Source organism: Syzygium oleosum, unplaced genomic scaffold (assembly GCF_021117445.2).
Source record: "Syzygium oleosum isolate NSW1041296 unplaced genomic scaffold, Sole_v2.1 Sole_v2.30, whole genome shotgun sequence".
Lineage (NCBI taxonomy): Eukaryota > Viridiplantae > Streptophyta > Magnoliopsida > Myrtales > Myrtaceae > Syzygium > Syzygium oleosum.
Genome location: NW_026607514.1, coordinates 2,244,184 through 2,316,272, shown reverse-complemented (window position 1 = coordinate 2,316,272; position 72,089 = coordinate 2,244,184). Strand labels below are relative to the sequence as shown.

Here is a 72,089-nt window from a genome sequence, read left to right as displayed (position 1 = left end):
TCAGGAAAATGCAAGAGACTGGTGGAGAGCCATTAGAGGCCAAGTGTTCCCTGCTGGTACTGCTCCAACTTGGACCGTCTTTACTGAGACTTTTAATGGCAAGTATTTCTCGGAAAGTGCCCGAGAGCAGAAGTTGGCAGAATTCATGAGACTTCGCCAGGGTTAGATGTCGGTAGACCAATATGAGGCCGAGTTCACAAGGCTGTCCAAGTTTGCCCCAAGAATGATAGAGGACCCAGTGGACAAAGCCAGGAGGTTCCGAGATAGACTAAAGCTGGACCTCCGCAGTCAGATGATCTCACTGAACTTGAGGGGCTATCATGAGATTTATGACCGGGCTCAGGCAATTGAGCGTGATTTGATGGATCGGGCTGCCGCCTCTGGATCGCGGCAGGCCCCGGCTTGGGACAACCGTCATTTTGGGAAGAGACCAATGACAGGAAATAATCGCTTTATCCCTTCTATTCAAAGAAATATCGGGAAGCCTAATCGCTTTCAGAACACCCCGTGTAGGTTATGTGGAGGGAGACATGGGAATGGACCTTGCCCAAATAGAGACGAAGCGTGTTTTCGATGTGGCGGAAGGGGCCATTAGATGAAGGACTGCCCCAACAACAGGCAGGCTAGGTCCCCTGCACTACTGCCGCCACCGCCCCGGAATGGAAATCAATTTGGAGCTATCCCGCCGGCCAATCAGAATAGGCCGCCGGCCCAAGGACGAGTGTATGCAATGGCGAGAAAGGAAGCTGAGGACGCGCCTGGCATGGTCACAGGTACCGTCTCTCTCTATGATCATGCTACATATGCTTTATTTGATCCAGGGGTATCCAATTCGTTTATATCTGAGCAGTTCGTTAAATTGTCTGGAGTTGAGCCGAAACCGCTTCAAGTTATGCTGTGTGTGACTACCTCATTGCATGATAGAGTGTTGATTGCGTTTGGATGCCCTGATTGTAAGATAGTGATTGGTGATAGGGAAGAAAGGATAGAATTGATAATTTTAGCTATGTATGACTTTGATGTGATTGTTAGTATGGATTGGTTAGTTAAACAGAAAGCTGTAATGGATTGTAGTAACAGGGTGATCCAATTTAATCCGGTTAGACATCCTAGATTCGAGTTTGTGGGAAACCGAGGAGGAACCTCGATCCCTTGGATCTTGTCACTTGAGGTGACTAAGCTGTTAGACGAAGGGTGCCGAGGATTTCTAGCGACTGTAGTTGATTCTACAGCTGGAGAGCCGAGGCTAGATGACATAGCCGTAGTGCGCAATTTCCCCGATGTCTTTCCTCAGGAATTGCCGGGATTGCCACCTGATAGAGAAGTAGAGTTTGTGGTTGAGTTGACCCCCGATACGAAATCGATCTCGAAAGAGCCCTATAGGATGTCGTTGTTAGAATTGAAGGAATTGAAAGTTCAGATGTAAGAGTTACTGGATAAGGGTTTTATTCGCCCGAGTGCGTCTTCATGGGGAGCGCCAGTGTTATTCGTGAGAAAGAAGGATGGGTCTTTGAGGTTGTGCATTGACTACAAACAGTTAAATCAGGTGACCATTAAGAATTAGTATCCATTACCAAGGATAGACGACCTGTTTGATCAGCTGCAAGGAGCATCGATATTTTCTAAGACCGACTTGAGGATGGGTTATCACCAACTGAAGATTAAGAAAGAGGATATACCAAAAACGACATTTAGGATGAGGTATGGGCACTATGAGTTTACAGTAATGCCGTTCGGGTTGACTAACGCCCCTGCTGCCTTTATGGATTTATTGAATGGGGTATTCAAAGAATTTCTGGATCAGTTTGTAATTGTGTTCATAGACGATATCTTGGTATACTCACGGAGTTCCGCCGAACATGAGTTACATTTGGAAAAAGTTCTACGAACTTTAAGGGAACATGCACTTTACGCTAAGTTCAATAAGTGCGAATTATGGCTTCATCGTGTAGCGTTTTTAGGACATGTGGTATCCGGAGAAGGAATTGCAGTGGATCCAACGAAGATCGAAGCCGTCACGAATTGGCCGAGGCCGACAACAGTAACCGAGGTTCGAAGCTTCTTGGGTCTAGCAGGTTATTACAGACGCTTCGTGGAAAGGTTTTCGGCATTAACGACACCATTGACGCGGTTACTAAAGAAGGAGACGAGGTTTGAATGGACGGATAAGTGTGACAGGAGTTTTCAAGAGTTAAAGCAGAGATTGACGACCGCGCCAGTGTTGACAATCCTGTCAGGTCCCGGAGGATATGAAATTTACAGTGACGCGTCGCTAAGGGGATTGGGATGCGTGCTAATGCAACACGGAAGAGTAGTGGCATACGCATCGCGACAATTGAGACCGTATGAGCTGAATTATCCGACTCACGACTTGGAATTGGCCGCGATTATCTTCGCTCTTAAGATTTGGAGACACTACTTGTGTGGGGAGAAATTTCAGATTTATACGGACCATCAAAGTTTAAGGTACTTATTCTCCCAAAAGGAATTGAACATGAGACAGCGTCGTTGGATGGAACTCCTCAAGGACTATGACTGCGATATTCTGTATCACCCCGGAAAAGCTAATAAAGTAGCGGATGCGCTGAGTCAGAAATCGAGCATCGCGCATATGGTGGTCAAGGAATGGACTCTGTTGGAGGGAATTCGGGATTCGGAGTTTAAATTTGAAGTGAGTCATGTCTCAAGTCTGCTTGCCAGATTGAGGATTGAACCGGAAATCCAGACTAAGATTAAGGCTTTACAATCTATGGACCCGGAGATTCAGAAGATTCTAAAAATGGATGTTGCAAAAAGGAAATTGAACTTTTAGGTACCCGAGAATGGGATTCTGAAGTTCCGTGGACGGCTGTGTGTGCTCGGTGATGCAGAACTGAAGGAAGAAATTTTGTCAAAAGCTCACTGTAGCAATTACAGTATTCACCCGGGTAGTACGAAGATGTATCAGAATTTGTAACAGCATTATTGATGGAACGGCATAAAAGTGGATGTAGCCAAGCACGTAGCTAAATGTTTAACATGTCAACAAGTGAAGGCACAACATTACAAACCGGGTGGAATGTTGCAGCCATTGGAAATCCCTGAGTGGAAATGGGAACACGTCACGATGGACTTTATAATGGGATTACCGAGGAGCCAGAGGGGTCATGATTCAATTTGGGTGGTAGTCGACTGATTGACAAAGTCAGTGCATTTTCTGCCATTGCAAAAGGACTTCGCCTTGGAAAGATATGCTGAGATATACGTGCGACAAATAGTCCGTCTTCACGGAGTGCCGGTGATGATTACTTCAGACCGTGACCCTAAGTTTACTGCCGCTTTTTGGAAAAGTCTTCATACGGCATTAGGAACGAAGTTACAGTTTAGCACGGCTTATCATCCCCAAACGGATGGCCAGTCTGAAAAGACAATTCAGACTTTGAAAGATATGATGCGGGCATATGTATTGGATTTTAAGGGTAGTTGGGAGGAACAGTTCTATTTGGTTGAGTTTGCCTACAACAACAGCTATCAACAGAGTATCAGAATGGCACCATTTGAAGCGTTGTATGGCAGAGCTTGCAGAATGCCGGTTTGTTGGGATGAAGTTGGTGAGAGGAGCATCACGGGTCCAGAGATAGTTCAGAAGTTAGTCGAAACAGTCAAGGTGATTCGAGACAGGCTTAAGACCGCTCAAAGCCGCCAAAAGAATTATACAGACCGGAGACGTAAGCCTTTTGAATTTCAAATGGGGGACCATGTTTTCCTCAAAGTATCGCCAATGAGAGGATTATCACGGTTTGGCAAGAAAGGGAAGTTGAGCCCGAAGTACGTGGGTCCATCAAGGTCTTAGAGAGAATTGGTACTTTGGCCTACCGTCTAGCACTACCGCCGAATTTGTCCCAAGTTCACAATGTGTTCCACGTGTCTATGTTAAGGAAATACGAACCGGATCCGACCCACGTGCTGAATTATTAAGAAATAGACGTGGACGACATAGTGTCATACGTGGAAAGGCCAGTAATGATAGAGGACAGAATGGAACGAGCGTTGCGGAACAAGACAATTTCGATGGTCAAAGTAATTTGGGAGCATCATGAAACCAAAGGTGCGACATGGGAAAGCGAAGGGTTGATGCGACATCAATACCCCCATTTGTTCGCAAAATTGGGTTGGGTTGTAAATTTCGAGGACGAAATTTTTGTAAGGGGGGAAGAGTTGTGACATTCTGAATTTCGATCCATTTTTGGGATTTATAAAATGTGTATTTCGTCGGTGCACTTATAGTTAAATCTCGCCCAGAACTGATCACTCTCGGGTTATTTTTAAATTAGAGATTTCGCTAAAATCGCACTCGATCGAATTTGGCCGTTATTTAGAGCCCGAACTTTGGTGTCGAATTTCTCGGAGTTTCGTGACGAATTTAATTGGACGGTGTCGATATTATTGTGGCCAGCGTTGATATTGCTCAGAATTGGTGAAAAGTGAAATTTGGACCGGGTGCGGATTTGGACTAGTAGACCTCCCTCGTAGTCTGTTTTAGTTAGTGTTTTGGCCCATTTTCCTAATTTATAAATTAGGGTTTTTGTGGACCGTTGGATCGATTTCGAGTTCGAACGTAGGCTGTCGGATCACACTCATTGCATTGACTCTCTCTCTCTCTCTCTCTCTCTCTCTCTCTCTCTCTCTCTCTGTGCCGCGCACCCCCTACGCACGCGTCCCCTCTCCCCCCAGCTACGCACGTCCCCTCCCCCTCTGCCCCATGCAAACTCTCTCTCTCTCTTCTCCTTTCTTCTTCTTTCTTCTTTTTCTCTTCCCTGCGCCGCTGCTTCTGCTCCTTCTCTTTGCTGCTCACCACCGACCACCACTCGCCGTCCGCCTTGCATCGCCGCTCGCTCGACTAGCCACCACCCCCACCCCCACCGTCGCCGCCGTCCCAGCCATCGGACGCCGTCACCGTCGTCGACTCGCTCACCCAATAGCTCGCCGCCGCGAGCCCAGCTCGTCGCCGCCCAGCAGCCGCATACCGTCACCGTCGCCAACTAGCCCGGCCGCGTGCCTGCTCGTCCACCGTCGCTGCTGACTCTCCCTCCCTGTTTTGACCGAGCTCCCTCTTTCCCCTCCGGTGCGTGCCTCTTGCTCGCCGCCCAGCCACCGAGATCCGCCGTCTAGTCGTCACGCGCCGTCCGCCAGCCGCCGCCCGGTGACCGCCGCTACTGCTGCTCGCAACTCACCCCCGACTGCCGCCGGCTTGCCACAACCATCCCAGCTCTCCCTCTCGCCCATCGCCGCCCCTGCTACAGTCCACACCCCCGTCGCCACCGTCGTCACCGCCGCCGTCGCTCGTTGACGCTGCCATGCCGCCCAGCTAGCCGGTTGGCTCGCTTACCAGCCAGCCCGGCCGTTCGCCCAGCTCACCTGGCCGCTTACCCGGGCCGTGGAAAGAACGTCTGGCCGTCCCTGCCATTGCCGCTTTTTCCCGGGCCAAACTTAGGTAAGTGACTCCCTAAATCCTACCTAGTACCTTGGGTATTATTAGACTTGTTTAGGGGTGTTTAGTACTGGTTTAGTGGCTAAATTAGGTTGGGTTTAGTTAATTGCATGTGAATGTTTTATGGTTTATTATGGTGGTGATTTTGTGCTAAATTAGTGATCGATCAATATGGGTTCAGTGACTGAATTGTAGTGGCGTTTGTGGGTGAAATCGGTGTTTGAATATGACCGACTTAAAGGTCGGATTAGTAGGGCTATTGTGGCGAGCACGACTTGGATTTGAATAGTATGACATGTTAGATTGGTATTGGCGAATTGTGTTGTGGTGTATGTGCATGAGGAATGTCCTGAGACGTGGTTACGCGGGACTGAGCCCGTATTGATCGGAGGGCTGCCAACCTGAGGTGTGGTTACGCGGGTGTGGCTAGAAAGGCAAGAAATGACCTGAGGCGTGGTTACGTGGGTCAAGGGAAATGTCCTAAGGCGTGGTTACGCGGGACTGAGCCCGGAATGATCGGAAGGCTGCCAACCTAAGGCGTGGTTACGCGGGTGTGGCTAGAAAGGCAAGAAATGACCTGAGGCGTGGTCACGTGGGACTAAGCCCGGATTGATCGGAAAACTGAGCCTGAGGCGTATTGACGCGGGCTGTGAGAATGGACCTGAGGCGTGTTGACACGGGTCGTGGATAGTTGCTCGGCCACGTATGCGAAATGTGTTTGGTTAAATTGAGTGAATGTACGTGATTATGATGCTTGCGTGTTCATGTTATGTTCTTGATCTATTATTGCATTATTGTAATTTGACTAACACACGGAGTTGGCGGATGATTTGAGGCGAGGTAAGTGTGCATGAGAATTTTATTATGTCAACTGCTAGATTGCATGTTGGGACTCGTCTGGGTACGCATTGGCCTAGGTAGGGTATAGGTTATCTGCTTATTGAGATTTATTCTCATTGCTGTAGTGTAAAACATTTCAGATCCCCGACCCCGACCTTGATCATGCCGCTGCCTCGGCGTTTTGGGGTCCCTATGCATACGGTGCATGAGGAGACCGAGTACCCGGTAGGTCCAAATCGAACTTACATTAGGCACCTTACTTCAGTCTAGGTAGATGTGGGCTTAGAAGACTTGCAGCGCCACACTTACCTGGCCTGGTTCTATCGTGATGGGTTGGAGCTAGTGGGCCTAATCCAGGGTTTTGAGGGACAATAGCACGGCAACGAGGATGCCGTGGATTGGGAGCCCAGGGACGTGTATGCTCCTGACGGGGAGGTTCTGGACGCCGAAGATCCCTCGGAGAACCCTGATCCCGAACTCGAGCCCATACCAGAACCTGTAGAGCCTGCCGGTTCCGAGCTCGAGGAGGAATTTGAAGAGGCCGTGCTAGAGCCCTTGGAGTCTGAGCACAAGGAAGAGCCGATCAAGATCAACTCTGACACGGAGTTGGAGTCTTCAGGGTCCGATTCAGATTGGACGCCATAAGAGCGTTCGGGTGCCGGGCTTAGAAGCTTTTTGGTAGAGCCCTTTTTGTGCAGCTAGCTAGCTTACCCTATCACCTGTCCCTTTTTTATGATGATGGTGGATGTAACCCTAGGGGCCTAATGTCTGACTGATTTCCATTGTTATGAAATTATTGTTTTGTGCTATTCCTCTGTCATTATCTTTTGTCTGGGTTGTTTTTATTTTGCTTCCGCTTGCGTATTTATGTGGGTATCTCGTTTAGGTCGGCGACGCGTCCTGGGACATCACGTTCGATACGACTGCCGTTTAGGGGTGTCGCGAGCCCGTTAAGGTCCGGGGTGTGACAACGTTTATGGAGAAAAGGATAAAGAAAGATTTTATTGCATACACTTGTATCAATCTTTTTGTAATAACTTTAGGGTGAGGTCATATGGAAGCTCGCAACATCCCAAGAGGAAGAAGAGCATTTCATTTCTTATTCCCAAACAAATTACCTTTTGCGAAGCCTAATCGAGCCTGAATATTTATTTCAGAACCTTAAATTGGTGATCATCTCTTCACACTGGAGCATGAGCATATGATCCACTTTAGATAAATAAGAAACAAAAGGCATGACACAAAGTCCTTAGAACTCAAAAAGGTCAGAAACCAAAAGATTTAGAAAAAGCAAAAGAATCAGGGGCATGAAAAAGCAATGCGCCTAGTAAAAGCAAGGCCAAATGCCCAAGATAATGAGAGTTCGAAGGAAAGCTCAAAATGACTAAAAAAGTCATGACAAATGTCAAAAAGATCAAAGATCATAACAAGCAGTACGAAAAAGAGGAAGAAAAAAGATCATGATGAGTATTTAGAGGACTCCTGTGGTCATGAAAGAGAAAAGATCTCTAGCAGACAAGAGGAAAAGGGGTGGTGATGCCAAGAAGATCACCAATTTAACAAAGTCCTAAATTCAAAAACAAATGAGCCTTTTTTAGCCTACCCAATACCAACATTACAACCTCTTCCCAAAGACTCTTCAGATTGGGATGTTGAGAGTGAAAACATGACTTTATGACAAGCAGTTATTGCTCAAAGGAGTGTATGTAATAATGTCTTGTCATGTTCTTGAGGTTCTTAACTTGTACACTCGAAGTGAGTCGAAAAGTAATGAAATTCTTTTCTTGGTCTCAAAATACCTATCCTTTGAATAGCCATTAACCATGCCCACATTACAATCCTTTGAAAGACCTTATTGGATCAATCGGATTGTATACATTACGAACATCTCCGAGTACTTGAGGATCAGTTAAGAGAGATTAATTAAGGATCTCAAGATGTTTCTCATTTCAAGTAGTGAAGAAAAGACCAGGTTCATAGATTGAAACAAATCCTTTCTAATGAATGTCTTTCAAATGATTGTTTCAAGCATCCCTTGAAAGATTGCAAGCAATTTGCTCAAATATTTCCTTAGAAAGGAAATTTGATCGTTTGAATGCATTGGCACAAAGAATGCATGTTTTCAAATTTACATTTCAAATAGTTTGTGGTAAACTTAAAACCACGTTTCAAATAGTTTTTGGTCAACTCAAAATCAAGTTTTCAAACAGTTTGTGGTAAACTTAAAACCACGTTTCAAATAGTTTTTGGTCAACTCAAAACCAAGTTTTCAAACTGTTTGTGGTAAACTTAAAATCATATTTCAAATAGTTCTTGGTCAACTAAAAACCATACAAAGTCCTATTGATAAGGAGTCACTAAGCAAATCCTAAGTCCTACTGACGAGAAGCCACTAGGCAAATTAAGCCTTATTGGCAAGGAGCCGCTAAGCAAATCATCAAATCCTCAGGTGAGGAGCCTCATGTACTCATTGTTTGTGAACATGTCCTTAAATCATGAGATCAGAATTCAAGTCATTATATTCATCACCATCACCAATTTACACTTTGGAGATAATCAGCAAAGAAACGCTCACAAACAAATAAGTTTCTCTTTCCCTTAATCATTAAGAACTTCTCAAATGCATTCAAAAGAGAAAAATTTGGGTTAGATCATGAATTTCAATCAAGATCCCTAATTAGTTGTTGTGAAATTTCTATTTGTTTTGTTTGTAGAATCTATTAAAAGCTCAGGTGTCACAATGTCTTTGAAATCAACCTCTAACGAGCTCAAACTCAAAGAGGGGTAGCTGTTGACACTTGATTTTTAGCTCATTTTTCAAATTTTTCCAAAAATTACAAAATTAGGATTAGGAAGCTTGGTCAAGCTTAGGAACCTATTCCTAAACCAAAAATAATTTTTTTATAATTTTTCTGAATTTTTCTTTAATTTCTTTTAACCAAAATAAGAGAGAAAATAAAAAAATATAGCAAATGGAGTCCAAAAATTCCATAAAAATAGTCATTAGTCTTATTTTAAATCCAATTTCATTAATACAATATCAATTTTTGAAAATTTCAATTAGGAATGTGTTTTTCCCAAAATTGGGTAAAAACAAGCCCAAATTGAATAAAAAATTCAATTGAGTCATTTCTAGTTATTTCTAGGCTATAGTGTCTTCACAAAAAATGATTTTGGAATCTTGAATTACATAATGGTCAGTCCAATTGCACAATTTACCAAATAAATCAAAAAGCCCCAAAATCCAATTGAAAATTAGGGATTTTTAGCTCAAATTGGGAATCATTATCAATTTGAAATTGTTGAATTATAAGACCATCATTTCTAGGGTTAATCAGCCATGGGTAATCCAATTTTGGCATCAATTTTTCCCAATCAGGTCATCTAGATATCAAATTGAATAAAAACCCTAAATGATCCAAATTTGCAATTTGAGAATTTTGGGTTTAATTATGACAAAAATTAGGAAAAATCACATATCTAGGTACAAAATGTGATGAGGAATCCAATTTTGGGGTTAAAATCGAGTCGAATTTGTGAAAATAGACCAACCCGGGTCTGCCGGGTCGGCCGGATCGACCCGACCCGACCCGACTCGGGTCGGTCTCCTTCCTTACCCAACTTACCCAGAACACTATAGACTCAGAAAAAATATCTCCAACCCCGCTTCTTTACCGCCGTACCTAGACCGATTAAACACATGTTAAACTCCGATTCCAGCTGAAGAATCTCCAGTTGGCATCGAAGATTTGATCTAACCGACTCAAAGGCCGGTAATAACAAATTTTGGGCGGGAAATCGAGCTAGAAAAGGAGGAAAATACATTATTCCATGCAAGGAAGGTGTTCGACGATTTTTCTGAGAGAAAGAGAGGGAGAGAACGAGCGCGAAAGAGAGAGAACGAACGTAAGCGTGAGTAGAGACTCCCAAGGCCGAGCGATCGGCTCTTTTCCGACTGGAAAAGCGCCGGCAAATCGGTCTCAACGATGAGTTTCCTCACTGGAGAACCTGTGACGAGGCTGATCATCATCGCCTAAAAATCGCGATCAGCTGGCGAGTCCAGACCTTTTCAGACAAAGCGGAAGCCACTAGTTGGGAGTCTAAGTGTTAAGGAAGAGCTCCATAGTCGTCATTAGCCTCGGAAATTTCTTTTGATCCTCCTACGAAGAAGGTAAAGTCCGATCATGCTCACAGTCTAATAAAATTTCCAGAACAGGTCTTACCTTAATCATGTATATTTCTTTACGATTTTGCCATGTTAGATGCTTAAGACATGTTCTAATCACATTTTCATTGCTTGCTTGCATTTTGAATGGTTGAATATGCAGAAAATCGAGTCGGCCGCCATTGTTGAACCTTGCCGGAGCTTCTGAACTTCACCGAAGGGCCTCCCTTTGCTGTAGGCCATCCAAGTTAGCTTGATCTCTGTTTGATGTTTTGAACATTGTTTTTTAGTCGATTTAGACGGCCAAGGTGCTGGATTTGTAGATTTGATAGTTAGAAATATAAGATGGAATAGGTTATAGAGTAGGTGTTTTTCAATTGGTCTTTCGTCGGCCGGTGGTGGTCTGGCGGCGAACTAGTTAGGTTAGATTGATAAAGGATCATGAGGACTCAACATTGAACCAATTGGAATGGTCAAAGCATCGCCGGAAGGTCGCCGGAGATCGGTCCAAACCGGTGACCTCGAGATGTTTATAACCCGGTTCATGCCCACCAGGTATTTGATAAAATGCAAAAGATGAAAAAACGCCCAAACGGTGCCGTTTTGGCGTTATGCCCGCCGAGGCGCTGGCCGGTCCGATTTGATCGAACTTGTCTGAACTGGTTAAGCCCGGTTCAACCCCCGGCAGGAAAATTTTAAAAATAAAAATTAAAAAAAATTGGAAAAACTAAAAAAAATCAAATAAAAATTCAGAAAAATCCTAAAAAATAGAAAATTCGGAAAATTTCTATAAAATATTCAAAAATTCAATAAAAATTTCAAAAAATTCATTTTTTTAGAAATTCAGAAGACTTAGTAAAAAGTGGAAAATTTCCAAAATATTCAAAAATATTTAGAAAATCCACAAAAAATGTAAAAAATTCAAGAAAATATAAAAAAAATTGGAAAATCCGAAAATCCATAAAAAAATTTCAAAATTTTAAAATTAAAAAAAATTCAGAAAATAAAAAATTAGCTCTCGGGAAAAGAAATTCTAAAAAAAATAAAAAATAAAAAAATTCACAGAATGACTCAAAAGCATTGTGGCCAACCTTTGCAAGTGAAATTAGAATTTTTATAGGCGCCTAACCGGCATTTTTAGAAAATCCTTAGTTTAGGGGTTTTTACCCCTAAAAAATCTTAAACTCTAAAACAAAACATATTATCGAATGAATAAGGCTTTAGGGCTTTACTAGGGTTTGAGTGTTTTGAATTGATTTTCATTTTAGAGATCCAAATTAGAATTGTTTTGTTTGATTGCAATTGATTGTGTTGCTTATATTGATTGATTGAGTTCTCACGTTTAGAATGGTTAGTATTAGTGGATAGACCTCGAAAACTTGTGTGGCACGTTGGATACATCATATCGTTTTAGGTACCGAAAGAGCGTTAGGGATCTTGATTTGGGATCATTAGCGTAACCAAGTTCCCGTATTCAGAATCTCTAGTTTGCAAAATCGTGGTATTTCTCCCGTACCCCAATTAGGTTTCTAGTCAACCTACCAATAATGACTAGTGGCGACTCCAAATAAAAAACATAGATTGAACAGAAAGATAAAAATTACAACCCGCTGTCACGTGAGGTATGGTCTGGGAGATATCCCCATTTGTCTAGTGATGGGATGTCAGTGAGACGTCTGGGCGAAACATCCGTATCGGACCTTAGTAGCCCATTCAGGGACAGTTTCCCCATTCGTGACAAATGGAAGTACCTCCTTAGCATGCTAAAAGGCGCGGTGCGATAGGGAGAAAATGAGATGGTTAGCCAAGCTTATGGCCATGCGACAACAAGTGAAAATAATGTGATGAATTTATTACCAAGGAATGAAAATACCACTATGGGTCAGCCATTGACCAATGGTAGTAATCTATTTGGACCAGCCTAGACAAATGCAGCTAATGTGAATTTGGTTCCTCAGCAGACAATGTTGTACCAGTCGCATGACAACATGCCATCACGTAGTTTTACTACTCAACCTAATCTTCCCCAGGCATTGTTTAGAACAAATACTAATGCAGAAATCCAAGGGAGACTGCCAACACCGCCACGGCCAATACCTCAATACCCAGTTCCACAACCGCCACAGCCAATACCACAACAACTAGTGCCTCAGTATCAAATACCTCAACATTTACAACAAAATGTACCTCAAACGATGCCTCAGATCATGCAAGCAGCTCAGGCAGTTACACCGCTAGTTATCATCCAGGCTAGGCAGAATCCACATGCAATCGATCAAATGTTACGGTAGTACAGTGGTGATGCAGGAGGTTTTAGGTAGGTATATAGGAAATCATATCCAAAATGGATGGATGCAGTCCCATACCCAAGGGGGTTCAAGATGCTAGAATTTTGCTTGTTTACTAGTAAGAATGATCAATTGACACAGGAAGATGTTAATCGATTTATTGCATTGTGTGGGGATGCTACGTATAGAGATCATTGAAAATTACGTCTATTTCTATTGTCGTTGTCCAAGACTGCTTTTACCTAGTATACATCTCTACCACCTAATTCTATATTCTATTGGGATCAAATGGAAACAATGTTTCATAATCAATTTCAAAGATCTGTGCCAGATGTATCTATTGCGGACTTTTCGGCAATGAAACAACATAATAATGAGTCGGTCGATCGGTTCATGTTTCGGTTTAAAAAGGCAAGGAATAGGTGTCTCGTACCATTACCCGAGAAGACATTTACTTAATTTACGTTCAATGGTTTAAAATTCTCCATTAGAGAGAGAATGGTGGGTCAGGCTTATTATGATATGTTCTCATTAGCTACTATTGCAGTGAAACATGAAAATTTTTTGAAAGAAAAGGATCAAAGGCATGTTAAACATGAGATAAACTTTGTCGATGAAGCGTCGGTCAACGAAGATGAATTGGAATATGCTGAGGTGACAGTGGCAAAGATGATAATAGAAAAACCATATACATGCCTTGCATTAAAACCGGCTACGGTGAAAGAAAAGGGAAGTGTTATGGTAAAATCGAAGGATGTGCAATATTATTCTTTCGATATAAATAAGGTTGACAAGATATTTGATTTGCTTTTGGCTGATGGACAAATCAAGCTCACCAAAGGCCAAGTAATACCAAGCCAAGAAGAATTGGTGGGAAAGAAATATTGCAAATGGCATCATTTTTTTTGGTAAGGACAAATGGCATCATTCGTGAAGTCATAATACAGTCGATTGTGTTATGTTGAGAAAGAATATTCAAGAAGCAATTCGACAGGAAATATCAAGTTTGCGGATGACAAAAAAAAAGCTCCTATGGATGTAGATATTGATCCATTTCCTGTCATGACTGGGATGGTGTCTTTAAAATCCAAAGGTAAAGTGGTACAACCAAATTTGTGTGCTCAATGCAAGGAGGAGATTAACTATAACTCTTATTCAAAAGAAAGATCTTTTTCAACACGAGCTCCCCCACAGAGAATGCCTTCTTGGGATCGATACAGGCACCAAAATTATGGCAGGTCAGTAGGACACTAGAGTTGAGCCCAAACTAACCAAACTGTCGGTGATTCAAGACAATGGCCGACAAAGTGGAAATCTTTCAAACAGCGACACGAAGAGGGTAACCCGAGAATTGAAACATTGGGTGAACCTAGTGGTAAATTTGATTACTACGTCGACTATAGACCACCTCCCAGACATTTAGGAAATGTGACAGCATCTAGATGAGGGGTAGAGTTCGATGATCCGCATGGAGGAGATGTAAAATTATCCATAGCACTTCGACGCCCAAGGACTTTGAAAGTACCAAACGATCTATCAGAAGGTGAATGGTTCGAATCTAGAGAAATCCAAGGTCCGGGGGCATTATAACAAGAACTCAGAAAATGAGATTGCAAAGAAAGAAGAAGATGCATGAGTTACAAAGGCAGGTCAATCAAATCCATATCACTCAAGTTTCGCTGGCCCCTTATAAACTTGGAAAATTTCGAGCTAAGAATCTGGTATGGAGAAGAGATCTAGGAAACTCTAGTCAGAATAAGAGGAATGATAGTCAGAAAAATCCCAGGATCAACGATAAAATGGAATTCAGACCAGCTGTGTTATTAAGGTTGGTTACTCCTACATGCTCACGTATGGTTCAAGCTAGACTGCCTTTGCAATATAGGGTGACATCGGTCTATTCAATAGCCAATGGAGATTCGGTGGTCGATGAAGAGGACAAGGTAGAATTCCAATTCGATGATGAAGAAGAACTAATGGCGTTCAAGAAACCATCTTACGAAGGGTCCACACACCTCGGGGCGCTTAATATAAATGCTAGCATCGAGGGCCGCCCAGTTTCTAAAGTTCTTATCGACGGGGGATCTACCATCAATTTAGTTCCATATAAATTCTTTAAAAAGATGGGAAAGAAAGATGAAGAGATTATTCCATCGAACATTCAGTTATCCGATTTCACAAGAGAAGTAATAGAGGTTAAAGGTATATTCGTAGCTAATTTGACTGTGGGGTCAAAAACTTCTAGGACAACTTTCTACGTTGTCGAGGCAGATAGATCATATAACATATTATTAGGAAGAGATTGGATTCATGGAAATCAATGTGTACCCTGTACTCTTATCAGATGTTAGCCTTTTAGAATGGAAGCAAGGTTGAGTACATTAAAGCTAACAGCAAGGCTCATGTATCCTGGGTACATGCTTTAAGGACTAACCAAGATTCAAAAAAGATGCCCAGTGAAAATTCATGTGTTATCGAACAACCTAAAATTGATTCGAGGAATGTAGTATTCTACTGGTTTGATAAGGGAAATGTCGAGTGGATCCCTAAAAATGACCTGGCGGGATGTTTAAATAAGGTTGTCTATGGAGAACCTTACGTTATTGGATGACCTTAATAAGAGGTACACAGCCTATAGAGCCAAATTGGGTGAATAGTCTATAGATGCCACTGATTATATATTGGAGTTCGAAGAGTCACCCCTTAAAGAAGACAATAAAGTGATGGAAGCTCAAGACCCGTTAATGGAGATTGATACTCTTAAAGCCGTTGACCAATATTCATTAGCACATTATTGGATGACGTTGCGAAAGCCTAATTAATTGAGTTATTAAGGAAATATAAAGATTGCTTTGCGCGGGATTATCATGAAATGCCAGGGTTAGATCGAGATGTGGTTGAGCATAGGCTGCCAATAAAGAAGGGGTTTCAGCCACACAAACAGCCGCCACGAAGATTTGCACCGAAAATTATTCACAAAATCAAGGAAGAAGTTTGAATGTTTGTTGGCAGCAGGATTTATCAGAACTGCATGGTATGTCGAATAGTTATCTAACGTGGTGCCAGTTAAAAAGAAGAATGGGAAGCTAAAGGTATGCATCGATTTTCGGGACCTAAATGTTGCAACCCCAAAGGATGAATACCAAATGCCAATGGCAGATATGTTGATCGATTCAGCGTCTAGCAATGAGATCATGTCAATAATGGATGGTCATTCAGGTTATAATTAGATATTTATAGCAGAAGAAGATGTCCATAAAATAACATTTCGATGCTCAGGAGCTATTGGGACGTTCGAGTGGTTAGTGATGCCATTCGGATTAAAAAATGCCGGAGCAACATATTAGAAGGCTATGAATTTTATTTTCCACAATATGATTAGAGATTTCATGGAGATATATATCGACGACATCATCATTAAATCGGACCAGGTAAGTCATATAACTCATCTTGAACGTGCTTTTATAAGGATGCAGAAGTTTAAATTAAAAATGAATCCACTTAAGTGTGCTTTCGAGATAAGGGCAAGTAATTTTCTAGGGTTCTTAGTGAATCAAAGAGGGATAGAAATAGATAAAAACAAAGCAAAAGCTATCCTACAGTTACCACCACCATCAAATAAGAACAATTATAGATGATTATAGGCAAAATAAATTTTTTGCGTCGATTCATTTCTAATCTATCGAGCAAGATTGAGGTGTTTTCTCCACTACTTAAGTTAAAAACCAGGATCAGTTTGTTTGGAAGAAAAAACATCAGCATACTTTTAAACAGATTAAGAAATATTTGACTAACCCACTGGTTTTGATGCCACCTAAGTCAGGTAGGCCATTGAAACTTTATTTGTCGACAACTAATAGTATTATTAAGAGTATGTTTGCACAAGAAAATGATGACGAGAAAGAACAGGCAATATATTATCTCAGCCGGATGTTGAATGATACAGAAAAAAGGTATACTTCGATCGAAAAATTGTGCATATCATTATACTTCACTTGTACAAAATTATGCCATTATATATTGCCGACCATAGTTCAAGTAATTTGTAAGACAGATGTTATTAAGTATATGTTGACCTGACCAATTATCAGAGGAAGAATTACAAAATGGGCTTTTGCTCTGTCCGAAATACATATGAGTTATATACTGCTTAAACCTGTGACATTCTGAAATTCGACCCATTTTCGAGATTTTATGAAATAATTATCTCATCGATGCACTTTAGTTAAATCTCACTCGGAATTGATCACTCTTGAGAAGACTAACCAGTAGGGAATGGCTAGCTAGGAATCAAGTATATGGACCTAAGAACTTGGCCGTGGATCGTCACTTCAACCATAAGAATTGACGAGGAGATATTTTGGGCCATCATAGACCAATCCAAGGATGGCTATGGAACGATTCACAAATGTTATACAATTGGAACGCGGGTGATTCCGCTTGACTATTGTATGAATTTCGAATGATCCTAAACCTAATTCGAACGATCGTGTCAATTGGAACTAGTGATTGACCCTTGCAATTACATGACAACCGAGGTCGCCATGGCTTGAGTAAACTTAGATGTGGCTCGATATCGAATCGGCCACGAGTCAATACGCGTCACTCCTAAAAGCCGTCCATTAGTTTGAGATACACTAAAGTTGCGATTGATTGGTTTTGGCTATGGATTAGAATCCGAAATGGGATGTCGAACTTTCGAAATTTCACAAAAATTTATCGGACGTCGTCTCGTTAAGCATGGCCAACCATTAGATCGCTCAGAATTTATCGGAAAAGTGTAATTTGGACCGGATAAGGAAAAAAACCATTTTACCCCAGAGGATATTTGAATTCATTTGAAAGATTGAAGGGCAATTTAAACTTTGACACTTTCTCTCCTTGGTCGAAAATTATGGACCATTATGCCCCTCCCCATCTTGTCTTTTTATTTTGATTGCCATTTAAGAATTTTGGAAAATTAAGGAGAGGAAAATTATGAGCCCTTGGATCTTAGCTTGGGGAAGAGGATAGAATGTGGACTCTTGGATTTGTGAATGGGGTTTGGTATTGGGGTTTTGTTAGTGGGGCTAGTAAAAATCAAATCATGTTCTCTCCCTCTCCCTCATTCTCTCTTGCTCACTCTCTCTCCTCCCTTGCCCTCCATTTTCGGCCGAGCACCATCTCCCTCTCCACCTTGCTGATCTGCTCAGCTCGTTCCAACCACCGCTAGTCGCCGTGAAGCCGTCGGAGCAACCGCCAGTCACCGGTCCTGCTACTCACGCCACCACCTCTTCCTTCTCTCTCTTTCCTCACCATTTTCGGAACCAACTAGCCACCACCAAAGCCAACACCACCCCTCACCGTGACTACCAGCTTATGCTCGCTTCAGCCGTGGACTGCTGTGACCGGAGCCGCCGCCGTCCTTCCCATCTGGTCGCCGGAACAACAGTTGCTGGGCTTGGCTTTGCTTGGCTGATCTTGCTTGTCTTAAGTTTAGGTTCCTAGTAAGTATTCCCTAAGCCTTGGTTAGAATAATAGGTTATCAATGGCATGTTTAGGGGCTGATTAGGGGTTGATTAGAGTTGGTTTGATAGCTGGTTGTGCCTGGTTGATGATTGGTTGTTGCTAGTTTGGTTCTCGGATTGATTGCTAAGGTGCCCTATTATTTTATTATTTTTGTGGAGATCAATGTGGACCGAATTTGAGGAGATGTTCTCCGTGAAAGTTGATCCTAACATCTTGAATTATGTCATATATTGAATTTGTAATTTTTGGCGATCGTTTTGGGGTATTCGGAAGTCCATTTTCGGACCATCACAACTATGCCGGATTTACTGTTCACCCGACCAGCGTGTCTTTCTGAATTTTTATAAAATTTTTCAGAACTCTTTTGCAACAAACTTCCTCATGAAAGTTGTCAAGGACACTTGTTTCTATGACATATAAAAATTTCAAGGTTTTCCATGAAGATTTTGGTACTAATTTAAATGGATTTTGAAGGCCGAACTATTTGCCCTAGCGGGCAAATTTCGATCTGACATTGGGTGACAAAAAGACCTATTTATAGCCAGAATTGGATTTTGTGTTCTCATGAAAAATATTTATCAAGATGTTTTCAGTGACATATCAAAAATTCATAACTTTTGGAATTGAATTACTATTTATTTCGAAAGGATTTCGGTTATTGCGCAATTGCCTATTTTTAGCCCAATTCTATGCAAATTTGGTTTCTCTCTCTCGGGAGCTTTTCGATGTTGTTGTTGCACTTGAGGGGCGTGGCTGGAGATGAGTTGAACATGAATTGTGTGGTAATTGGCTAATCGAAAGATGAGAAATTGGTTTGAGTGTTGAATGTTCGTATGCTCACATAATACCCTGAGGCATTTTATGCGGGGTTGTAACCTTTCTTGATGCGTTTTACGTGAGACGATGCCCCATTTATCAGATGCCCGGGAGGCCCGAATGCCAATCGCGGTAGAGGCCGGATTGATGCTCCTCATGGAATGCCATCTTGATGCGTGTGACGCGGGACGATGCCCGGTTACGCCGAAAGCCCCTATAGTCTGATGCGTTTTACGCAGGTTCGGAGAGCCTGAGGGGCCGCTAATAATCTGGACCTTGTGATTGTGATATGCATTGTGGTATGTCATGTGAGATTATTATTGGGCATGTCCGGATTATTAAGTGTGCTATGCATGTGCTTGCCCCGATTCGGCTTGTTATGTGCGATGAATGGTTGTCATGTTGTGACTGTATACTAACGTGCAAGGCTTGTGTGTGTGCCAAGGCGAGGCAAGGACGCTTGTGATTGTTGTGACACGTTGAGTGACAAACCTTGCATGCTCTGAACTGTCCTGCGATATACATTAGCCTAAGCGAGGCTCAGGTAGTGACTTATTGAGATTCTTCTCATTGTTGAATTATAAACCTTTCAGACCTCTGACCATGGACCTCAACGACCCTCCGTAACGTTTTGGGATCCCTATAGACATAGACCATATGTTGATAGAGTTTCCAGTAGGGGAGGATAGGGTGTATATTAGGCATACTAGTATAGTATGGGTAAACGAGGGTGAGGTCGCTTGGAAACCCCATACCTTTTTGGTGTGGTTTTACTGGGAGGGAGATGCCATATTTGGACCACTACGAGGGTTCGATGATCCCCTAGATGATAGAGTAGAGGGATGGGACCCCATAGAGATCATGCCACCAGACGGTATCGTCACTAGCCCGGACATTGGCACGGAGGATTCGGAGCCCGAGTCGGAGCCGATGGAGTATGATGAGGAGCCGCCGTTTGGAGAGTCCGAGCCTAATCCATCCGACGATATGGCCAACCCTGGTCCGCCAGAGTTCTTTGATTCCGATCCGGCGACGCCGCCTGGCCATGGGGGTGATTGATCAGCTTAGTACTCCCGTCCGATGTGTGCACCTTTTGAGTAGTAAAGTTAGGATAACCCAACCACCCGACCCTTTTTTAATGTGTGTGGTTTGTAGTGACGGCCTCTAGTAAGGCTTGTATGATGTGCAATTGTAAGTAACGTTATGTGTATAAAAGTGTTTTGTCGACGTGATTCTAGTGTCTCTTTGCTACCCCGTTTAATTGTTTGTTGTACGGAGAGTTCGATTTGCTTCCGCGTGTGTTGCTCTTTAGTTCGTTCTTTTGGGTCGGCGACAAGTCTTGGGATGTCACATTCTTACCAACCGTGGCGGGATGTTGCGTGCTCGTGGGGATCAGGGCATGACAAAAGCAGTCAAGGGACAGGCGGTCACTGATTTCATTGCAGAATACCCATGTATACATTTGGAAGAAGAGAACATCGAAGACTTGGTACGGGTGGTACCATGGACATTATATTTCGATGGTTCAAGTATGGCGACGACCTCTGGTATAGGAGTTTTAATTGCATCCCCTCATGGACATCGAACTAAACTTATGTGTAAACTTGATTTTGATTGTTCCAATAATCAAGCGGAGTATGAAGCCTTGATTATTGGCCTTAACATATTGACTGATATGAAGGTGCGATTTGTAAAAATAAAAGGAGACTCTCAGCTAGTGATCAACCAATTATCAGGGGATTACTAATGTCTCAACAAAAACATTATTCGATACTTCGATATGACGAAGGTTTTGCTAGACAAATTCTTTGATTATGAACTGGAACACATAAAAAGAAATGAGAACGCAAAAGCCAATGAGTTAACTCAAATGGCATCTGGTTAAAAAATATCGAAAGAATTAGCCAGATTTATCATTACGCAAACAAAAACTTTGCCATCGATAGAAAATCAAATCATGGTGGTTCAGTTTGATGAAGAGCATATCAATGTCAACGAAAGGGACTAGAGAATGCCTTTAATTGATTATTTAAATGATCCTGCTGGTGATAAGGGATTTAAAAGACAAGCATTAAAATATTTGTTGCTTGATAATGAATTATATCGAAAAACAATTGATGGCATTTTGCTTAGGTGCTTAAGTAAAGAAGAGTCGATGGTAACAATGACGGAAGTGCATGAAGGAATATGTGGTGCACATCAAGCATGTATAAAAATGAAATGGTTGTTAAGATGCCATGGCTATTTTTGGCCGACAATGACTCAAGACTGTATCGACTATGCTAAGGGATGCGAACCGTGTCAGAAACATGGTCCATTACAACATGTCCCTACATCAGTTATGCAGCCCATTATCAGACCATGGTCATTTCAAGGATGGGCAATCGTTATAATCAGAAAATTTTATCTTCCATCATCTAAGAAACATAGCTTTATACTGATTGCCATCGATTATTTCACTAAATGGGTAGAAGCAACCTTGTATAAAAATATAACTCAGAAGATTGTGAAGGAATTTATAGAAGAGCGAATTATTCATCAATTTGGAATACCGGAGACGATAACAGCAAATCAAGGTACTGTGTTTACCGGCTAGGAAGTCTTGGGATTTACTAAGTCCAGGGGAATCAAAATGCTTCATTCGACTCCATATTACGCACAAGCAAATGGATAAGCTGAAGCATCTAATAAAATTGTTATTAACCTCATTAAGAGGCATCTAGAATAAAACCCCAGAGAATGGGATTCGCTCCTTTCAATAGTTCTATGGGCTTATAGAACATCGAAGAGGTCAAGTACAGGAGTTAGCCCGTACATGCTGACTTATGGCCAAGAAGCAATGTCGCCTGTAGAGATCATAGTACAGTCTCTGAGAATGAAATTACAAGGAGGCATGTCTAAAGAAGAATACGATGAATTAATGTATGGGAACATCGATGAATTAAGAGAAAACAGGGTTATGGCTCTGGAGAGGTTGATTGTTGACAAAAATAGGGTTGCTGAAGCATATAACAAGCATGTGAAAGAAAAATGATTTGATATTGGTGATATAGTTTGGAAAACCATACTACGAGTGGGCTCAGATAATGAGAAGTTTGGTAAATAGTCACCAAATTGGGAAGGTCCGTATTTAGTTATGGAGATTTTAAGTGGAAATGCATATTACTTGGTGGATATTGATGGGACTAAAGAAATACCTAGGTCAATTAATGGAAAATACTTGAAGAAGTATTATCTAACAATGTGGGAAATGAAGGAAAATGAAGAAGTTGAAAATCATCCACATCATATATAAAAAGGAAAATACATCGACTGGTGGAGAAGGTTGAACAAACAAGGGGCTAGCTACTACATTAACTATTCAAAAAGACCAAGTCGACCGAACAAGAGGGTCGGATTTGCAGAGATTTTTCAGGAATGGTCATTACATGATCAGTCTAAATCGATATGATCCCTGAATTTGACCATAATATCAGACAAACAACCCTCCAAGCGACGGTTATCTTCTACAACACGGTGATAGGCGGAAGAGCAGGCGTGCATGGCTGCATATTCCTGGTTGCTTTCTCTCTCCAGTGTCATGAAAGCCTCAAAGCAAGTGTTAGCTTGCTCCTCCAAGTAACTTACCAGTTCCGTGTAGGAGTTGATATCTTCGTCTATCCGGGCCAGCCAACAACTTGATCAGTCCCTTCCTCTCCATTTCTTCCTTTGCTCTTTCTTTCGAGGATAGCTTCCCTCAAAGACAGTGAGTTACAATGTCCAGCTGCTCAGCCATGGCATCTTTCGAATGAGACAGCCTGGATAGTCCTTCACAAGCGGTTTCTAGGATCCTGTATCAATCAAACTATATCTTCCCCGTATGCTTGGTCAGGTCCTTCTTGTTAAAGTACTCGCTCTCGATAAGCACATGGCGCTCAATCCGTGACCTGTTCTCCAGAAAGGCTTGAAGCTCATAGTAAAAAATCATACAAAACTCGTTAAAATCGATCCTAAAAGGGTGATTGACAGGGAGGTGTTTAGGTTCACCATCCTTTAGATATGCAAAGATTTCCCCTAAAATCCCTAGTTAGATGGATATGTAAGCATAAGTGAGGCTCAGTCGGTATATTAGGCTGCTCTACAGAGCAATAAACTCTTTAGTGAAAGAAGGGGTGTCGGGAGCTGAGGAGGAAGAAGGCTTGGCCTTAATGGAGATATTGTAAGAATTCAAGAGGATTGTTAGGGGAGAGAAGTGGATTGAAGTGCGATAACATCATGTCACGAACGTTGCTTAAATAGAGGACCGAGATAGAAGGGCACGAGAGAAAGTTGTGTGATATTCAAGTGACGTGAGTAATAGATGCAATTGACAGGTTATTTGAACTGATTTGAGAATAAGGACACGTCATAAGATGCTGTTAATATAGGAGGAGATGGAACGACATAATGGATATATAGGAGATCGTGTACGCCGGCAGTTTACACAAGAAAATGGTAGATAGAGATTATAAGAATGAAAAGACATTTATGATTAACATCTACCGAGTACGAGAATGTGAAGGGCCGTAGTTATGCATATTATCCTATGAAGATATAGATAATTATGACTGGCTATGAATATGACCACTCTTGGATGTAAAGGGTTAGCCTCGGACAGGTGAAGATGATGTAATGCCACTTAAATGAAGACACCATAAGGGGAAACAAAGGGTCAAAAGCGAAATTCCTTGGTCAAGTACACTTAGTAAAAGGAAAGTGGCATATATACAATGATCAAGGGTACACATTGACTTAAACATGGCAAAGACCCTAATGGGTAGCAACACTATAGTAAATACAGACGACTAATACCATAATTACATGAAATGTTGCTCAATCCCTAAACAAAAGTTGCGTAGGCGCATCACCATGTTACAGTTAGCTTCAAAGAATTCGTTTTTCTCGGATAAGGCCTCTTGAAGTTTACCCTCCATGGTATGGCATATAATCTCCAATTGGCTCACTTGCTTAAGTTGATCAGCTAGGCACTGCAATGGAGTGTCATCAACGTCCTGATAACATGCAAGGACAACACGTGCTTGATCCAAATCTTCGTGCTTTTCTAGGTACGATTTTTCAGTTCATCAAAAGCATCAATACGATCCTATCGAACCTTATAAGATGTCAAAGCTGTGTCAAAAGAATGAGCAAATTCCTCAACAGCATACTCCATAGCCAAACATTTTAAAGGGAAAGGTAAGCTGGACAAGTCAGTCAGAAGAGATTTGATTTCTGCCTCCACTATAGGATCAATGCAAATATGAGCAAAACCAAGTAAATGAAAAAGCCGAACCCATTTGGGTCAAATTTTGTCATTTTCCCGAGAAAGGGATGGTTTGCCAAAACTACTCCTTGGTGGAGACGGGCTAGCATTAGAGATTGAAATATGATCTTCAGGTTCAGTATTAACAGGAGTACTAATGTAATCCCCAGCTTTTCTTTTGCATGATGTGATATTCGTATTTGCAAGGCAAAAAAGAATGGAAGGTAAGACAAAAACGAGCAAAGAAATTTGATATATCGATTGATATAGCCCATACCTCCATCAGACGAACATTCAGAAGAGAGGTCGTCGAAACTGGACATCGAATCACAAGATCTCTCAAATGGATAATTAGTCAAGGAGAAGTTGGGTGACTTTGGACATCACCACATCGACATGTGATGGAAAAAGAAATGCTCGATATTCAACCCACCATTTAGTGAAGGCATCAGTGCTTTGTGGTTCTCCAGTAAAATGAATATAGTCAAATTTTCCAAGGATGATACGTGTAACTTCATTGCGGCAAGAGATGCTCCTCTCGTTGATGAAATGATGATTCAAAGCATGAGAAAAGGGGTAGTTCATAGAATAAACGATAGGGCCTGGAATACCCTGGGTAAGACCAAATTGACGAGAGCAGTAATGTAGATTATATACCTCGAAACCCGGAAAAAAACTTGCCTATAGTCGAAAAATCTATGACCAAGTCAGAAGGAGTGAGGATACTTTTCCAGAAGATACAAGTGTCAGGTTGGTCATAAGAAGGATTAGGCTCAAGAACATCGACACTGACTCTATAGAAAATAAAATTCTTCGAAGAAAGCAAAGCCTGAAGGAAGCTTTCAAAGAGAGAATTTCCGATCAAAGGGTAATAGAGAGGACGACAGAACTTCCAAAGGTTGAATTCGCTCTCAATAGGAGGATGGTCAGCTTTAGACCAGCAAACGGAAGGTATTCCTACGTCGAAGAAGATTTCAGGGAAATATACCCGTAACCATCCATGCATAATCCATAAAGGATCGAAGAAAGGATCAAGATGTGTATTATAAAGAGAAGTTTGAGCATCTGTGAGGGATCGATAAAGTACAGCAAGAACTATCCGACCCAAACCCACATCAAGGCCATGGGGAAGCATGTGAGCAACATCGATGAATTTTGAGGAAATCGACAGAGTTGGTGTACAAAATATATACTGTGAAAGCCAACACAGAAGAAATGCCATATGTTCATCAAAACGAATTTCCCCTTCAAATTTAGCGAACTTGTCCACGAATTCATCATAAGGAAGGTCGAGAGAGGTTGTGTCTAAGAAGGGTAAGCATTCATGAACTTCATGACCACGGAATTAAACGAAAGGAGAAAGACCCATCAAAGTCTAGACATCTAAGAGAGTTATGGTTATTAGACCACTAGGAAGAAAAACAGTGTGAAGAAGGAGACCAGAAATTACGAAGGCTACCAATAAGACCATATTCGATTGGATCGATAAACATATAGCAGAACATCAAGGCTTTATCGATTCTAGCCAATTGCCAGTGAGGTTCCATCACACTCTTCATGTGCCGGTACCATTGAAAGAACTTTTTGTCGAAACTGGGATAGGAATTAAACCTGTGATTGGAAGTTAACCAAGCGTGGGCATGAATGTGACTTTTGTTAATTGGAAGAACTTCTTGATAGTGACGAGGAAAGCATTTGGTAAATGCAGGAGGAGCTGGAGTGGATTTGAGATAAGGATCAAAATGGTGTGATCATTCTTGGTATCATAATTCATGAAGGAAAAAAAATGCGACCTCTTGTTTCGTAAGGTTGAAGATCGGCGAAACGGTTCAAGTATGTAGAAGGTTGAGCATGTGGAGAGAAAGGAAGATTAGATGCCATATCCGGAGTTGGTGGAACGAAACAAGGGAACAAGAATAGGGGTATAAATAGACCCAGAATAGTAACCGACTGCACACACGACGAGGGAACGTGGGGAAATTCGAATTGATCAATTCCCACCATGAGGAATGCATGAAGAGAAGAGGTAATATAAAATATTGGACTAAGAAAAATAAAAAAGGATTTCATTAATTGGAATTTTTCTTGGGGAACAACAAGTTCTTTACATCGCTTTGAAGGGACAACATGCTACGGTCAAGCTTGCCATTTTCAGTTATACAATTATTCTTAGTACGGCGATTTTTGGCTTCTATGGTCAACCGACGCATATGCTCATACTGCTTGAGCTCTTTGAGAGAAGCAATGTCTTTGTTGAAGTCCTCTTCCAGTTGAAGTCACATTATATGCTTGGATTCATGTGCCCGTCAAAGCGCGTCCAACTGTTTATTAATCTCCGCCTTTTATCTCTCAAGAAAAGCTTCCTGATCATCAAGTTGAGATATTTCCTTGACCAGGGTGTGAAGGTTAGCCTATTTTCCCTTGACATTATGGCTGAGCTTCTCTATAGACTTGTCAATCTCAGAACTAGGTTGATCATGGATAGTCAAAGACATAATTAGATCATAATTACGTCGATAAGACTCTGCCTTATTGACAAAAGTTTCTGAGAATTCCTGAAGCTTTATCTTGAGCTCAGGGGGCAACACAGCACTAGATTCAACATCATATAGCTCATCGAGTAGGGATCTTAGTTGATCAAAAGATACGTGATTGTTCGAGATCATGGAAAAACCACCACTGGAACGGTCAAGCAATCTCGTTAACTTACTTTTAACCTTCTCGATGATCATCTTTCTTTGAGAAGTCGTGCCATAAGAACTTGGGGTGAAGCTCAGCACATGACGGGCCTCCTCTAACATACATTTGGTCTTCAGAAGAGATTTTGGAGAATTCTTTTCTTCGACATGGTCAGATTGATGACTTGATGAAGGTTGTGTCGAAGAGGCAGGAATGCTCTGAATAGGAAGAGCAGTAGTGGCCAAAGTGTCACGCCCCGAACCCTACGAGCACGCGATCATCCCTCCGAGGTCTATTCAGTGCGACGTCCTAAGACGCGTCGCCGACCCAAAACCCAAAACAGAGAACAATGCACAAGCGGAAGCAACATTACACCAGTACGATAAAACACATGACCAAGGATAGCCATCGAACAACAATCATCATAAATACATACTTACATTAACAATAGGGATTTACAATATCCATTGCAAAATAACTACACATATAAACCAAAATGGGTCAACAACCACTAACATCAAAAATGGATATGTGGCTCGGGGTCAAGGTACTAAACCTAAGAAGGGCACCTATCCAAAAAGTGTCGGCCCTATCCTACTCTGGTCGAGGATAAATCCTAGGGCAACCAGTCCAAGTTGGATCCTGAGAACTCGGTCAAGTCATCAGACGACTCAAGCTCAGAATCCATCGAATCCGGCTTAGACTCGACGTCCACTGACTCTCCCCCGGAATCATCCTCCGGCTCTAGCTCCGGCTCCAGCTCGATGTCGGACTCCCAATCCATCGGCTCCTCTCCCTCGGACTCGATATCCATCTCGATGATGACTGGTCGGGCGCCGGATTCCTCCTCGGACATGGCAGCGGGACTCACGACCTCTCCATCGGCGGCCTGCGGATCCGGCTGGCCTAACATGTCGAACGGGATGTCGAAGGTCCTAAGAGATCCGTGGGTACCGAACTGGTCCCGAAAACACCAAGCGAGGTAAGGATGGGCCCGGAAATGCGGCCCGCCCTCGTCGACCCAAACTACATTGAAATACCTAATATACGACCCCCTGTTCCCTACGGGGTGTACCGTCACCGATCGCTTTATGTGATACGAGATCCCAAAACGGAGTGGCGCATCCACCATCTCAAGGTCGGGGGTCTAAAAAGTGGGGTTTAAACAACAATGAGAATAAATCTCAGCGAGTAGGCCCCCTAAACCGAAACTAGGCTAACATGCACCTCCCGGACAAGCATCAACTAAACACACAGTTGTTCAATCACATGACTTAGGCCCTCGGACCCAAATCAAGCATATAGTGACCCTGCAGGTTAGGCACATAATAATAATAATACTATGCCCAGCAATGCACATACACATGTCAATTGGCCACTGTCACATGCCGCACATATGTTTGCACTCGTTTATGCACTCTTCGCACACTTGCCAATGTAATGCTTATGCCTGCACAATTCAATGCACACTTGCACACTTGCACACGTGCCAACTTTCCATTTGTTCACCGACCCGCGTAAAACGCATCAGGTCCGACCCGCGTATCACGCATCAGGTCTATCACTATTCGATCGATCTCCGGCCCGCGTTAAACGCATCAGGCTCATGGCACAACCCGCGTGTGGGACGCCTCAGGTTGGCCATCTTCCGGTAATCCGGGCATCGTCCCGCGTTAAACGCCTCAGGACGGGTTCATTTCCCCGCGTAAATGACGCATCAGGGTTTATGTGATCACACAAGCACAATCCACCAATTATTATCTGAATCTCGCGTAAACAACGCCTCAGGGCGATTTAGGCGATCACATGCTCATGCCAATAGTGCATACTCACATAATGCACATGTTATGCCAATGCTCAATATGCACGCTCATGGCCATAACAATCACACTCGGGCACTCAATTTAAATTAGCCACAAACTCAATTTATGCCACGACATGCTTAATTCACCTCTTAGCGCGCCCAATGAATCAATGAATTCAAAATAGCCATAACACACACTTGGCACCCGAATTCATGCGATTAATCAATATAATTGAGCACACTCAAGGCCCGCCATGCCCCTCAATTCTCGGTCACACTAGCACTCAACATGGCATTGCATAATCAAGCATAATTCAATACACAAATCAGACACCACATGGCCCAACCAATCACACATGGCAATTCACGAACAAACCACATTTTAGCCGAACAAGGCCCAATTAAATCCTCAATGGACAGCCACTTAATCAGTCCACCCTAGGCCACTAATCCATCTCCAAATCATCACATTAGGCTATTAAAATCACCACAAAACAACCAATACTCAGCTCACAAATTGCACTCACAATAATCCACATATTAGCCCACGTTGGATAGCCATCAACCAGCCCTTTCTAGGCCACCAAACCACATTTAAATCATCACACTAATCCATCAAAACAGCCACGAAATCAGCCCTAATCAGCCCACACTAATTAACCCCTAAAATACCCTAATAACCCCTAAAACTTGTCTAAAGTGCACATAAGCCTAATTAAGGATTAGGGTTTCCACTCACCAGTTTTCAAGCTTCAAATGTGGGCAGAACAAGGAGAGAAACGGGCCGAACAGCAGCTGGATCAAACCGGTTCAATGGCGGCGCTCCGGTGTCTTCACGGCGGCGCTCGGCGGTGAACGACGAACTGGTCTACACACGACCAAGGCGGGCTGGTGGTGGCCACGGAAAAAGGAGAGAGAGAGAGAGAGAGAGAGAGAGAGAGAGAGAGAGAGAGAGTCGGTCGGGTGGTGATGGTGAGGCGAGGCGGTGGTGTGTGGGCGGACGGGTGGCGGAGATGGGGGCTGAACGGGGACGGGATGGTGGCTGGTTCTAGCGGAAAATGGGCTGGCGTGGTGCTGGAATGGAGAGGTTGCAGCAGAAACAGAAGCAGAAATGAAGAAGAAGAAGCAGCAGCAGTAGGGGCAAAGCAGAAGCAAGAACCGAAGGGAAGAAGCAGAAGTGGAAGAAACAGCAGCTCAGTAGAAGCAGCAGCAACGGCAGTAACGTGAGGGAGTGGGGAAAGTCGGCGGTAAGCAAAGCAATGCGAGGTAGAAGCGGCGAACGAAGCGACAACAAGCACGTGAGGTGCGGCGGGAAGTCGATAGCAAAGTCGGCGAAACGGTATGGTGGGAGCAACAAAAGTCGGCCCGAAGCAAGGTCAGCATGTGGGGCAGCGTGGGGCAGCGGCATGGGGGTTCAGCGGGGGAAGAGGAGAAGAGAGAGAGAGGAGAGAGACCAAAGTCAACATATCAATCAAGTGTAATCCAAGAGCTCACAATTGGTCTTGTTGGGCAAGCTAGATCCAAGGGCCACAATTCAAAGGCCAATCACATCCAATCAAGATCAAGGGCCATGATTCATTCTTACACACAATATCTAGGGGCACTTAGGGAATTGAGCAAGAGTGATGGGGGCATCAATGTCCAATATTTTTGGCCACTAAAGAACTAAATAAAACCAATTAAAACCTCTAAAATTCGGAACCCATGCATAGGCTTAGGGGCAATTTGGTAATTTTCCATTTCCGGTCCGAAATTTCATTTTTCGACTATACTGATCTCAAATATAATTGGCCACTCTAATACGACGTTGTCCTTGCAAAAATAGTCGTGTACGTCCGTGAATTTCGACACTCAAGTCCGGACTCAATTCCACGATCAATTTCGCTCAAATGCTATTTTAGCGTCTCTCACTAACGGGCGGCTGTTTAGGGGTTACGCGTATCGACTTAGGACTACTCGAGTCGTGACGGTCTCGATTTCCAAGATGACGCGAGGATTTATCGCTAGTTCCGGGGGTCGTGATCGTTCAGAATAAGATCGGGATTATTTGCCACGCGTACTCTCGGTCGTGCGGAAGCACCCGCGTTCCAATCGTACGTCGTTGGCCAAACCAAATCCGTCTCCTCCTTAGATCAGCCCACGCTGGCCCAAAATATTTCCTCGTCGTTTCTCGAAATCGGGTTCGTTTCACGGTCGAGTTCTTAGGTCCACGTACCGTTTTCCTAGTTAGCCTTTCCCTATTGGTCAGTATCCCGAGAAGGATCCGTTCCGGGCGAGACTTACTAAAATGAAATGAGAAATACACATCTATTTCATTGATCACGAAAGTGGGTCGAATTCTGTTACACAAAGGTAGTGTTAAAACAGGAGGTTCAGCTTCAGCTGGATGAGTAGAAGAATTGCCCAGGATGTCAGAACTAGGATTCAGAACATTGACGACCTTTTTAGGAGTCGAAACCACTAGAGCCAACGATGCTGGATCATTCGAGGCTTCTGAAAAGTTGAACATGATTAATTATTGAGACATGCAACAAGTAATGATATACATATTGTAGCATAAATACCTTGGTCTGGTGCTGTAAGGAGCAATATAAGTGGGTCAATCATAGAAACCTCGAGGGAATGATTGACAGAATTGGATGGTATTTTTCAAGCAATAAGTGTTCCTGCAAAGTCTCATTATTTTGCATCAAACAATAGAAGGAAACAAGCAAATCTAAGAGAAATAGACGAAAGTAGGTACCTTCAGGGTCATCTTCAGTACAAATAAGATTGAGTGGTTGAGAATTCAAGGCATCTGGAGGACTACTGTCGGACATAGACATAGAAACTGATGGGGCTGAAGTGTTAGGCTACTTCTTTTTTATCAATGAGGCAATTGGTTCCCTTGATTCGTCCTCTATGCCTTCTGAAAGCTGATTGGTTGGTGAGGGGCCTATAAGAACATAAATATATGAATTAGAGAATGATTTAAGGACAATGTACAGAAAAGAGGAATAGCAATGGACAGATACCTTGGTTATGATTGGTCTTTCTCTTTAAAGGAGATGTTTTTTCTCTAGGCTCAGCTTGCTCTATTGTTTTGGCGCGAGTTAGTCGAGTCTGAACAGTGACGCCTTTCGAAGGAATTACTTCTTTAACCATTTGGGCTTTGACTTGCTTACCCTTGACAGTTATCGACGGTCCCAAACTAGGTTTCGAAATGCCAACTTGATTGGCTGGTCTCATCAAAATGGCTTTTCTGCCCCTCTTGCCCTTTGGCTTAAATGTACACCATTTTATCTGGCTCAACATGGCTTGGGTAGCATCTTCATAGGGACTTTTAAAAGCAAAAGAAAGCCACCAGGAGGTCCACTCGGATGTACACCCAGGTTTAGGCTCAAATTCATAAACATCATAGGCAAATTTGGCACGTATGAGATGGGTAATTTTGGAACAGCATATGAAAGGGGCATGAGCTTTATGAGAATATCTATGTTTGGTCATGTCGGCAAATTCAAGAGAATATGGCATTGGCATAGGAATGGCCTGAACTAAACCGAACTATCTGGCACAGTATTGGGGAGAATAGATTTCAAAGCCATGATAAAACTTTCCTTTTGAGATAGCCTCAAAGGGAGATCCACAGGGGTAAGAATACATGACTAGAAATCAGTGGAGTCAAACCGGGCTGCTGGATCAAACAAATAATTAAATTCATTTGCGTCGAAAGCAAATAATTCAATTTCACTTAAGTCGATTGTCAAGAATTTCTGGAGATAAAACGCAAAAGGGAAAAGATTCCCATGAATATTCAATGAAGAATAACCTAGCAAACGACGCCTAAAAGGAAGAGGGGTAGGTGGTCGAAAGCACAAATAAAAGTGATGAGAAAAATTACGAGAACCATGACCAGAAAGGAACGGGAAATAATGAACAAGTCAACATTGGAGTATCCAAAATTGTCCAAATAAAATACCCTCTTCTTGAGACATCATCGATAAAGATGCATGAGTTATTCCCCTATATAGAGATGCTACGATCAATGGGCCCAGAGCGAGTGTTTTACCCGTGGTAAGATTAGTTGCAAGTGGCAAAAAATCCTTGGAGATTTTTAGCGAAGGAGCAAAAAAAACGTATTTTGACAACCAGAAAAGGAGGAAAAGTATGCGTTCAACAGGATCCACTAAATCAGAGCTATGGGAATAGGCAAAAGAACACTACAAGTGCCATAACTTGTGTACGGCGCTCACTTTGGTGCCATAAGTTTTTTTTGGATCACTTTAGTGCTAAAATTTTTGAAAAACGATCACTTAAGTGCCAACTCCGGTGCCGCACATAATTTTTTGCCGGAAATCCGATGTGGCATTTTTTTTATTAATTTATGAAGCTGACGTGGCTCGCCAGAGATTGGCACTTAAGTGATCGTTTTTCAAAAATTTTAGCACTGAAGTGATCCAAAAAAAACTTATGACACTTAAGTGATCGTTTTTCCTCCGACTTGACACCAAAGTGATCCGAAAAAAAGTTATGGCACCAAAGTGATCTCCGTACACAAGTTATGGCACTTATAGTGTCCTTTTGCCTATGGGAATATGTTTCAAGTAATCTACCATAAGCAAGGGCTTCTTCAGGAATAAAAGGCATTATGAGAGAAGCCATATTTTTTACAGGGGTTTCGACGAGGTGAAAATTAGTCATGGCACATATGTCTAAGAGAGTAACAGACATTAGGCCCCAGGGAAAGAAGAAGCAGTTGGTCGAGGGGGACCAAAAACTAACAGCAGCACCCAAAAGCCCTAAGTTTAGGTCGTATGACAACATACTGACCTTCAAAGCCACATCAATGCCGGCTCTCATCCAAGCAAGATGAGTAGGAACATCATCCCACAATCTCGCATACCAGCGGTGAACGTCCATCTCGGGGGAAGGAAACCCTCGAAATCTGGGTCCACTGAATCAGAGCTATGGGAATATGTTTCAAGGAATCTACCATAAGCAAGGGCTTCTTTAGGAATATAAGGCATTATCAGAGAAGCCATATTTTCCATAGGGGTTCCGACGAGGTGAAAATTAGTCATGGCATATATGTCTAAGAGAGTAACAGACATTGGGCCCCAGGGAAAGAAAAAGCAGTCGGTCGAGGGCGACCAAAAACTAATAGCAGCACCCAAAAGCCCTAAGTTTAGGTCATATGACAACATACTGACCTCCAAAGCCACGTCAATGCCGGCTCTCATCCAAGCTAGATGAGTAGGAACATCATCCCTCAATCTCGCATACCAACGGTGAACGTCCATCTCGGGGGAAGGAAACCCTAGAAATCTGGAGGTCTCTGAGGTCCAAATGTCCACGACCGAGGAATTTTTAATGGGGAGTAGTTCTTCTGCCTTCCTTGGAAAGCATGGTTGGAGTGAAGCTGGCATTTGTTGATGGTTGTAAAAACAGGGACCAAGAATGAGTTGTTCAGAAGATTCATCGACCAAACGCAATAAACGAAGATAACAGTTCGAGGAGTTTTCATCTTCTTGTAGATGATCAAACTTTGCAATATATGTCTCGGGAGAGTATTTGGTGTCCATGAACATGGACTGAATGAGAGAAAATTTGGGGAAGACGAAGAAAACCTAGAATCGGAGAAGGTAAAAAGTTAAAGTTTAGATTTTTATGTGATCAAGATACGACGATTCGGATGATCTACAATCATGAAAATTTACCAAGCTATAAATGATCGGGATAACATGTCAGAATAAAGGGAAACGTCGTAGGAAGATCAAGCGGGAGTGAAATACGAAGCGTTGAGATCAAGATTGTCCGAGCTAGGTATATTTCTTTAAAAGAATTAAATCTAAAAGAATTAATTCTTTTTAAAGGGGGCATATGTTGACACATATAATTAATTAGGTTGTCGACGGCAAAAATAAATAAAGTAACGGAGACAAATGTGTGAAGGTCATCAGGTAGTGACGTAACCCATAAAGGGTTGTTTACGTAAGTAGACAGCTGGCAAGTATTGGAATATCCTAGCGGGAAATTTGAGAATTTAAAATTGAAAAGGCTGGAATCGTAGAAGAGGCAAGCGCCACCTGAGCTTCCATATCGAAGGTCGTCGATGAAAATTTCTATAGGGAGCCTAGGTCATTGAAGCTGTCGATGAAAAAAGAAGAAAGGACAGATGTCAAGGTGGAAAGAAATCGATGACGATTATCGGATAGGGAAGGACAGATGTCAAAACAAAAAAAGATCGATGACGGTTATCACATAGGGAAGGACATGTGTCAAGACGGAAAAAGATCGATGACGGTTATTGCATAAGGAAGGACAGATATCAATACGGAAAGAGATCGATGACGATTATCGCATAAGGAAGGACAAATGTCAAGACGGAAAGAGATCGATGACGGTTATCGCGTAAGGAAGGACAGGTGTCAAGACAGAAAAAGATCAACGACGATTATCGCATAGGGAAGGATAGATGTCAACACAAAAATAGATTGATGATGGTTATTGCATAGGGAAGGACAGGTGTCAAGAAGGAAAGAGATCGATGACGATCATCGCATTTGGAAGGAGAGATGTCAGGATGGAAAAGAGATCAATGACGGTTATCGAATAGAGAAGAATAGGTGCCAAGACGAAAAAGATAAAATTGATGGCAATTAATGACCAGGTGTCATAAAATGAACGGCAAAGATGAGATCAACGGTAGTTATTGAATATGGTACCAGAAGGCAGTTATCAAACTCACAGAATAAAAACTACTTGACAGCCAAAAAAAAGTCCCCTCCCACGAACACACATCAAAATGTTGTCTTTCAATTATCTTTATTTTCCAGTACTGCACTTTTAATTTCCCTAGTTGTAGTCATCTACATTTCAATCACAGTAGTTTTGTAATGTCATATCAATGGAGTTCGGATGTCGCCAGTCAGTGGCTGGATGAATTTGTCTGAATCGATTATAAAGTTTGAAGCTCTTATTAGCCAAATCTCATCACGGTATAAATTTGTGTTGCTGGTCAAAATAAACAAGCTTTTTGTTCACACCTGGATATCTCCTGTCCGGAGTTAGCCACAGAACCCGGTCTCCTCTCATTAAGAACCAAAGAATGACTTTCGGCGAATTATATTTCGTCGCGGGAGCATTTCCGGCGAAACAATAGCAAAATTGAAAGCACTCATCTTCATGCCTCAATTAGGATTATTAGATTGGTTATCATTTCCTCTCTCGCTCTCTCTGACAAGGACAAGCCATTTTTGGACTTTGTAGTGGATCTCGTGAGAGGCCCACAAAACAAAAGAAGCAATTTGTGGTTTGTGTTAAATTAAAAGAAACCCACTATGGGCCCAGCCCAATGGTCAACCAAGAATTAGGGGAAGGTCTTCTCTCCTCATGGTGTTTTTGGGAATAAAGGAAAAAGTTGTAGTAAGCAAATCACCTAAATTATTACCATCATATTAATGTTGCGTACACAGCTTGTGCACTTTTGTTTTTGTACGCATCTACATCTCTTACCATTGAAGTAAAAATTATTCAATCAGTTCTAAACCTATCGCACGGATACCAATTTAGTTTTAAAATTTTTAATTTTACTAATTTAGTCTTGAACTTTTACACGTTGAAAGCTTTCCTCGGTTCTCATAAAGGTCAGTCCATTATAGTCTTTCCAGTCAATTTTCGTCAAAAATCGTTGACGGGTTTGCACGTGAGACAGTCGACAATGATTGGACCATCACGTTAGCGATTTTCAACGAAAATTTATCGAAATGATTATATTAGAGCTTCATGCAAAAGTTCAAGGCTAAATTGGCAAACTAAAATGTTTAGAAACTAATTGGCATTGGTACGAAAAATTTAAGATTGATTGGATAATTTTTCCTATCATTGAGATGAGCCATTAGTTACTTATTAAAAGTAAAACTGCTTGTCAGTTGTGGGAAGTGCCAAAAAAAGGTATAAAAAGCCCATGGATATAATATTTATTATCATCTTAAATTACCACAAGCCATCCAATCATAGCAGGATGCTCCGTTTGAAATTTATAGCGCATCTGTATAGTTGGTTAGTGGGTTTTTATCGGTAAGCAGTCACTTAGGCTGCGAATGATAACTATTCTGTTTCAGAAATCAATTTCTGGCAAGAAATTGATTTTTCTATTTTGTTCCTAGATGAGTTTCTAAGCAAAAAAACACGTTTGATAATGACACAAAATTTCTGTTCCTGAAACAAAAATTGTTTGATAACGGCAAAAAAAAATTTCCTCTCAAGTGGTTGGCGAGTGTACGGTGGGCGGATGGCGGCGGTGAACGACGGGTGGCGGATGGTGGCAGTGAACGGCGGGTGGCAGATGGAGGGGGGAGGCAGCGGCGAATGGCAATGCAGCCAGTGTGGAGGACGGCAGCCGAAGGCAACTGGCAACGGAAGGAGGGTAGCGGCGGAAGGAGAGCGGCCGGAGACGATGGCCGATGGATGGCGGGTGGCAGCCCATAATAACTGGTGGCGGGAGGCGGGCGACAGCGGGACGAAGGCGGCTAGTGGCGGGAGCAGTGGCCAGTGGGCAGCGGCGGCGGGAGGAAGGCAGCTAGCGGCGGGAGGAAGGCCGCTGGCGGCGGGAGCAATGGCCAATGGACGGTGGTGGGAGGTAGGCGACCGCAGGAGGAGGGCGGCTAGTGGCGGGAGATGGAGGCCGGTAAACGACGAATGACGACAGATAATGACCGGTAGTGGGAGGCGGGCGGTAGGAGGAGGGCGGCCGGCAACGGGAGACGGTGGCCAGCGGTGGGAGGCTGGCAGCAGGCGGCGGCGGGAGGCAGTGGCTAGTGGACGGCTAGCAGCGACAGGAGAGGGCGAATGGCGGGAGGCGGGCAGTGACGAGAGGAGGGCGGCTGGCGACCAGAGACAGTAGCAGGTGGACGACGGGCGACGATCAACAGTGGGAGACGGGCAATGGCAAGAGGAGGGCGATCGGCGGCGAGAGACAGGGAATGGCGGGAGGCGGCGACCAGCAAGTGGGCGGCGATAGGCGGCGGGTGGGCTATGACATCCCCAAATTTGGGACCAAGATAGACAAAGGTAAATGGCGATAGAATGGGCGAGCAGTCGAGCCGAGGGTCAGTAATGGAATGGATAAAATGGTCGGAACGAGTGTATTGAGGGTAAGTTATGGTTCAATCAAAAGAATTGTCCATGAATTGGCCTAGGAATCAACAATGGAATGACTCCCTGATCACGCAAGTCGATTAGAGTAATATGACTGTGGATTGACTCTTCAATCATAAGGGCCGTTAGTGGGAAGGTTCCGGACGACCATGGATCAATGTCGTGTCGGCATGTGTCGGTCGGGGGTGATTCCGCACGGCCATGCATCGGTCCTGGATGAATATGGATCAATCTCGTGATACTAAATTCTAAAAGGCCACATGACAACCGAAGGTCAACCATGTGTTGTTGATACTTGAACGTGGACCGGTCGTGAATCGACCATAGGTCGTTGCGTTGAGTCGGGTAGGCCATGGACAAGCCAAGTGCCAGGCTAAGAGCCTAGTAGCTTGGTCGTGGGTCAGGCATTGTGCCGGCCGCGCCAGCCAGGCCTTATGCTCGGTCATGACCGGCCATTGTGCCCGTCAGCTAGGCCACGGACCATCTACATGTCCGGCCGTGTGCCAGTCATTGTGTCTGATCCTTGTGCCAAGCATTGTGCCCGTCAGATCCGACTCCGACCTAGTTTCGTGCCCAAGAGACTTGGCCATGAGCCATGCATGGTACCCAAACATGAGCAAATGCATGTATTAGTCCATGAACCGGTCCCTTGCTAGTGTGGCTCGGCATTGTGCTCGGCGCGCCACTCGTGCAGCCTGGTATCACGTCCGTGCCCTCGGCCACGCGACCAGCCATGTGCCCAGCCATGTACCCGTGTGTTCTAGCAGTGTGCCCGGCCCTGTGCCCAGTCAGGGCCGACTGCACGGGCCACGTGTGTCACGCCCCGTACCCCACGAAGCATGAACATCCGCGTATAGGTCGAAATAAGGTGCGACGCTCCCAGGTTACGTCACCGACCCGAAAACCCAAATCAGAGAAAACACGCCACATGCGGAAACGACGTATATATATTATATATATACACCCAGACAATTTAAAAGTAACCATGAGTATCACAAGCCAACAAAATTCAAACGATTAAAAACAACATATACATTCATTATAACACTTATATATACAATATCCATTAAAACCAGAGCTACAACAAAAGGGCTACGAGTACAAAAAGGGATCGGTGGCCTAGGGGGATCAATTAACCACTAGAGGCTACAGTCAAAAAGTATCGGCCCTCGCCCCTAAAAACTGAGGTCTGCCCTAGGATATCCAGTTGGGGTCAGACCCAGACGTCTCGGAAGAATTCTCGGACTGCTCTGGTTCCTCCTCTGAACTCATAGCCTCAAACTCTATCTCGGGCTCGGGGTTCTGCTCCTCGGCATTCTATGGACGGGGGTCTGAAAATGTCGGTTTTACCACAATCGTGAGAAAACTCAGCAAGTACAAACCACTAATCCTAAACTAGGCTAATGTGCACCTCCAGAAGGTAAATAAAACGCATCAAAATATGAACCAGTAATACAACATTAATTCACCCGAGCTCACAGCCCAATATAATGTCTCATAGCCCTGCAGGTTAGGCATTTGGCATCACTATAAGTCAAGTGCAAATGTACCGACCCGAAGGCCCACAGTTGGATATAACGACCCGTAGGCCCGACCCGAAGGCCACAGTTGATAAAACGACCCGTAGGCCCGACCCGAAGGCCACAATTGATTATAACGACCCGTAGGCCCGACCCGAAGGCCACAGTTGATAAAACGACCCGTAGGCCCGACCCGAAGGCCAACAGTTGATAAATCGACCCGTAGGCCCGACCCGAAGGCCACAATTGATTATAACGACCCGTAGGCCCGACCCGAAGGCCACAATTGATTATAACTCAGGCAAGTACATCGTTTCACTCAATTTCAACCAATCGCCACTTGATATGCAAAACATATGCTCGGGAATTTAAGGTTAAATACCAATGTCAAATTACCAAGCATAACTAAGCCCAAATCAAACCTATTCCACTCATTCTTGGCATGTCCAAGCATTTTCCATTCTAATCCAATCCATTTCAAGTTCATTCCGCGCATTCGTTACAATTTAGTTTCATGCGCCTCGGGCCCGGCTTGGGCAAACCAATTCCGATGGTCGTTCTCACCACTTCGGGGTCCTTCAATAGGAATTTATACAAGTCCTAACCAACCCCTAAAAATGCCCAAACTCAAGTCAATAGCCAAAGAACCAATTAAGTCTCCAATTAAGCCCAATGGTACAATTCGGTTCTGGTGAACAGTACCAGAACCGAATGTCCATTTTGCACCAAACTACCCCTAAACAATTCCATTAGGCCTCAATCAAATACTATAATCACCCAAACATCAAATACACATAATGAAGCCTCAATTAAGCTTAATTAAGCCCTATAATGACCAATTCAAGGTCACCAACAATTGAACCCAATTAGTACAAACTTAGACAAATTAAAACAATTTCGGAGCCCCATGAACAGTACCAGGAAAAATGCACATTTAGGCACTAATTCACCTTTAAACCATCTCATTAAGCCCTAATCACCTACCCTAAACATCCAACCACCAAATACACATAATTAAGCCTCAAATAAGCTTAATTAGTCTACCAAATGCCTAATTTTAAGTCATTAACCATTGAACTCAATTAGTACAAAACTTGAACAAAATTTAGCATTTTCGGTACTCATGAACAGTACCAGACCAGATCACAATTTAGGCCATTAAACCACCATTAAATCATCTCATTAGGTCCTCAGGACCCATACAAAACATCCCACACACAATTAAGCCTAATTAACCCTCATTTAGGCCTAATTAACCCCTAAAAATGCACAATTAAACTAATTAGGGGTTTAGGGGTTTATACTCGCCTATTAACGATTCGGGACGACGGGAACGGGCGGTCGATCACCGATGAACGGTAAGGATCGACGGCGGCGCTCCGGTGCAAGCCGGCGGTCCGCAGCGACACCGGCGAAGACAATTAGCTGCTGTTTCGTTCTTTAGGCCGAAACCGGGCCGTGGTGGCTTGTCTTGGGCGTAAAGGGCTCTGGTGGCCGGGCTTGAGCGGGGACATTCCGGCCGGTGCTGTCTCGTGAATGCATACTAGAACCAGCAGAATGGAGCACGGCAGTAACGTAAACGGGGAAATGGGAGAGAATTTTGGGGGAAATGGCCGAATGGTTCTGAGGAGAGAGAGAATAGTCTGGTCAAATATGGGTCAACAAGTGTGAGTGGATTCCAAGTGTCATTAATCCATAGCATTGGACACTTTTGCCCCTAATCCAATGGCCCAAATTTGATCCAATCCAATAATGTAGGGGTAAAATGGTCATTTGGCCTTAACCCAAGCTGACCAGACCTGGTTTAGCCTTAACCAACCTTGGTTAAATCCCAAAAATTTACCAATTTTCGGAATTACTCAAAAATGGCCTAGGGGCATTTTCGTAATTTTCCGATCCCGAACCGAAATTCCAATTTTCGCACATACGTGTTCCATATGTGCGTGGCCAACATAATATGGCGTCGGATCCGCGAAATTCATTCTTTAAGCTCTCAAAAACTGACTGCAAAGTTTCGAGAATAAAATAATATTATTTTTCCAATTTTTGTCGAAATTCCTGTTTTTGTCCATAACGACTCCCGGTATGCGTGGCCACCCAAAAATGGCATCGGCCTCGAAAAATAACCTCGCTTGGCCTCAGAAATGGACATCGAAGTCCCCAGGGGCAAAATTGTAATTTTCCCCAATTTCTGTTGAAACTTCCGTTTTCATCCATATTACTCCCAAACATGTGTGGCCACTATAAAATGACGTCCGTCTTGCAAAATAGTCGTAATTACCCTTGAAATTTTGATATCGAAGTTTGGGCTCAATATTGCGATCAAAATAACTCGTTTCGAAGTCTTAGGGCCTCTCACTAACGGGCGACTGTTTAGGTGTTACGCGTATCGACCTAGGATTGTCCGAGTCATGATGGCCTCGAATTTCGAGAGAACGAGAGGAATTATCACTAGTACCGGGGGTCGCGATCGTTTGGATTAAAATCGGGGTTTGTTAGTCAGGCGTACTTTCGGTCGTGCGGAATCACCCGCAATCCGATCGTACGTATCTGACTATATCAATCCGTCATTTTCCTAAGATCGGCCCATATTGGTCCAAAATATTCCCTCGACGTTTCTCGAACTCGGCACTCAATCGCGATCGGTTCCTCGGTCCACGTACCTGATCCTATTTAGCCTTTCCCATTTGGTTAGTATCCCGTGATTGATCAAGTCCGGGCGAGACTTACTAAAATCAAACGAGAATTAATATACACTTTATTGATCCCGATAACAGATCAAAATTCAGGATGTTACAACGTGCCTGGTCAACCTGACCGGCCCAAGCTTGCGCCATTGGACCTGGACTTTGGTTTGATTATGTTAGGGCATATTTAGAGGAATTTTTACACCGAACCTCGACCCGGATAGGTTGGTCGATCATTTTAAACTAGGAATTTCCCCGATTATTTAGGCACTTTGCTAAGTATACTTCTTGGTTTTTGAGGATTACAAGCCGATTATCTTTAGCGATTAATTAGATGCTCTAGAAGGACAAGAACATGCATATTTCGGCCAAGCTTGGGAAGCAAGAAGCCAAAATTGACTAAGTAAAGGTTTGAGCCAATAATTGGAGGGCCATCATTAGAAGAATCTTATAAGATAAGATCTTCATTAATGAATGTGATCTTGAAATCTCTAGATGTAGGGCAATAATGAGAGCCAAGACAAGATCAATAATGAGGAGACTAATAATAGAAGTTTAGGCGTCCCCTTGAAATTAATACAAGAGCTTAGGTGTTCTCTAGGACATTAATGCATTAAGATGACTCATATACCCTAAGATAGGGCATCATGACCCTAGATGGACACTTGGTATTTAATTGGGCCATCAAATAATTAGGCCTAGGATTTGGTCAATATTTCCCTAAGATTTCCCAAGATTGCCTCTAATTATTAAGTGTCACTTGAATGACTTGCATTAGACCATTTGGCATGACAATTATTGAAGTCTTGGCCTATAAATAGAGAAACACAAAGCCATACTCTTCTTTTCCCCAAATCGAGCAAGCCTCTCTCTCTCTCTCCCTACTCTCTCGGCCTCCATCTCTCTCATTCTCAGCTATCTCTTCTCTGATCACTCACTCTCACCACCGCACCATCACTAAATACCCCAGAGCCCCCAAGTAGTAAGTGAATTCCATGTACTTTGGTTAGGGCGTAGTGTTGCGCGTTTAGACTCGACGAGCAACTATGTTTGTAATGCTTGGAGTTTGCACATGTCTTGTTGTTTTGCATGTGGCCGTGAGTCATGGCACAACCAAGGCACGAAACGGGGTATCGTATGGTCTCGTACTCATGTTGTGGTGTTCCGAGACGAGTTTGGCTTGGTGCGGGTTTTACATTGAGGCGTGTAGAACCGGGCCAAGTCCGACTTCGAGCTGGCGCTCGGCATGGTGGACCGAGCCACGTGCCATGGGCCGCACCCTACATGTTAGACGATGTGCCTTAGAGAGCATGAATTTCACGAGCACCATATGTATTTGTGCTTGGTTGCATGGGCAAATGAAATCAAGATAAGAACCGGAAACGTTCGTTGGTTGTTGCATGATCACACGAGGGACTATGGTCGTCACCGATGGATTTCGGGACATTGCCGTCGTCGATAAATTTCAGGGCGATGCTGTCTTCGATGGATTTCTAGATGATGCCACCATCGATAGATTTCGAGGTGATGCCCGAGGGAGGCTCAGATGCCCGGTGCAAGCCGGAAGAACCGATGGATTTCGGTTAAGAAATGATGAATCCCGTGTGTTGATCTTTACATGCAACATTGAAAACCATGTTGATGTTTTCATGTTTGTTGAACATGCCATGTTTACTACAAAGGCAAGGTGAGATGCATTTGCTATTGATCTATCATCGACAAGCCAACGGTAACGTGTATTTCTTTTGTTCAAAGCGAGGCTATTTCTTAGCCGAAGCATAGTGAATTTAACTTACTGAGTGTCGACTTACTTTATATTATTTTCAGCTTTGTAGGTATGGCCACGCCACCTCCCATCTGTTTTGGTCGTCCCGTAGAAATGCACGTGCAGATTGTAGATATCGTCGATGTAGAGACCGGTGTCACATATCAAAAGTATAGCACGACCGTTTAGGTTCAAGTGAATGCGAATGAGATGGTTCCCCACCATTACATAGCATGGTTCGTTTTGATGGATGGAGATGTGATGGACAACTCGGGGCCAGCGGAGAAGAACCGTAGTGAGATGACCAAACTTGGGAGGAACTAACTTTTTTGTTTTGTGAAGGGACAGTAGAGAAGTTAAGAGTAACCCAGCCATGTAAACGTATGTGAGCGGATACCAGACGAGATCCGGATGTAAGCACGTAGTAAGGAAGGCCCGTAGAAAGATGGGCTTGTAAAATAAATAACTATCATGTAAATTATGCGTGCTTGTATAATATGTTGTTTGGCTCATTTTATGCTCTCGTTATTGTTTGTTAGTTGCTTCCGCTTGTGTTTAATCAAGAAAACAATAATGGGATGTTAAGACATATCCTTGGAACCCAAGTGAATCATGGCCAAACCGGGATCAAGTGCCCCACCCTTGTCTCGGGGCGTGACATGTGCAACCAACTAGTAGCAAGGGCGAGCGATGAGAAGAATTTTAACTTCTCATTTCTGTTCCAGAAATAGAAAAGTAGAAAATTTTAACTTCTGATTTATGTTCCAAACCTATTTTTGGAACAAAAATTTGTTCCAGAAATAGAAATTGAAATTGCGTTACCAAACGGATTTCTATTCCAAACCTATTTCTAAAACAGAAATAGAGAAACAGAATGGTTTTCATTCGTAGCCTTAAATACAAAGTGGAATTTCTAATAGTGTTTTAAACACCGAACTAGACCGGCCGGTTCAATTGGGTACCAGCCCAGTCTCCGATCCAATTTAATACCTTATGCAGTCTGGAGTCCAAACTAGTTGAAACAGTAAAGTTAATTGTGCAATTTTCATTAAAAACCGGGTCAAATTGGTCATTGCGAAAAATATTGAAGGATGGTGGTGGCAAGGTTCGAACCCTGCACTAATGGAATGTGGAAGCGAGCTCTATCTTGTGGTCCTCACGATTTGAAACTCACGCTCTCAAAAGAAGCATGATGCGCCTGCCGGCCAAGGCTAAGCACCGTATTATATGCAGTATCATGCAATGTGTGATACTCTATTATACAAAGTTATTTAACTATTTTATGAAGCGGTTAAATATGTCAAGCCGCATATTTTGCATAAAGATACCATCCGATATAGCCAGACGCGATTTTTAAAAACACTCGTTTTGCATAGATATCCCTGTTATAATCATATTTCTAAGACTCGCCAGTTTTTTTTTTTTCCATTTTGATCAATGCTTAAGTAATGTGTGCACATGACAAAAGTGATTTCCAGAACAACCAACTCTTCTCTTGATTCGACCAGATAAAGAGAAAGAAGGCAAGTGTTGGTAGGATCAAGCGAGATAAATATCAGAAAAGATTTAAACCTATTATACGAATGTCAATTCAGTTGTAAATTTCTCAATTTTGTCAATTTAATCATAAATCTTTTAACAAATTACCAATGTAGTCATTCCTACTAATTTAGGCCGGAAACCAACGACGTGATAGTCTAACCAACACCGATCATCGTACATGGCATCACTGATGCCAACATTGATGATTTCTACAATTTTTTTTTGTATTTTTTGATATTTTTCTTTCTTTTCTTTTTTTTCTTTTTCTTTGTTTCCCTACTCGGGTCGCCGGGTTCACCGATGGCCAACGGAGGTGGCTAGCCACCAACGAGGGGCAAGCATCGCCGACATCTGGCGAGGGACCACGATAAAAGAAGCAATTCATTATTTATGTTAAATTGAAGAAACCCACTATCGGCCCAGCCCAATGGTCAACCAGGAACGAGGGGAAGGACATTTTCTCTCTTTTTTGGTTTTTTTGGGGAATAAAGGAAAAAGTTGTACTAATCAAATCACTTATATTACCACCCCCGTGTAATTTTTTTTTTTGGGTACACATCCGCATCTCTTATTATTAAGACGAGTAATTAGTTACTTGTTAAAAGAAAAATACTTGTCAGATGTGGGATGTGCCAAAACAGGGATAAATAGCTTGTAAATCTAATAAATTATTACCATCGTTAGGTTTTTTTTTTTTTGGTTGGCGGCCCCATTTGTATAGTTTGTTAGGTGGGTTTTTGTCGTAAAGTAATCACTTAAATATGGGTCGGATTTTGAATAGTGTTTCAATAATCGAACTAGATTGGCTAATTCAAGCGGGTATCACCCCGGTCTCTGGTCCAATTCAATGCCTTGTGCCGTTTGCCATCCAAATTGGTCAAGCCAGTTGTGACAGTTTGTTATAACCCAGATCAAGTTGGTCATTCTGAAAATTATTGAAGGACGGTGGTGGCAAGGTTTGAACCTTGCGCTAAAGGAATGTGAAAGTGAGCTCTCTCTTGCAGTCTTCATCATTCAAAACCTCCGCTCTCAAAAAAAGCTCGATACCTCTGTCAGCAGGCCTAAGCATTGTTTTACATGTAGTGCTATGCATAGTATAATAATTATTTTATTTATATTGTTTTACATATAATCTGAATAGGTTGGCTCTACTTATTGAATATGTCAAAATGTAGCCATTCGATATAGTCATTTCGGCATAATTTTTAAAACACCAATTTTGCATAGAGATACTCGTTATAATCATACTTTTAGGACCCACCAAAGGCTTTTTTTTTTCGTATTGATCGATGCTTAAGTAATGTGTGTACATGATGACTTAGTGATTTTCAAAATAACCAACACTTCTCTTCATAAAGAGAAAGAACGTAGGTCGTTGTAGGATCAAGTTTATCATGTAGAAAATGAAAATTTTCAAAAAAAACATATAAAAAAAGAACCCTAGAGATCCTAAATAATTTTTTAAAAATTTATTTAAATTTATGGCTTTGATGGTTCCTTCTGCCCTATCAGAGATGGAGTACAAATTGGACAAGACATTTTTTCCTTGTTAAAATCCAACCTTATTGATGACACGAAGTCGAAGTCGTTGTGATCTTAATGTAGCACCAAGAAGACTTTTGGTTCGGGAGTCCTTCAATTTGATTTGATTTGAACGCTTCACCAATTGCAATCCGATCTACCCGATTCGAGAAGAGTCCGAAATCAAATTCACTTTCGTTCTGCACACTCAAATATCATATCGAATTGACCTTTTCTCCATCTCTCAAATGGGGCACAAATGCATTTTCCATGAAACTTCCTAAGGAAAAATTAAAGATTGCTTTTCTTTTATTTTTGTTCCTTTTTCCTTGACTTTGTCCAAGGGTAGTCTACTATACTCTAACTTCAGTTACACGCCGCCCTAAAAGTTAAAAAAAAAAAAAAGAAAGGAAAAAAGAAAGGAAAATTGCACTTACGATCCCAAACATCTGGCTCAATCGAGATCTACCGCATTTGAAAAGGTGCAATCGAGTCTGATAATTTGGTTAATATCACGAAAAATCTCAAACTGGTACATCTATGATAAATTTAGCCCAAACTACAACAAACTGGTACATCTGTGACAAATTTACCCTCAGTTTGTTTCTATTAAATTTTATTATTAAATTGCTTTGTTAAATGATACATGGCAGTTGATGGATGTACCCATTTTATATTTTACCCTCCGTTTGTCATAGGTGTACTAGTTTGTTTTTTTTGTGGTATTAATCAAATTTAACAAAAAATAACGGAAGGTAAATTTGTCACAAATATACTAGTTTGGGATTTTTGGTGGTAAAAAAACTAGTTTAAGGTAAATTTGTCACAGGTGTACCAGTTTGGGATTTTTTGAAGTAAAAAATTAGATTGAGGTAAATTTGTCACATGTGTATCAGTTTAGGGTTTTTTGTGCTATTAACCCTTTGTAAAAGTGCAATTGGGTTTCAAAATTTTTGAAATTGACGCAATTGAATTCTTTCAGTGATTGATTAGCGATTGATTAGCGAGCTTTGCCAACACGGCTAAATGGAATACTCCATCGCTTTTTTTTTTTAAATTGCTTTTGGCATTTGTAGTATTGGCGTGGGGCTGACATGTTCGTTAGGTAACAAAGAACCAAAATCTAGAAACAATAAGAAAAATATAGAAAATTTAAAATGAATGATTTGGAAAACGTTTTTCAAACGATGATCGCTTGTATCGCTAGGAATAATTAGTCAATTTCATTATCGATAACAATTTATGTTTAAATATTTTCATGGACGATAGTAATATTTATCGTTCAATTATTTATGCAAGCAATACGAGCGATCATTTCAAAGGATTTTTTTTTATTAAATCATTCATTTTCCTTAGTTTAATTGATTTTTCCTTTTTTATTCAAATTTTAGCTTTTTAATTTTTCATTTTCAAGAAAAGATTGACGTTTTTCCGACTTGGTGCAACATCAGTGGTAACCAAATTAGGCCGAGCAGTTGCCGGAAAGAAATTTGATGTTCGAGATTTTATTGCACTTTTTTCTTTTTCAAACGAATAGAGTTTTGATTGCGCGTCGGACCAAACATCAAAAGAATTGCAACTTCGATTTTTTTTCGAGGAAAAACAAAAGAGAAAAGGTAAAAAAGAGAGAGCTTGATGGGTGATATCTTGCAACCACAAGCAATGTCAGATTCCATGGGAAGCGTATGAATGGAGCTCGGTGGGATGTCCCTTTCGCAAGTAAATGGCAAAAACAAAGCCATAAAGCCTCATCCCATCCTAAAGTCCTTCGACGACTTGACAAAAGGATGGCGATCCACCCGCGCACCTCCCCCTTACCTCAACAACAAACACTTTCCAAGACTTTTTAAATCATGGGTCGGAATTTTACGTCCTGGATAATGAAAAATATTTTTTTGATTAATAATTTTAAGTAATATAAATGATTATTTTTTTAAAAAAAATATTATTTTAATTATTTTATTATTTGTGAAATAAAAGGAACTTAAATTTATCCGGATAAGAAAGAGATCTAATTGGGAGATTTTTTATTAAACATAAGTAGGACGTCATTGCCCTTCTTTTGTTTTCTTTAGTTTTGGATATAGACGATTTCGTCAGCCTATCCGATGAGGCCACAAAATCAAAACCCATAGGAGCCGGCTCACCTAAGATTTTGACCATTATCCGAAACGGTATTTATCATTTTGAATAGTTGGTAAGCCGGATATTTCGCCAAGAAACAAAAAAATAAACAGTATAGTTTGCAAAATCTTTAGTGTAGTTTTTTTGAATTATGATACAGCTGACTCAATTTCAGGTTCTGAGATCCAATCAAAGTTGCAACCTGGGGATAACCTGAAGAAGACCCTCAAATCGTTTTCGCAAACCGTATTTCGTCGTACCCAAAATACCATACTTTAGCGCAACTGCAATTATACTGTAAATTGTGCTATAACCGTATTGTACTGTACTGAAGTACGTTTTTGGCAGCAAATCTTTTAAGGGTGTGACTTAGTATAGTTGTTGGCATATACACCTATTATTTTCACCATAGGTAGTACTAATATAATTCATTACAACAACAGCGACATTAAAAATAATAATTCCATTCTTATTATTATCTTTACTTCAGTAAAATTATAATGAAGACTATAACAACATCTATAAGTCCGTCCTTAACTTCAACGGGCGCTGTCCCTTTCGTGCCCCCACTTTCTCCTCCTTTGTTTGTTTCCGTTGCTTTTTCCTATACCGACTCAAAAGGACTAAAATGCCCCTGCTGACCCCTCCGATCAAAAAGTCCAAAAGTGCGGCGGGCGCTGCCACGAGATGCCGCAGCGACACCGCCGTGCAAAGGCCGACGGGTGTGGCAAAGACATGATCACGACTCGTCAATGCATTTCGAATCGTCAAGCCTAAAATTCAACCGAGCAAAAATCCAAATGCGAGATCTCAGCACTAGCAAAGCAACTAGTAACGCCCAATCTTTCATTCAATAGCACGTAGCAGATTTGAGCAGAAGCTATTACAAACTGTTTGTCACTCTTTGTCCCCCCTTTGCACGCAACCCAAAAAAAAGAACACCAGGAGGGCATCGGGAAGAGGTTAGTAGAAACCAAAGCCATACGGGATCTGCAAATATACGATCCTCTTCATAGGCATCGCAACCGGAAAAGGAGAAAAACCAAAGAAAGAAAGTAAGGTGGAGGGGGAAACTCTGTAAAAAGGCAAGAGTCTCTCCTTCCCCCACACCACAATCCCCAAAAAAACAACTCACACTTGCAAAGGCTTTTAGTCCTCTATTACTGAAGCCAATCCACTCACAATCTCTACGCCCACCTGCGAATTCCTGAGCTTCGCCGTTGCTATCGTCTTGCCTCTCGCCATCCCCTCGCCCTCCTCCTCCGCCGCCTCGGAGGAGCTCTCGATCGGCAGGGACAAGGTGCAGTCGAGCTCCGAGTTGTCGGTGGAGCGGCTCGGCCCGAGGCTCTCCTTGTAGGACCCCGACCCGACTCGAGATGGGTCCTTTCGTACGGGAAGGCGATGCGGGCTCTTCGAGGTGGTCGGGGACGTGGACCTCGCGTGAGGCGCGAACCACTTGGCCTCCATGTACTCGGCTTTCCTCCACGGAGCGATGTGCATTCCCCTGCTCTTCAAGCTCTGTTTCGCCGCCTCTGATACTATGGCGATGATTTTGCCAAGGCGTTCGGGCTTGCCGACAAAGATGTTGGGCAGGGCATGGATGACGGACTTATATGTCTTCGTCGGCCGAGCAATCTCGAATTCCGACCGGAAATCGATGTCAACTATGAGTCTCTCGCCTTTGATGATCACGTCTATGTACTCGTATTCGCCTGAACGTCACAAACGTGTATCTTGCTCTTAGGTTCGACAATACAAGGTGTGGAGACAAGTGGGCAAGAAACTGTTGTTAAAGTAACTGTAGATAGAGCAATTTATTCCAACCAAAGCAATCCAGGCAGATATTTCCCTGCTACAAAGCTCAATAATCAACGAACGAACCATACAAATTTCGCAACAGACATTGACTGACTGGAAAAAGTCTAGAGTCAAAAAGTGATCACTTGCTGCTAAAGACTAAAAATTCGTCCTCGACATCCTAACCCCGGTTCCTTACCAAACCATGAACGAAGCCAGCAACGGGTGCATGTAATTTTTCACCCAAGCGAGACCCAGGATTCAACCGCTACGTAAAAAAAATGAACCAATATTGAGATAAAATGGAACGGAATTGAGAAGCAGTACCAGCTGGGAAGGATGCAGATTTCTCCCAGCGAGACTTGCACACAGAGGCGTCGTAGCCCAGAGCCGACAATCCGTCCGACACGATCTTCAGGACGCTCTCGTCCTTGCGCTTGGACATTTTCTGCTTCTCCACAATCCTCGCAGCGTCCGCTAGCAAATTCCTCTCGCAAAGCGTCGCGCACATCACCAAGCTCTGCGTGCGCGATCTCTAAAAGTTAGCGGAGCACATACATACAGAAGACGATAAGACATAAACGCGATCGTCCGATGACCGATCATACCTTGAGTGTTTGACACGCTTCGCCATGGAACTCGCCCCAATGACCTCTGCCTCCTCCTCCTCCGCCAGGAAACTCAGACTCTCCTTCCTCTGAACTGTCGGTCCCGTTCCCGTTGAAGCAGTTGCAGCGGTGGCCTCCGCACCTCACCGCAGAGGACGACTGCTTCTCGTGACTCTCCTCTATGAAATTCTGGACCATCTTCGTCAGGCAGAGAGAGCTCGGCTCGAATTCAGCTGGCTCCGCAGTAAAGCCGTCCTTATCGACCGGCGGCGCACCGCCTTCGCCGCACACCTTCTCGATCGCCGCCGAGCTCTTCAGCACGCCGATGAACTGGCGCTCGAAGAGCCGCTTGAGCCGCGACTTCACGACCGGCTTCACTGGCTCGAACCTGATCGCCTCGTCTACGTGACAATCGATCGGCTGGATTTTCATTGAAAACGGCATGGGACTCCGTGACCAAAAGCACGACGGACCTGACTTCACCCGCCGATGATTCTTCCTCCTCACGCCGATCTAAGCACCGGTTGCGCCATTAGAACCTAACCTTCAAGCCGAGATCAGCACATCAACCGATCACAAATCCAAACCGAAACCCAGAGATTCTCCACCTAACAACCGATCCGAAACAGACGCGATCAACTCGCGATCACCCGCCGCGTCGCTTTCAGGCACCGACCGCCGAGGACGAAGGCGAGGAATAACTTGCGGACTCAACCAAGCGACCTCGACTCACTCACTCGCCGCCGCCGCCGCCGCCGCCGCCGTCGCCGTCGGACACGCTCATCGCCGACGCCGTCCGCCGTGAGCACGCGATCGCGTCCGGCCCGAACTCCGTCGCCGGCTGCCGCCGAGTTCTCTCTCCGGTCGACAGGGACTGGGTTTCACCGGCGCCGGGGCATTTTCCGGAGATGACGAGAAGCCCGTGAGCTCAGGGAGTGTTTTTGGCTGTGGCGAAAGGCAGCGAGGGCGGCAGGGAGGGAGGGAGTTGGGACGGGGGGCACCTGGGCGGTGCATTTATAAGCAGCGGCCGAGTTCGCGAGTGTGTGGGTGGGGGTGGGGGTGGGGGGGCCCACGCGGGCGTCCTACGTGGCGCGGGAGAGGATCGGGGGGTATGAGTCGGGACACGCGTCGCGCGGCGGAGGGAGCTCCGTTCTCGTGGCCCGGTTGCTATGGCGCCACGCGTCAGGCTTGGAGGGGGAACGGGTGGACCCCTCGTTGCGATTTTCTTTTGATTTTTTTTTTAAAAAATTTGGTCAGTCTTGGGTCGTGGGGCCCACCTGCGGGAGTTGCCCGTGACTCGGCGTCACAAGGAGGACTTTGGATCAACCGCTCGGCCCCTGCCCTCCCCTCGCGATCGTACGATTTTGACGGGAATACCCTTGGAGTTCAATAGAATTTACGAGCCCAACCTGCCTAAACGAATGACGCGGTATTCAGCGAGGCAAGCATTGAACTTTTCGTCCATGGACTTATTGCTTTCCTATTTGGGAAATTGGGCTAAGGTTGTTTGAATCGAACAGGAATTCCGCTTGTTTAGAAGAAAATGAGCTATTTAAAAAATATTTTTTTAGTAATAATTATTTGTATCACTTGAAATAATTAATCAATAACAAATATTCTCATTATCGATAATAATTTATGTTTAAACATTTCCGTAGATAACAAAAAAATATTTTTCATTCGTTCATTTTCTATAAGTGATACAAGAGATCATTTTTATGAAAAAGGTTTTCTAAATTATCTATTTTTACAAAACAAACGGAACCGGTGCGGTGCGTTTCTTGTAAGAAATATCCATGATTTGAAAAATATATTTCAAAAAGTGATCGCTCGTACGCTTATAAAAATGAATGAATGAAATTTTTTTTTTATCATTAATGAAACTGTTTACGCATAAATTATTGTTGATAATGAATTTTTTTTTTCATTTACTATTTTTGAAAGAAATATAACCAATCATTTTTCCCCCAAATTAGTCGGCTCTAAAGTTGAATGTACTGCTCGAAAAGAAAAGAGGGTCATGTTGAATGGTGCAAGTAATTTCCCAGTTGAACAGTTTCGTTTATGTTTTTACGCATGAATTCACTTGCTCACGGAATTCTTGACTATTTTTGCATATATATTTATTTTCTTCGATGAATAATTTGAATATTTGGATTTCATACTTCCATGATAATTTACACTGAAGACCGTGACTTTCATGGAGCCTTCGTCTCTCACGGAAAACTATGTCTTGAGTTCATTTATTTTTCCACTCATAAATTCACTTGCTCACGGAATTCACAATAATTTTACGGATGTATTGTTTTCTTCGCTGAATAGTTTGAATTTTCGGGTTAAGTTCTTCCATAATAATTTATGGTGAAGATGATGACTTTTGTGGTATCTCCATTTTTTCCGCGGAAAAGTATGCATCGAAATATTTGATTTTTTTTAATAAGTGTACTAAAAGTTCAGACCAATTCTAGAAGAAAATTAAAATGTACGGCCACAATTGTCGCTTCATGTAACTTACTGATTTCAAAGCTTGACTTCGGTTTCTTCAAAGGGATCGTCAGCTTGACGGCAACGAAAGGGACCTGCCAAGGGCATTATCGTCTTTTCGAGGATTGCCGCTTTTTTCTGCGGCTGCGATTTCCTTATCTTGATAAAAAGCATGACGTCAGAAAAAGTGGGAAACGCGTGATGCGGATTGATCTGATGGAGGGTACTTTTGAAAATGTACGAAACTTCTCGTATTTTGAAATTATCTTTTTAAATTAATATTACAAAAAAAATTTAAATTAGTACATATGTCATAAATGTACTAAAATTATTATTTTTATCATTAAAAACCTCAAATTAATATACCTGTGATAAATTTATCCCAAAATAATTTTTTGACCACAAAAATCCTAGACTGATACATTTGTAGTTAATTTATCCTCCGTTAAATTGAATTAATACCATAAAAAATCACAAACTGGTACACCTATGACAAATGGAGGATAAAATCCCAAACTGGTATATCCGTGAACTGTTACGTGTCATTCAACTGGGAAATTTGACGGTAAAACTAAACGGAAACTAGCAAAGGGTAAAATTGTTATAAGTGTACCGATTTGAGATCTTTCGTAATATTAACTCTACTTTTTTTTTAAGAAATAAAAGATGATATAGTTTCCAATGTTCATCGAGGTACATATGTAATTGACTTGCATTCCATCACGTTACGTGCATAATCGACTTATAAAACGTAGTCTAGTTCAATAACATAACTCGAGAGGGTGCAAGTACGAGTATGATTCAGCTGATCATGGACCGAGAGGGCTAGTGGAGGCCTTCGCCCCGTGCCCGTGTCGTATCGCACTTGGTGCACTTTTTGTATAATATAATTCTATATAATCTTTGACAATGCATGTGAAAATTCGAAAATTTCGTCCCGAAAATTTAGTATTGCAAATTTTTCTTAACTCGTCCTCTTAAAGTTAGGTTTTTGCTTAGACTAGAGATATGCTCGGAACATAACTTAAGATTATGGCTTTTGCTAAGCACATAACCAGTCAATTCAATTTATTGCACGAGAAAGAAAAGAGTGTTATGGGGAAGTACTTTCTGTGGGAGCGTCTGATACCAATACCTACCTACTACTAAAGAAACTACTCTGCTCGCCCTGCCTTCATTGCAAGCCCGGGTGCGGACGCGCACCATCAAGCCTAGCCTCGAGAGCCCACCCTTTCTCTTTGCAGGTTGCGATCCGAATACAGGTCGAGCTCGAATCTAGTCGCGGCCTTGAAGAGAGAGAGAGGGCAGAGATTATCACCATGCCAAGGGGATAAGAGTCGACAGGGAGATATGCAATGGCAAAATTATGAGAAAATGACACATTTAGTCCCTGAATTTTGGCCTAACGTGTATTGTGGTCCATGAACTTTTAATTTGTTCGATTAGATCCCTGAACTTTAACTCAATGTGTAATGTGGTTCATAAACTTTTAATTTGTTCAATATAATCCCTGAACTTTTAGTATATGTTTAATTTAGTTCCTGAGCTATATGAAAATGTTCAATGTAGTCATTCCATTAATTCAAGTCCAGGGACTATATTGAATATTTTCATGTAGTTCAGAAACTTTACTGAACATGTATAAAAAGTCCAAGGACCACATTGAACAAATTAAAAGTTCAAGGACCACATTGAATATTAAGCTAGAATTAAGAGACTACATTGATAAAATTAAAAATTCAAATATCACGTCATATATTGGGTCAAAATGCAGTTCAAAATTACGAAGTTAAAAGGTTATGGAAACGTATGAGACTTTAGAGAGCACTAAAGAGAGAGATCACAATCTTCTAGTTCTCTTTTTTCCTTTGCCCATCATATTTCATCTTGCCTTGTTCAAATCCATTCGTTGCTTTTAGGGAAAAGATTTCTCAACTCCAATGATGAAAAGTTAGGCAACGTTTGTCAAAAGAAAAAAACGTGATCTTCTTCTTTGACTAAGGGAATGGACAACGGCGTTATAGACGGTTAATAGATTTCTCTTTTCCAATGCCAATGACGTGGAAAGGTTAATATGTATACTTAATGTGAATAATCTCTTAGCAGTAAAGGAAATACAAAATCAAGTGGAGTGACGTTACAAGGATTGATGTATGTCTTTACTTAGTAGTATATGATGTGGGCAACTAGTGACTTGTGAGCAACGTGTTCTCATAGTTGGCATAGCCTCACTCTTGAATCCCACCAACGGCAAATCTTGAAAAGGGTAAACTTATAAGAAGCGTGCGCCTCTGTCGCGACCCTCCCAAAAGGCTTGTCAGGGAATGATAAATTTTAGAGGTAATGTCGAGTTGAGGATTAATGGCCGGCAACCGATGCGGATTCTCCCAAACCCTTGGCTTTGGAAAACTACAATTGAAATATATCCATTTATGAAGTTCAACTTAACCGGGAGCTGCTACTAGCCCATCCTAGAAACTAAGCAAGATATGGAAGCATACTTCACTTCCTATGCAATTAGAGATTTAGGATCGAGAACTTGATTATAGTAATTGTCTAACTAGTACCCTTCAGTACCCTAACTTGACCGATTTGTTACCTAAATAATTTAGGCAATCTTTGATAATTTTATTAACCTATGCCATTAAATGATGTCCATGTATGAGTGTGCAATTAGACAATTACAATCAATAAGATAAAAAGTAAGGTTTAAGAAAGTAAACCCAATGAAGCATCAAGCATAAAAATTCACATGACCTCGTTATTAACACCCACGACAGTGACCCCCGTGAGTTAAGTTTAAATCAAGTCCAATTTCATGCCTAAAAGATCAAGCTATCTAAACCTAAGCTACATGAAATGTAACCATAAGAACTCCTAAACTAAAGGTTATATTAACTAAATAAGACTAAGATTCATCTACATCCTAATCGAGACCTGCTTCTAAGTTATTTCTGATTTTTATATTTTTTGAACCATTTAATTTAGTTTTTTTCAAAAAATTCTGAAAATAGGGACTCAAGCTGGGCCCTTGGGCCCGGTCCGAACATGGGTCACGCTTATAAATAATGGTCTGGACCCAGATTGGGCTCTTATCTCAAGCCCATTCAAAATAAAATCCAGCCCAAACTAACCCAATTTATCGTCATCTTCTTCAAGTTGGCCATGAACGAGCAACCCCGACCGAGCTCCATCTCCGACCACTCTTGGCTTTCGCCAAATCGCAGCCATCATCTATGGCCACTGTCGTTCGTCCCCACCATCACCGGACCACTTCCGTCGGCCGTTGGTTCTCAATCGAAAATACTAGCTATACTAGATAAATGCAAAGATAGCTAAGTGAGCACCCAATCGAAAATAATTAATCTTATTACGCTTTGTCATATTTTGGGTTTCTCTCTGTTTTATTTTTTTGGGCCCCAAAAGAGTGTCTGGCGTGTCAAACTATAGATTACTCACATGAGACGGTTCAATTTAGGGTTGCAACATTTCCCGTGCACCAATGCACGAGTCTTGTAATCCTTACCCCATTACGATGTGAGTGGGTAGCCCAAACCGGCGATATGCTTAAACTCCAACCGATCTTTCAGACTAATTAATGTTTCCAGGGACCACAGATAAATTGGGAAATCGAACTTGTAACCTTTGATTGCAAATCAAAAGTCTTGGAAATACAAAGTTCAAGTTGGAGGACATTGCACGGATTGACGTGCATCCAAATTTAGTTGTATACATGTAGCTGTCTTGCGAGCAATGTACTATTGTAATTGTTATAGCCTCATCCTTGAATTCCATCGACGGCAAATCCTCAAACTCAGAAAGCTTGTAAGTAGCGTGTGCCTCAGCACAAGATAGGCTTTTCTCCTGGCAGAAGAATGAGCATCGATGCTATTTTTCGCGAGATCCTTTGCAATCGAAACACGATGTGATCCGATTCGCCGTACACAGGATTCAAAAGTTCATTTTATAAGATAGTATAGATAGATAGAGCTTTTAGCACCATTAAAGGTGCAAAACTAAATTCATGGGGCAACATGGATAGATGTGCTCGCCTCTTTCAAGTACAAGAGTGCCGTATCCACTGAGCTGAGCACTAATGTTAGTCTAAAGACGCATATTTAACATATATGGTCCATTTCATCTTTATGGATTGTCCAACTAACTGATCCAACGATCGAACCTGTTACACGTGTATCGGAAGGCCAGACTGGTTATTTGACCAGTTTGGATTTAAAAACGTCGACGGTAGCTTTAAACTATGTAACATCAGAAACATACAAGTTAAAACACTTCATGATACGACGATAAAGTAGCACAACTATAGTACAGCCATTGAGGTGAGTGCCAAATTGAAAATAATTAATCTTATCATGCCATGCGGCATTTTTTCTAAATTTTTGTTACTAATCCATAGGAGGCTGTTCAATTTAAGGCTGCGAATTATGTCCGCTCACCATGGCCAATTGTACGGAGCCCATCATCCTCACTCTCAGCCCTCGGCCAATGTTGTTGTGGAAGCAAGCGATCAAACAATAAATTTTACAGAATAATAAAATAAATTAGACACTAAATTACATGGTCCGATCGTAGTGACTTACGTCCATAAGGAGAGTAATAATGAATTCCACCACAAATCAAGCGATACAACGGAGATTACAATCACACTCGAGTCACTCAAATACTTTCAGTATTTCCCAACCATCAATTACACCAAATAATGTACGTAGTGTTTAGTTACTGTCACGCCCCGATCCCCACGGGCACGTGTCATCCCACCACGATCGTTAAGAATGCGACATCCCAGGATTTGTCGCTGACCTAAACTAACGAACTAAAAAGCAGCACACGCGGAAGCAATATCGAACTCTCCATACAACAAACAATTAAATGGGTAGTTAGGAGACAACGGAAACACATCAACAAAGCACTTTTACAAACACATCGTCAAATACGAATGCATAATTACAAGCCTTACTATAGGCCACTATACAAGAACCACGCACCATAAAAAGAATCGGTGGTTGGTTAGCCTAGCTTCTTTACCAAAAGGAGTACTCAAAAGACGGGGTAACTAGGCCTATCACAAGTCTCCGCAGTAACATGGCGGCATCTCCGGATCCACTGGTCCACATCCATGGGTATCCCAAAATGCCTAGGAGGATCATTCATGTTCATGGTCGAGGTTCGAAAAGGTTTTGGGATACAACAATGCGAATAAATCTCAATAAGTCACTACTTAAGTCTCGCTTAGGCTAACGTGTACTGCAGGACAGTTCAAAGCATGCAATTCAATCAATCAACGTGCCACATCAAACACACGCGTCCTTACCTTGCCTTGGCACATGCACACACCCTGCACGTTAGCAAACCACCACATCATGGCAACCATTCATCGAAATATAATAGCCCGAATCGAGGAAAGTAAATGCATAGCACACTCAATAATCCAGACATGCCCAACATTATCTCAAACATGGCATTCCATAATGCGGATCACACTCACGAAGTCTAGATTATTAACAGTCGAACCCGCGTAAAAACGCATCAGGTTGCCGGGCTCCCCCGAACCCGCGTAAAACGCATAAGGTTGTCGGGCTTCCGGCGTAACCAGGCATCGTCCCGCTATGTCGGCGATAGCATCGTCCTGCTATGTCGGCGATAGCATCGTCCCGCGTCACACGCATCAAGATGGCATTCCATGAGGAGCATCAATCCGGCCTCCGCCACGATTGGCATCCAGTCACCCGCTGTGCATCCGATAAACTGGGTATCGTCTCGCGTAAAATGCATCAAGACAGATCACAACCCTGCGTAAAACGCCTCAGGGTATTATGTGAGCATACGGGCATTCAATCACTCAATCAATTCTCATCTTAACCCTGCATAACACGCATTAGGCCCGTGGCACAACCCGCGTAAAACGCATCAGGCTAGCGGTCTTCCGGCTTAACCGGGCATCGTCCCGCGTAACACGCCTCAGGATGGGTTCAATCCCCGCGTAAAGACGCATCAGGGCTTAAGTGATCACACGTACACTCCGTCACATAATTTATTATCTTTTCCCCGCGTAAAGATGCATTAGGGTACTTAGGTGATCACACACGCCACATGACCCATTCAATTTCATGTCATTCACGCGCTCAAACATCACTCAAATGTGCTCAATCACCAGCAATGCAAATCAGCTTACACGCCCACCAAATCAGCCACGGTTCCACCAATTAAAGCCATGAACACACATTCACAATCAGTCACTCCCTCATGTGCAACAACCACATCGATAGGTTCCCGAGAGAGAGAAACCAAATTTACACAGAATCGGGCTTAAAATTGGCAATTGCACAGTAACCGAAACCCTTTCGAAATAAATAGTAATTCAACTCAAAAAATTATGAATTTTGGATATGTCATTGGAAACATCTTGATAAACATTTCTCATGTGGGGCACGAAATCCAATTCCAACTGTAAACAACTACTTTCGTCACCCAAAGTCAGATCGAAAATTAGCCCGTGAGGGCAGACGGTTCGGCCTTCAAACCCATTTCAATCAGTACCAAAATCTCATTAGAAAACCTTGAAATTTTTATATGTCATAGAAACAAGTGTCCTTGACAACTTTTATAAAGGAAGTTTGTTGAAAAGAGGTCTGGAAAATTTTATAAAAATTAAAAAAGACAAGCCGGTCTGATGAACAGTAATTCCGGCAGAGTGGTGACGGTCCGAAAATGGACTTTGAATACCCCAAAACGATCTCCAAAAATTCATGATTTAATATATGACATACTTCAAGATGTTAGGGTCAGTTTTCATGAGAACACTTCCTCAAATTCGGTCCACATTGATCTCCACAAAAATAGCAAAACACAGATGCAAAGCAGCAACGAATTCGAGAATCAACCAACATGAACCATTCAACAATTCAAGCTCATCTAACCACTAAACCAACCATCCACAGCCATGAATCAGCCCCTAACATGTCCATTAGTAACCCCATAGCCTAGTCAAGGGTTAGGAAGCCACTTACTCAAAGCCTACGCAAGCAAGACCAAGCAAGAAGGGCAGCACAAGGTCGGTAGAACAGCAGCAGCGGAGTAGAAGCGGAAGCCAGCAAAAGAAGCAGCAGCAGCAGCTAGCGGAAGAAGCAGCAGCAGAAGCCAACGGAAGAAGCAGCAGAAGAAGCCAGCGGAAGCAGAAGCAAACGCGCCAAGAAGAAGAGAAGAAAAAGAAAGGAAAGAGGAGGAGAGAGAGAGAGAGAGTGGGTGGGGTTAGTGGGGGGTCAGTGGGGGAAAGTCAGCCAGCATGGGGGGGGGTCAGCAGAGAAGGAGGAGGAAGAGAGAGAAAGGAGAGAGAGAAGAGAAAGTGGGGTCAATCATGATCCCACACAAATATCTTCTAATTTTTCTCTTTTCCTTTGTAATTTTCTCCAAATTTTGTCCCCCAAATTACCACTTTGTCGTCGGCCCGGGTGCCGAATTACGGGTCGACTTGTTCTTATCGGGCCTTGATGGCCGGCCTTTCTTGGGCGTGAGGCCCAACAGCTTTGCTCAGCTCACTTCCGTTTTTCACATCAAATTTCCAATTCTGTAATTCTTTTTCCGAGATTGAAATTTTCTACGAAAAACTTGTAAAATTATGAGACGATGTCCTATGGTTCAGGTGTGAAACCCTTGAGCATTCCACACTCAAAATCGGATCATACTTCGTAGCCGAAATCGATCAATCGCAGCTATAGTACATTTCGAGCTAACGGGTGGCTGTTAGAAATAAATTCTTCAATAGCCTTTCCCCTTTGGTTAGTATTCCCTGAGTGATAAGGTTAGGACGAGAATTAACTAAAAGAGCGTCGACGAAATCACCATTTCATAAATCACCAAATTGGGTCGAATTTTCAGGATATCACAATTCTTCCCCCCTTACAGAAATTTCCTCTTCAAAATTTACAACCAACTACACTACTCAAATAAATGAGGGTGCTGACGTCTTATGATCTCTTCACTTTCTCATGTGGCTCCTTCGGTACCATGATGTTGCCAAACGACTTTAACTAACGAGATTGTCTTATTCCGCAAAACTTGTTCCTTTTTGTCCTCTATCCGAATAGGTCTCTCCACGTACGACACCGTGTCGTCCACTTCTATTTCTTCATAGTTCAGCACGTGAGTCGGATCCGGTTCATACTTCCTCAGCATGGACACGTGGAAGACGTTGTGAACTTGAGACAAATTCGGTGGTAAGGCGAGTCGATAGGCCAGAGTTCAATCTTCTTTAAAATTTCAAACAAACTTGCGTACCTTGGGCTTAACTTTCCTTTCTTGCCAAATCGGGATGTTCCTCGCATTGGCGACACTTAAGGAAGACATGGTCTCCCACTTGAAATTCCAAATGCCTACGTTTCCGATCTGCATAACTCTTCTGATGACTCTGAGCAGTCTTAAGCCTGTCTCGGATGATCTTAACTGCCTCAACTGATTGCTGTACCAGTTCTGGACCCGTTATGCTTCATTCCCCAACTTCATCCCAACAAACTGGAGTTCTGCAAGCTCTGCCATACAATGCCTCAAACGGTGCCATTCTGATACTCTGCTGATAACTGTTGTTATAGGCGAACTCGACCAAATGCAATTGTTCTTTCCATCCACTTTTAAAATCTATCACACAGGCTCGTAACATATCCTCGAGCGTTTGAATTGTCCTCTGAGACTGACCATCCGTCTATGGATGATAGGCTGTGCTATACTGCAGCTTCGTTCCCATAGACGTCTGAAGACTTTTCCAAAATGTGGCTGTAAACTTAGGGTCTCTGTCTGACGTAATCGTCACTAGCACTCCATGGAGACGGACTATTTGTTGCATATACAGCTCGGCGTACCTATCCATTGCGAAGTCCTTTCGCATTGCTCGAAAATGTGCCGACTTAGTTAATCTGTCAACGATAACCCAAATTGAGTCGTGGTCTCTCTGACTTCTCGGCAAACCCATGATGAAGTCCAAGGTAATATGCTCCTATTTCTGTTCTGGGATTTTCGATGGTCGCAACAGTCTACCAGGCTTGCAATGCTACACCTTCACTTGTTAACACGTTAGGCACTTTGCCACGTGTTTGGCTACGTCCATTTTCATTCCATTCCACTAGTAGTGCTGACGCAAATTCTGATACATTTTCGTACTGCCTGGATGAATACTATAGTTGCTGCGATGAGCTTCTGCCAAGATTTCCTCCTTAAGCTCCACATCATTTGGCACGCACAATCGTCCACGAAACTTTAAGATTTCATCCTCGGATACTTGGAAGTCCGATTTCCTTTTTGTGGTATCCATCTCTAGAATCTTTTGAATCTCTGAGTCTGTAGATTGTAAGGCCTTAATCTTAGTCTGGGTTTCCGGTTCAATCCTCAATGTCGCCATCAAACTTGAGAGATTACTCACTTCAAACTTAAACTCCGAATCGCGTGCTCCCTCCAACAAGGTCCACTCTTTAACCAACATGTGAGCGATACTTGACTTCCGACTCAATGCATCCGCTACTCTATTAGCTTTCCCAGGGTGGTATAAAATATCACAATCATAGTCCTTAAGGAGTTCCATCCAACGACACTGTCTCATATTCAATTCCTTTTGGGAAAATAGGTACCTCAAACTTTGATGGTCCGTAAAAATTTGAAATTACTCTCCACACAAGTAATGTCTCCAGATCTTAAGAGTGAAGATAATTGCTGCCAATTCCAAGTCGTGTGTCGGGTAATTCAACTCATGCGGTCTCAGTTGCCGCGATGCGTATACCACTACTCTTCCATGTTGCATTAGCACAAATCCTGGTTCCTTTAGCGACGCATCACTATAGATCTCATATCCTCCAGGTCCTGAGGGTATTGTCAGCACTGTCGCGGTCGTCAACCTCTGTTTAAGCTCTTGGAAACTCCTTTCACACTTATCCGTCCATTCGAACCTTGTTTCCTTTTTCAGTAGACACGTCAAAGGAGTAGCTATCGACGAGAATTTTTCCACGAATCGCCGATAATAATCCGCCAAACCCAAGAAGCTTCGAACCTCGATTACTATTGTAGGTCTTGGCCAATTCATGATGGCTTCGATCTTTGCCAGATCCACTGAAATTCCTTCCCCAGAGATCACATGTCCAAGGAATGCCACTCGATTGAGCCAAAATTCGCACTTACTGAACTTAGCGTAGAGTGCACGTTTTCTTAAAGTCTGTAAAACCTTTTCCAAATGTAGCTCATGTTCTGCGGGGTTCTTTGAGTATACTAAAATGTCGTCTATGAACATGATGACAAACTGATCTAGAAATTCCTTGAATACCCTATTCATCAAATCCATAAAGACAGCAGGGGCGTTAGTCAATCCGAACGGCATTACTGTAAACTCATAATGTCCATATCTCGTCCGAAACGCCGTTTTCGGTATATCTTCCTTCTTGATTCTCAATTGATGGTAACCAGTCCATAAGTCGATCTTATAGAACACTAATGCCCCTTGTAACTGATCGAATAGGTCATCTATCATTGACAGTGGATACTTATTCTTAACGGTCACTTGATTCAACTGCCGATAATCAATACATAAGAGCAATGACCCATCCTTTTTCCTCACAAACAACACTGGTGCTCCCCACGGTGACGCACTCGGACGAATAAACCCCTTATCCAGTAGTTCTTGCATCTGAACCTTTATTTCTTTCAACTTTGACAATGCCGTTCAATAGGGCGCTCTAGATATAGGTTCCGTCCTAGGTGCCAACTCAATTACGAATTCTACTTCTCTTTCAGGTGCAATCCATGCAATTCCTGAGGAAAGACATCGGGAAATTTGAACACTACGGCTATGTCCTCTAGCCTCGGCTACTCAATCGAAGAATCAACCACAGTCGTTAAGTACCCTTGGCATCCTTTATCTAGCAACTTAGTTACTTCAAGTAACGAAATCCAGGGGATCGAGGTTCCTCCTCGGTTTTCCACAAATTCATATCTAGAGTGATTAATCGGATTAAATTGAATCACCCTGCTTCCATAATCCATCACAGCCCTCTGTCTAACTAACCAATCCATACCAATAATAATATCGAAATCAAACATAGCCAAGATAGCCAGATTAATCAAATTCTCCCTACCAGTAATAACAATCTTACAACCTGGGCATCCTAATGAAATCAGCACTTTATCCATAAGGAGGGGTGGCTGCGATTGCACTGGCGGTCTTACTTGACAGTTTGGATAGTTTCTCACTTGGTGACCATGTTGGCCATATCCAAAACATGCACCAGGTCCACTCTGGCAAGGCCCATTCCTGTGCTTCCTTCCACAAGACGATATACAGCGTTGGAGTAATGGTTCGGCTTTCCAACGGTCTTCCTTATCGGAGGGACAAACCTCTTATTCCCAGTCATTGGCTTCTTACCAAAGTTTCGATTGTCCCTAATTGGTGCGTACCGCGATCCAAAAGCGGCAGCCCTCTCTGTACTATCTCGCTCAACCATTTGAGCCCGCTCGTACAGTTCATTACAATCCCTTAGGTTCAGCAGTATCAACTGACTGCGGAGTTTCGGTTTCAGACCGTCTCGGAACTTCCTTGCCTTATCCAAAGGATTCTCAACCATCCTCGGTGTAAACTTAGACAGCCTTGCAAATTCCGCCTCATATTGATCCACAGTCATTTGATTCTGGCGAAGCAATAGAAACTCTGTCATCTTCTGCTCTTGTGCACTCTCAGAGAAGTATTTCCCATTGAAGGTTTCAACAAAGGCATTCCAATTTGGAGTCGTGCCTTCCGGGAAGATCCTACCTCGGGTGGCCTTCCACTAATTACTTGCGTTCCCTTAAAGTCGATACACAGCTAGGGTCACTTTTTCCTCCTCCGTGCACCCTAGAAGTTCAAAAGCTTTTTCCAATTCCTCAACCCAACGGGTGGCAGCCTCGGAATCTCATTTCCCTTCAAACTTGGTCGGCTTTAACTTTAAGAATTGTTCCACCAGTTGGTGCATCTGGCGATTTCTATATCCCTGATTTCCATTGTTTCCATTCACCCCATTAGCGGCGGCAACAGCTGCCTCAGCAGCCTGACCAATAGTGGCAGCTCGCTCCTAAGCCTGCCTTCCCATCATATTCCCAATCTCCTCCAAGGCTCTTATGACCTCATCAACTCGCGAGCCTTCCGCCACTCTGGCCTGAGAACTAGACTGGCCCCTTGTCCCTATTCCTCGCCTGCTCATTCTCACTAGGTTCTCACCACACACCTAAATTGCTATAATTCCGCCCAGGAATTAGAGACCTAAGCCAACTACTCAAGTCTAACATTCCTAAGCAACAAATCACAACAGCAATCATGGCCAAGCAATCACAGAGCAATCATGAGGAACACATAATCAATAGGGTTCGTGTTCTTACCTTACTCATTGCAACACCTGCAATTTAGTGCAATAAACCAACTAGCAATCACAAGCACACGATCAATGAGCATACGTGAAACATTCTAACTTGTGATCACGATAGGTTTCCTTAGTCAACTACCCCAAAGGTCATCGTTCCTTATCACTTCAGATCTCGACCAAGCTCGGATTGAGCTGACCTTGCTCTGATACCAAATCAATGGGGATGTCATGCCCCAATCCCCACGGGCACGTGTCATCCTGCCACGGTCGTTAAGAATGCGACATCCCAAGATTTGTCGCCGACCTAAACTAACAAACTAAAGAGCAGCACACGCGGAAGCAATATCGAACTCTCCATACAACAAACAATTAAATGGGTAGTAAGGAGACAACAGAAACACATCAACAAAGCACTTTTATAAATACATCATCAAATACGAATGCATAATTACAAGCCTTACTAGAGGCCACTATACAAGAACCACACACCATAAAAAGAATCGGTGGCTGGTTAGCTTAGCTTCTTTATAAAAAAGAGTACTCAAAAGACGGAGTAACTAGGCCTATCACAAGTCTCCGCGGTACCATGGCGGCATCTCCGGATCCACTGGTTCACATCCATGGGTATCCCAAAACGTCTAGGAGGATCATTCAGGTTCATGGTCAAGGTTCTGAAAGGTTTTGGGATACAACAATAAGAATAAATTTTAATAAGTCACTACTTAAGCCTCGCTTAGGCTAACGCGTACCACAGGACAGTTCAGAGCATGCAATTCAATCAATCAACGTGCCACATCAAACACAGGCGTCCTTACTACGTCTTGGCACATGCACACACCCTGCACGTTAGCAAACCGCCACATCATGGCAACCATTCATCAAAACATAACAGCCCGAATCGAGGGAAGTACATGCATAGCACACTCAATAATCCAAACATGCCCAACATTATCTCAAACATGGCATTCCATAATGCGGATCACACTCACGAAGTCTAGATTATTAACGGCCGAAGCCGCGTAAAAACACATCAGGTTGTCGGGCTCCCCCGAACCCGCGTAAAACGCATCAGGTTATCGGGCTTCCGGCGTAACCGGGCATCGTCCCGCTACGTCGGTGACGACATCATCCCGCGTCACATGCATCAAGACGGCATTCCATGAGGAGCATCAATCCGGCCTCCGCCGCGATTGGCATCCAGTCACCCGCTGGGCATCCGATAAACCGGGCATCATCTCGCGTAAAATGCATCGAGACAGGTCACAACCCTGCGTAAAACGCCTCAGGGTATTATGTGAGCATACGGGCATTCAATCACTCAACAAATTCTCATCTTAACCCTGCGTAACACGCATCAGGCCCATGGCACAACCCGCGTAAAATGCATTAGGTTGGTGGTCTTCCGGCTTAACCGGGCATCGTCCCGCGTAACACGTCTCAGGACGGGTTCAATCCCCGCGTAAAGACGCATCAGGGCTTAAGTGATCACACGTACACTCCGTCACATAATTTATTATCTTTTCCCCGCGTAAAGATGCATCAGGGCACTTAGGTGATCACACACGCCACATGACCCATTCAATTCCATGTCATTCACGCGCTCAAACATCACTCAAATGTGCTCAATCACCAGCAATGCAAATTAGTTTACACGCCCACCAAATCAGCCACGGTTCCACCAATTAAAGTCAAGAACACACATTCACAATCAGTCACTCCCTCACGTGCAACAACCGCATCGAAAGGTTCCCGAGAGAGAGAAACCAAATTTGCATAGAATCGGGCTTAAAATTAGCAATTGCACAGTATCCGAAACCCTTTGGAAATAAATAGTAATTCAACTTTAAAAATTATGAATTTTGGATATGTCATTGGAAACATCTTGATAAACATTTTTCATGATGGACATGAAATCCAATTCTAACTGTAAACAGCTATTTTTGTCACCCAAAGTCAGATCGAAAATTAGCCCGCGAGGGCAGACGGTTTGGCCTTCAAATCCATTTCAAACAATACCAAAATCTCATTGGAAAATATTGAAATTTTTATATGTCATAGAAAAAAGTGTTCTTGACAACTTATATGAAGGAAGTTTATTGAAAAAAGATCTGGAAAATTTTATAAAAATTCATAAAGACACGCCGGTCGGGTGAATAGTAATTCCGGCAGAGTGGTGACGGTCCGAAAATGGACTCCCGAATACCCTAAAACGATCTCCAAAAATTCTAGATTTAATATATGAAATAATTAAAGATGTTAGGGTCAACTTTCATGAAGAACACTTAGTCAAATTCGGTCCACATTGATCTCCACAAAAATAGCAAAACACAAACACATAGCAGCAACGAATCTGAGAATCAACTAACATGAACCATTCAGCAATTCAAGCTCATCTAACCACTAAACCAACTATCCACAGCCATGAATCAGCCCCTAACATGTCTATTAGTAACCCCATCAGCCTAGTCAAGGGTTAGGAAGCCACTTACTCAAAGCCTTAGCAAGCAAGACCAAGTAAGAAGGGCAGCACAAGGTTGGTAGAACAGCAGCAGCGGAGCAAAAGCATAAGCCAGCAGAAGCATAAGCCAGCGGAAGAAGCAGCAGCAGAAGCCAACGGAAGCAGAAGCAAACACGCCAAGAAGAAGAGAAGAAGAAGAAAGGAAGGAGGAGGAGAGAGAGAGAGTGGGTGGGGTCTGTGGGGGGTCAATAGGGGAAAGTCAGCCGGCATGGGGGGGGGGGGGGGGTCAGCGGGGAAGGAGGAGGAAGAGAGAGAGAGGCGAGAGAGAAGAGAAAGTGGGGTCAATTATGATCCCACACAAATATCTTCCAATTTTTCTCTTTTCCTTTGTAATTTTATCCAAATTGTGTCCCCCAAATTACAACTTTGTCCTCGGCCCGGGTGCCGAATTATGGGTCGACTTGTTCTTATTGGGCCTTGATGGCTGGCCTTTCTCGAGCGCGAGGCCCAACAGCTTTGCTTGGCTCACTTCCGTTTTTCACGTCAAATTTCCGATTGTGTAATTCTTTTTCCGAGATTGAAATTTTCTACAAAAAACTCGTAAAATTACGAGGCGACGTCTTATGGTTCGGGTGTGAAACCCTTGAGCATTCGACACTCAAAATCGGATTATACTTCGTAGCCGAAATCGATCAATCGCAGCTATAGTACATCTCGAACTAACGTGTGGCTGTTAGAAATAAATTCTTCAAGAGCTTTTCCACTTTGGTTAGTATTCCCTGAGTGATAAGGTCAGGACAAGAATTAACTAATAGAGCGTCGACAAAATCGCCATTTCATAATTCACCAAATTGGGTCGAATTTTCAGGATATCACAGATACACAATTTCTCACTAAATAATATCTCAATCTCACAAATTTATTGACACAAATTCTTACCACAAGAATTTTATTGGCTACAACACACTTGGATATCTTCAGGGTGTAATTCACAAGTAGAAGCTCCTCTTTGATGCTTTTCACAAATAACATCTCATTTTTATATATACGCAATAATTGGATCCAAAATGAGAAACCTTTTCCAACTAAGAAACCATTCACCTAGGAAACCTATTCAAAATAGGAAACCCACTTAAATTAGGAAACTTTCCTTTTGGGCTCAAAATCGAGACATAATTTTAACAATCTCTACATTGGCTCGATGTTTGAGCCAAGTCACAATCGTTTTGTCAAAACTTCACTACTACTCTCCTACAGCCTCAATGGGCTCAACCGCCACAAATGTCTTTCAAGTCTAGGCCTTGCTTGAACTTCGCTAAAACTATGGACCTCATCAAAACACCAACTTCACCTACACCTTCAACTACTCCACAAGAATTTTCTTACACAACCTCCTCAACCGCAAATAAAGCAAAACCATCATTGCATTTATATTTGTTAGGAGATTAAATGTGCACCTTGTCAATATTCGTAGTTATAACAACTATTGGCTTTACAGGCTCCACCTTACTACAAGTATCATCCATGTCGATTATCATGCTAGTATCTGCTACCTCAAGAGTTTCTCATTGTAACTCCACCTCAAGCTGAACACTGTCCAGATCCGTATGAACACTATTATTAACACTCCTATCCAAAAGTACTGGAGACTCGTCAAATGTAACTTCTCCGCCGAATACAAGTGAATTTAATTTCAGGCACCACAACTTATAGCCCCGGTCACCTTGTGCATAACCTAGGAACATGCACTTTCTTACCCTTCTATTGAGCTTACCATTACTAACTCGAACATAACACGGGCAACAAAATATTTTAAGAGCAGAATAATCAACAACGTTACATGACTACACTTCTTTGGGAGTCTGACATCCAATTGCAGTCGATAGGGATCTATTCACCAGGTAGCTAGTCGTACTAAGCACATCTGCCAGGAATCTCCTAGCCATACCGGCACTTTAGATCATCTTATGGGCCATCTCTAGTAATGTTTTGCTCATCAACTCTGCAACTTGTTGTGGTTCATTGACACTAGTGCGGTGTCTCACTATGCTATCCTTCATGCAGAGTTTGCTCAATAGCTCCGAGCAAAACTCCATGCTATTGTTAATTTGCACATGCTTGATCATCTTACCAGTCTTCTTTTCTATCAAACCTTTCAATTGCATAATTCTGACAACAGCATTAAACTTGTACTTAAGCACAAACACTCACGTTTTTCTCGAGTAGTTATCCACAACTGTTAACATAAGTTTGGCACTCTTCCTTGAAGGAAACTGCGACAACTTGTGAACATCCAAGTGAATTAATTCTGTAATATCAGTAGTTTCTCTAACAACCGTACTGAACTGCATTTTTCGCCATTGATTAAATTATAGCACATTCATACATTCATTTCATTAGCAACATAACCACACAATAGGTTCCTTTCACTTAGAACCTTCAGGTTTTTCTCGCTAATATGCCCCAAACGCATATGCCACATTTTAGACTCTCAACCAAATGTATCCGACGTCTCCGTGGCGAATTCCGTCACCATCTCACCTTGAAGCTCATATAGGTCATTGTGCTTGATTCCTTTCATTATCACCAAGGCTCCTCGAACAACATTCCGAAATACACCGACATCTAGTTGTATCTACGGCACTCAAGGAAATCAAGTTCTTCAATTTTGGAATATGCCTCACTCCAGTTAATGTCCTCGTGACACCATCATGCATTCTGATTTTAATATCACCAATACCCACAACATCACACTCAGCGTTGTTCCCCAACTGCACTTTACTATTATCAATGCATTGATATGTAGTAAACTAGTTTTTGTTTGGTGAAGCGTGAAACAAACAACTAGAATCCATAATTCATCCATCAATTGATGAATAATTAGTGATAGGCAAGACAAAAATCAGCACTATGCGAATTACTGTCAGCTATAGCTGCAACATCATCCACAATTACAACTCTAATTTCCTTACCTTTGTTGTTTTTCAGCTTAAAGCAATCCCTTTTAAGATGCCCCTTCTTGCCACAACTCCAACAGACAACACCACCAGTCCTAGACTGACTTCGTCTATTCAAGTTTATACCACTTCTATTAGCACGTGTACTAGTTCTCCCTCTATTTTCACATACTAAAGCACTAGATACATGTTCACCATATTCTCTTCTACGGATGTCCTCACTCAGAATTAAATTTTGAAAACTATCAAACGTC

At 42.6% G+C, this 72,089-nt stretch overlaps 1 protein-coding gene across 1 annotated transcript; it reads right to left on the bottom strand.

The window, feature by feature from the left end:
• Window positions 1-49,977: 49,977 nt before the first annotated feature.
• LOC115677578 (uncharacterized) lies at window positions 49,978-52,532 on the bottom strand. Its single transcript, XM_030600763.2, has 3 exons — window positions 51,554-52,532; window positions 51,273-51,465; window positions 49,978-50,860 (listed from the first exon to the last, which is right to left on the bottom strand). Exons 1-3 carry the CDS (start codon window positions 51,995-51,997, stop codon window positions 50,298-50,300), a joined length of 1,200 nt encoding a protein of 399 aa, XP_030456623.1. The 5' UTR covers window positions 51,998-52,532; the 3' UTR covers window positions 49,978-50,297.
• Window positions 52,533-72,089: the final 19,557 nt, after the last annotated feature.

Excerpts from the sequence above, each read along its gene's own strand:
- LOC115677578 (XM_030600763.2), bottom strand. The coding sequence starts at position 51,997 with ATGCCGTTTTCAATGAAAATCCAGCCGATCGATTGTCACGTAGACGAG. Across the intron at positions 51,466-51,553 it reads AAGCGTGTCAAACACTCAAG|AGCTTGGTGATGTGCGCGAC; the intron begins GTATGATCGGTC and ends TCGCGCACGCAG. Across the intron at positions 50,861-51,272 it reads ATCTGCATCCTTCCCAGCTG|GCGAATACGAGTACATAGAC; the intron begins GTACTGCTTCTC and ends TGTGACGTTCAG.